General features: G+C 37.8%; 1 protein-coding gene across 1 annotated transcript; it reads right to left on the reverse strand.

Annotated features, from left to right (window-relative positions):
• Positions 1 to 16,291: 16,291 nt before the first annotated feature.
• On the reverse strand, positions 16,292 to 50,840 carry SPESP1 (sperm equatorial segment protein 1). The gene is made up of 2 exons (XM_030317835.1): positions 50,656 to 50,840; positions 16,292 to 17,476 (listed from the first exon to the last, which is right to left on the reverse strand). Exons 1-2 carry the CDS (start codon positions 50,714 to 50,716, stop codon positions 16,458 to 16,460), a joined length of 1,080 nt encoding a protein of 359 aa, XP_030173695.1. The 5' UTR covers positions 50,717 to 50,840; the 3' UTR covers positions 16,292 to 16,457.
• Between the last annotated feature and the right edge of the window lie 21,249 nt (positions 50,841 to 72,089).

Below are 72,089 nucleotides of genomic sequence, written 5' to 3' on the forward strand. Positions count from 1 at the left end.
GCTCAGGTCATGATCCTAGGATTGTGGGATCAAGCCCTGTATTGGGCTCCACGCTGAGCATGAAGCCTGCTTAAGATTCTCTCTTTCTCTCTCTCTCTCTCTCTCTCTTACTCCCTCCCTCCCTTTGCCCCCTCCCCGCTCATGCCCCACCCCCAAAAAAGAAGGAAACCCTGGCATTTATGACAACATGAATGAATCTTGAGGGCATTATGCTAATTGAATAAACTCGACAGGGAATCACATAAATACCACCTGGTATTTTTCCATGTGTTAGCTAAAAGGAAAAGACAAAATCATAGAAAAAGAGAGTACAATGGTGATTGCCAGAAGATAGGGGACGGAGGAAATGGGGAGAGGTTGTTAAAAAGGTACAAACTTTCCATTATAAGATGAATAAGGTCTGAGGATCTAATGTATAGCATGCTGACTCTATTTGGTAGTACTGTATTGTATAATTGAAATTTGTTAAGAAAGTAGATCTTAAGTGTTCTCACCAAAACACAGTAATTATGTGAGGTGATGGATGTGTTAATTAACTTGTGGGAATCCTTTCACAATGTATAATATATCAAATTATCACATTGTATACTTCAAATATATTACTATTTTATTTTTCAGTTATACCTTAATAAAGCCTTATAATAAATACCTTATTATAAATAAATACCTTATTTCTTAAATAAGAAATATGACAAAAAAATAAGCATAAAATAATTTATAGAAAACAAACTTCCATTTTGTAAAAGAAATGCTAGCAAATTCTTATAGGAAATATTAGCAAAGTCACTAGTGTATTTTTTTCTACAGAATACCCTTCATTGTTTTTATATCATATTTGAATCAGAAATGATCATTTTTCTTCATAGTGTCTATTACAAAGCAAAATGCAAAGTACAGCCCAATAGTTGTCTACTAAGTGCTGTTCTTTAAAAAACAATACATTGAGGAGGACACCTGTTGGGATGAGCACTGGGTGTTGTATGGAAACCAATTTGACAATAAATTTCATATTAAAAAAAATAAAAAAATAAAAAACAATAAATATATGTTGTGTTAATTTAATGAAACTTATATATGCTAATTTGTGACCTTATTCTTTGAGAATTAAGACATAATGTAGATTTTTGTCTATCAAACCTCTGACTACGTATTAAAGCTTTCCTAATTGCACATGAAGGCAAACAGGATTGAGCAGTCTGGCAGGAACAAATACTCGACTAAATTCACAAAGATGTGGTAGGCAGTGAGGATCAGATACAACTATCTACACGGAATATGTAGTCTATCAGGCAGAACACATGGATGAGAATATAGAACATTGATGTGTTCTCAGTGGTTAACACAGTGTGACTGGGTGCCCTAGAAAGGAGCAGATGTTTATGGTATAGTGGTTTTCAAACTTTAGCATGCATCAGAATCATTTGGAGGGCTCATTACAACATACATTTCTAAACTTCATTCCCAGAACCACAGAATTAGAAACTCTGGGTGTGTGGCCCAATAATGTGCATTTCCAACAAGTTCCTATGCAATGTTCATGCTGCTGGTTTGAGGAGCACAGTGTGACAACCAGTGATGTAGAGGAAAAGAACACTCATGAAGGCAGGAAGCATCAGGTAAGCCTATTAGTGCCAACCCAGTGGGCTGGGATCTGGCAAAATTCTAGCCCCTGAACAGGAATTAGTCTAGAGCAGTACGAAAGGAATGATAGATTACTAAAGTTGGGATTCAGGTACAAGGTTCTGGTTATTAAACCTGGGGTGTGAGGTGGCGATGAAGTCTCAGGAATAAAGAAGAAATAGGGATCTTAGAACTGGTTCACAAGATCAAGGCCAGTGTAATAGTCAAGGTGAGTTGATGTTAAATCCAAAAGTGTTGAGTTATATTATTCCTGCTTAAAGTCAAAGCTGGTCCTAGGTTCAAGTCTCAATCTGCAGGAAACACCAAAAGAGATTTTAGTAGAGGGACTCCTGGCTGGTTCAGTCAGTAGAGCATGCGATTCTTGATCTCAGGTCATGAGTTCAAGCCCCATGTTGGATTGAGATTAATTAAAAAAAAAAACAACTTAAAATGGATTTTAGTAGGAATTAATAACAGTTTGAAATCAAGTAGAAGTTGGTTTCAATTTAAAATAATATATTCCACCAAAACAAGAACATACAAAACAGATAAAGCAGTTTCTGACAATGCTTTAATCCAATTTAAATGTTTTCTCAAAGTAGAGTTTCAAGCACTTTGTCAGACTATAGGGGAGATGTTTGAATTTTCTCAAATCACATTGTACTACATTGGTCCTATATAATCATATTCTTTAAAGCTATAAGTAACACAAAACTACTATTCATTAACACCTCCTATGTACTAGACCCTTCACCTATACTATCCTTTTTAAACCTTCTAACTCACTCAATCTCAGCAGATATCCTCAATTTATGCATCATTTAAAAAAGGAAGGAAGAGAAAATAAAGAGAAGAAGGAGGAGAAGGAGGGGAAGAAAGGGAAGGAGAAGAAGAAGAATAAGGAGAAGGAGGAGAAGAAGGAGAAGGAGGAGGACAGGAGGGGTGGGGGAGGAGGAGGGGGAGGAAGGGAGGGAAAAGGAGGAGGGGGAGGACAAAGTGGGGAGGAAGAGGAGAACAAAAAGAAGGAGAATAAGAACAAGAAGAAGAAAAAGAAACAGCAGCAGCTATAATTTGGAATTCCCTCAATTTTTGCTACCAAATCTATAAGCCTGTCTTATCTGAATCCATTCTTTCTCCACCCCACCCCACCACTGCAATAAAGGAAATGCTCATCTTTCCATCTAAAGTAAAAATGCTGTTGGTATTTTAATAGGGATTACATTGAATGTGTAGATTGCTTTGAGTAGTATGGACATTTTAACAATATTTGTTCTTCCAATCCATGAGCATGGAATGTTCTTCCATTTCTTTGTGTCTTCTTCAGTTTCTTTCATAGGTCTTTTATAGTTTTCAGAGTACAGATCTTTCACCTCTCTGGTTAGGTTTATTCCTAAGGTATCTTATCATTTTGGTGCAATTGCAAATGGGATTGATTCCTTAATTTCTTTTTCTGCTGCTTCATTATTGGTGTATAGAAATGCAACATATTTCTGAATGTTGATTTTGTATCCTGTGACTTTACTGAATTCGTTTATCAGTTCTAGCAGTTTTTTGGCAGAGTCTTTTGGGTTTTCTCTATATAGCATCATGTCTTTTGCTAATAGTGGAAGTTTGGCTTCTTCCTGGCTGATCTGGATGCCTTTTCTTTCTTTTTGTTGTCTGATTGCTGTGGCTAGGACTTCCCCCACTATGTTAAATAACAGTGGTGAGAGTGCACATCCCTGTCTTGTCCCTGACTGTAGAGGAAAGGGGATATGTGCCCCCTGATGTTTATAGCAGTATTCTCTACAATAGCCAAACTATGGAAACAGCCCAAGTGTCCACTGACTGATGAATGGATAAAGAAGATGTGGTGTGTGCATGTGTGTGTGTGTGCGTGTACTATATATATTATTCAGCCATAAAAAGAATGGAATCTTGCCATTTGCAATGACATGGATGGAGCTAAGGTGTATTATGGATGGAGCTAAGTGAAAGAAGTCTGTCAGAGAAAGACAAATACCACATGATTTCACTTCACTTGTATGTGGAATTTAAGAAACAAAACAAATGAGCAAAGGGAAAAGAGAGAGGAGGGAGAGAGAGAGAGAGAGAGAGAGGCAAACCAAGAAACAGACCCTTAACTACAGAGAAAAAACTGATGGTTACCAGAGGGGAGGTGTTTGGGGGATGGGTGAAATAGGTGATGGGGATTAAGGGGAGCACTTGTTGTGATGAGCACCAGGTGTTGTACAGAAGTTCTGAATCAGTATATTGTACACCTGAAACTAATATTACACTGTATGTTAATTAACTAGAATTTAAATAAAAACTTAAAAAAAATAAAAGTAAAAATAAAGTAAAAGTCCTCTACCAATGTTCTGGATCTTATTTGCTCCACTGACTATTCCACTGTCCCACCTGGTCTTCAACTTCTTTTCTGTTGGCTCCTCTTATCAGCTTCTAGACATGGTCTAGTCTAGTCTATTTGAAAATAACAAAGAAACTAATATCTTCCTTGGGCTTTACTTTCCCCTCCAGCTATCATCCTTTTCTCTTATTCTAGTCAGTTACATATTTCAAGAGTTGTCTGTGTTTTCTGTTTCCATGTTCTTATCTCAACTTATTCTTCCAATGTCTCTACCAAAACAATTTTTTAACTACTTCAGTGGATGATTTCCAATCTTTATCTTGTTTGACTTCTCACTTACAACAGAGTTAACTCTTCCCTCTTTCTTTAAACACTTTTCCTTTGCCTTATATTTGACTACACTTTTCCTGTATGCCCCCTACTTTTCTGACTATTCTTACCCAGTTGTCTTAGGAGCTCCTTTTCCTTTTTTGTCACTTTAAGGCAGAGTTCCTTAAGCCTTAGTTCTAGGCTTTCTTTGTTTCTCTATATACTCCACGAAGAATCTCTCTATTTCAACGGCTTAGATTCTCATTTATACGCAGAGAGTTACCAAATCCCTATTTACTGTTACCTCTTAAGCTCTAGACCAATGTTTAAATGGGACAGCCTCATAGGCACCTTAAACTTAATATATTCAAAAATAACATTTCCAAAATCATCTTCCCCACAATAATGCTCACTCTTTTAAATATACTGTAATGTATTAATATTTATTGAGCATATAATTACCGACCAAACATTGTGCTAGGTGCTGGAATTACAGCAATGAACAAAACTCTCATGGCCCCTCTTCTCTCAGGCTTAGTCTAATGAGGGGAGACAAACATTAAACAAAAACTATATACAAATAACTATAAAATTATAATTGTGACAAATGCTACTAAAGAACAAGATACACTAACACCTACCTGGTGGTGCAAGTCAGAAACATAGAAGTTATTCCTGCCTCCCTTATTTATCTTGGATATCAAACAATCACCAAGTTCTGTTGATTCTTAGTTCCCGAATATCTCTCAGATTCAACTACTTACTTCCATTTCCTTTGTTACCATCCAAGTGCGGGACATAATTGTCTTTATGATTCCTCTAGCAGTCTCCTAACTGGCCTCTACTTCCAGTCTTGCTTCCCCTTATCCTTTATCTACACTGCAGCCAACTGGAATGACTTGTTAAAAATGCCTAAAATATTTCAAATATGTTCACTGTCTTTAGGATAAAGTACCAACTCTTAAACACAACTAAAAACCCTGGACATTATATATAAAATAAACATAAGAAGACTTATGTGGAAAAAAAGAAAAAAAAAGGTGGAAAAAAGAAGGTACACTAGCAAGACACCTCTGAATCCAAAAAATAACACGGTGGTGTATTCTCCAGACTTTTTTCCCTCATATATCTCAGACCTAGAGCTAAAGAAGCTGACAACCCAGAAACACGAGCAGACACTGAAATAACAAACCCAACAAAAGCCATTCTCTCTAGCCAAAGGATTAGAAAGGGGCAACCTAGCAACACACAAAACTTTTAGACAGTAATCACCCTATTCCAGCCAAATATTACAGAAAAACTGTGACTGCCAACCCAATCCCCATTCCCACCAGCAAAAGCTAAATATGGACCTTTTCCTCACCAGGGTGTATCGGAGAAGGCTGGGTAGGAAACCAGGACTTTCATCCCCAATAGGTGTCCTTAATCTCCCACTTCATGTTAGCGAAGAGTATGTGGATAGGCTGAATTTCCACCGTTATCCAGCAGTAAATGAGTCATCCCTCCTTCTCACCACTAGAATGGTGTCAGAGGAGGCCTAGCAGAGAGTTAGGACTTTCACCACTACCAAGCAGATACAACAATCAATAGATGTCAACACCAAGATAACAGTAATATTAGCATGTATGACAAAGATGTTAAAGCAGCCACCATAAAAATGCTGCAATGAACATTACAAACACGCTTGATATAAATGAAAAAGGGTATAAAATCTCCCCCGAAGATATAGAGAATTATAAGATATAGAAAGAATTAGAAGATATAAAGAAGTGCCAAGTAGAAATTTTAGAACTGAAAAATAAAATAACTGAAACAAAAAGCTCGGTGGATGGGCTCAACAAAGAACAGAGGGAACAGAGGAAATAAATAACTAAATTTGAAGACAGAATAATAGAAATTACTCAATCTGAACAATAAAGAAAAAATAGACTAAAAAAATAAATTATCAGCGCTCCAGAGATACATGGTACTATAATAAAAGATCTAGTAGTCCCATCACTGGAGTCCCAGAAGGGAAGAAGATGTTGGGGTTGAAAAAGTACTCAAAGAAATCATAGATAAAACTTTTCCAAATTTGGCAAAAAGCATAAACCTATAAATTGAAGAAGCTGAACAAATTCCAAATAGGATAAATCCAAAATAATCTACACCAAGACACATTATAGTTAAATATCTGAAAATTGGGGCACCTGGGTGGCTCAGTCGGTTGAGCATCCAACTCTTAATTTCATGATCCCAGGTTGTGGGATCAAGCCCCACATCTCGCTCTGCACTGAGCAGGTAGCCTGCTTAAGATTCTCTCTCTCTCTCTCTCTCTCTCTCTCTCTCTCTCTCTCTCTCCCCCCTCTGCTCCTCTCCCCTGCTCATTCTCAGAAATTAATTAATTAATTGATATCTGAAAATTAATGTGAAAAGAAAAACCAGAAAAATCCTCGAAAGCAGTGAGAGAGAAATGACATTTTACCCATAAGAAAAACAATGCAAATGACAATGGGTTTCTCACCAAAATCCATGGAGGCAGGAAGGGATTAGTACAACCCTTTTAAAGTGATGAAAAGAAAGAACTATAAACCCAACAGGCTATAATCCAGAAAAAATATCCTTCAGGCATGATAGGAAAATGAAGATATTTGAGACAAGGAAAATATGAAGGTTCATTGGAGGATTCTAGAAAATGTTGAAAGAAGCATTAAAACCAATTTACATAATCGTTTCCAGAAAATTCAAGAGAGAGGAACACTTCCTAATTCCTTAAATGAAGCTAATATTACTCTGATACCAAAACTGAAAAGGAAGTACAAAATAGGAAAACTACAGACCAATATTGCTCATTAATATAGGTGCAAAAATCCTTAATAAACACTAGCCTATGGAATTAAGCAATATATATGAAAGAATTAAACACTAAGACTATTTTAGTTTCCTAGGACAGTCATAACAAAGTACCATAAACTAGATGGCTTTAAACAACAGAAATTTACTCTCTCATGGTTTTGGAGGCTAGCATTCCAGAATCAAGGTGTCAGCAAGGACATTCTTCCTCTGAGACTCTGGGCAGAATCTTGCCTTTCCTCTTCCTTGCTTTTGGTGATGGCCATTGATCCTTGTCCTTCCAATCTATGTCTCTGTCATCACACTGTGTTCTCTGTCTCAGTCTTCATATGGCTTTTTAATCTTCTTATGAGGACACCAGTCATACTGAATAAGAGAACTTGCATTTGGAAATTATTTCTTAGACATAACATGAAAGCACAAGTAGCAAAAGGAAATGTAAATTGGACTATGTTAAAATTAAAAACTTTTGTGCTTGCTTTCTCCTCTATGATTTTGATGGCTTCCTGTCTTATGTTTAGGTCTTTCATCCATTTTGAGTTTATTTTTGTGTTTGGTGTCAGAAAGTGGTCTAGGTTTATTTTTCTGCATGTCGTTGAGCCCAAACATCCATTGACAAATGAATGGAAAAAGAAGATGAGGTATATATATACAATGGAGTATTGCTTGGCAATCAAAAAGAATGAAATCTTTCTATTTGCAACAATGTGGGTGGAACTAGATGGTATTATGCTAAGCAAAATAAGTCAGTCAGAGAAAGACAAATATCATATGACTTCACTCATATGTGGGATTTAAGATACAAAACAGATGAACATAAGGGAAGGGAAGCAAAAAGGATATAAAAACAGGGAGAGGGACAAAACATAGGAGACTCTTAAATACAGAGAACAAACTGGGGGTTGCTGGAGGGGCTGTGGGGGGCGTGGGGTAAATAGGTGATGGACATTAAGGAAGACACCTGTTGGGATTAGCACTGGGAGTTATACATAGGGGATGAATCACTGGAATCTACTCCTGAAAACATTATTGCCCTGTGTGCTAACATGGATGTAAATTAAAAACAAACAAACAAACAAACAAACAAACTTTTGTGCTGAAAACAGTACCGTTAAGAAAGTGAAAAGACAACTGACAAAATGAGAAAATATTTTCAAATTATATATCTAATAAGGGGTCAGTATCCAGAATATATATAAAGAATTACAACTCGATAATAAAAAAGACAATTAAAAAAATGGCAAAAGGAAGCATGGAAGCTTTTTTTGCATCTCGCATCCATGAAATACAGCCAGACCAACATTAAACCATCCTGCACACCTAGAAAACTGATTTGAGGATTAACACAACAATCTGCATAACCTGAACCACAGAACTCAGCAGGTACACAGTGTGGAGAGGTGAACTGGGGTTGAGAAAAGCCATGGAGGGCAGGGAGCTATTTTTGCTTGGGAAGAGAGGAAGTAGATGGGGGGGGGAGAGTACGGGAAAAGCACATCCCCCCCCAAAACAGCTGAGAGAAAGTGGGAAAATGGAAACAGCCACAGGGACTGAACTAAAAAGGGAGAAAGGAGAAAGAAGAGGGTTTAATATCCATTAAGACTCTATAAACGGGGAGCGCAGAGTCTGAAACTCTGTAGCTTGATACCTGGCAGTGCTCTGGTGGGAAGGGCGAATCCCCAGGAGCAGAGTGAGGTCTGGGCGGGGCGGGGGGGGGGGGGGGAGGGGGGCCTTGGGCCACATGGGGAAAAGCAGTTCCACTGTTGGAAGGACATTTGGTAGAGGCTGTGTGGCCATCCCACAGGCAAAGGTCTCAGCAGACCCCAGAGAACAACCACATTCACTGGTGCTGGAATAAGGTTGTTAAGGGTGAAGCCTGGTGCCAGATGTGTGTTGTGATTTTCCATAATCCCTGAAATGCTGCTGCTACACGATCATGTGAACTTTTGCTGGGGTGGGCTGTCACCCAGCTGTAGTCTCTGGGTATCGGCAGCAGCAAGGTCCCGTGAACATTCCTGGGTGTGGCCAGCACCTGGCCTTTGATCGGTGAGACCCTCCTCGAGAATGTCTGAGTGGGTCTGACCTTGGCCACAGCAACTTCTTACTCAACACATCTCTGGAGGCAAGGGAAACAAAAGCAAAAAGAAACAATTGGGACCTCATCAAAATAAAAATCTTCTGCACAGTGAAGGAAACAATCAGCAAAACTAAAAGGCAACCAATGGAATGGGAGAAGATATTTGCAAATGATATATCAGATAAAGGTTTAGTATCCAAAATCTATAGAGAACTTATCAAACTCAACACCCAAAAAACAATCCAGTGAAGAAATGTGCAAAAGACATGAACAGACGCTTCTCCAAAGAAGACATCCAGATGGCCAATCAACACATCAAAAAATGCTCAACATCACTTATCATCAGGGAAATACAAATCAAAACCACAATGAGATACCACCTCACACCTGTCAGAATAGCTAACATTAACAACTCAGGCAACAACAGATGTTGGCGAGGATGCGGAGAAAGAGGATCTCTTTTGCACTGTTGGTGGGAATGCAAGCTGGTGCAGCCACTCTGGAAAACAGTATGGAGTTCCTCAAAAAACTAAAAATAGAACTACCCTACGACCCAGCAATTGCACTACTAGGTATTTATCCAAGGGATACAGGTATACTGTTTCGAAGGGGCACATGCACTCCAATGTTTATAGCAGCACTATCCACAATAGCCAAAGTATGGAAAGAGCCCAAATGTCCATCAATGGATGAATGGATAAAGAAGATGTGGTGTGTGTATATACACACACACACACACACACACACACACACACACACTGGAGTATTACTCAGCAATCAAAAAGAATGAAATCTTGCCATTCACACCTACGTAGATGGAACTAGAGGGTATTATGCTAAGAGAAATTAGTCATTCAGAGAAAGACAAATACCATGACTTTGCTCATATGAGGACTTTAAGATACAAAACAGATGAACATACGAGAAGCAAAAATAATAAACAGGGAGGGGGACAAAACATAAGAGACTCTTCAATATGGAGAACAAACAGAGGGTTACTGAAGGGGTTGTGGGAGGCGGAATGGGCTAAATGGGTAAGGGGCATTAAGGAATCTACTCCTGAAATCATTGTTGCACTAGATGCTAACTTGGATGTAAATTAAAAAAATAAATTAAACTTAAAAAATAGCAAAGGATCCAGATAGACTTTTCTCCAAAGACGATGTACAAATAGACAACAGACACATGAAAAGGTATGTAACTGCATTGGCCATCAGAGAAGGATGGCTATAATAAAAAAAAAAGACATTGGTAAGTGTTGGGGAGGATGCGGAGAAACTGAAATCCTCATACATTGTGGGGGGGGAATGTAAAAAGTGGTTCAGCCCCTTTCAAAAACTGTTTGGCAGTCTCCCAAAGTTACACATAGTTACCATATGACCCAGCAATTCTGCTCCTAGGTATACACTCAAGAGAATTTAAAACTTACGTGCACACAAAAGCATGTTCATCTGTAGCAGCACTATTCCTAACAGCCAAAAAGTGGAAACAACCTGAAGTCTATCAACTGAGACATGCATAAACAAAATGCAATATGTTTATAGAATATTCCATTATGTAAGTAATGAAGTGCTGATATAAGCTAGAATATGGGTAAACTTTGAAAACATTGTTAAGTGAAAGCAGCCAGTTACAAACACATATTGTATGATTACTTCATATGAAGTGTCTGGAATGGGCAAATCCATAGAGACAGAACACAGTTGCCAGGGACTGGGGGAGAGAGGAATGGAGAGATGACTGCTAATGGGTATGGGGGTTTCTCATGGGGGTGTTGAAATATTCTGGAATTAGACAGTTGTGATGGTTGTAAAATTTTATAAATATACTAAATCTATTGAATTGTATATCTTAAAATAAATAGATGTTAAGTAATGGTGAGGACACCAAATGCTGGTGAGGTTTCAGAGAAACTCATACATTGCTGGCGGTATTATGAAATGGCACAGCCACTCTGGAAAATGGTGGGCAGTTTCTTATAAAACTGAATATGTAACTACCACACATCACAGAAATTTCATTCCTGGGCATTTATCCCAGAGAAATGAAAACTTATCTCCACCCAAAGACCCTGTAAATGAATGTTTACACGAGTTTTGTGATAGCCCAAACCTGGAAATAACCCAGAGGCTGTTAAACAGGTAAATGGTTAAACAAAGTGTGTGGCATGACTCAAGTAAAAGGGAAGGGATTGATAAGGTGCAACAACCCTGATAAATCTCCAGAATATTAAGCCAAGTGAAAAAAGTCAATCTCAAAAGTATACAATATACTGTATGATTCTACTTATGTAATATTCTTGAAATGATAAAATTATGGAAATGGGGCAGATAATAGTGGTTATCAGTGGTTAGGGGGGTGTGAAAGCAGGAGGGGAGTTGGTGTAGCTATAAAAGGGTAACATAAGAGATCCTCATGGAATGGTTAATGTATCTTATACCAACATATTTATCTTGGTTGTGATATTTTACCATCGTGTTAAAAGATATTACCATTGGATGGAATGAGTAAAGAGCTCATTAACTAGATCTCTTCATATTATTTCTTACAACTGCATGTTTATAGTTATCAAAAAATAAAAATTTTAATTAAAAAATAATAGGTCACAACAATGAGAGCACTACACACCTATTACAATGATGAAAACGCAAAACACTGACAACGCCAAATGCTGGTGAGGATGTGGAGCATCAGGAACTCTCATTCATTGCTGGTGGGAATGATAAATGGTACAGCCTCTTTGGAAGACAGTTTCATGGTTTCTACAAACCTAAAAATGCTCTTGTCATACAACCCCACAACACAATTGTGCTCCTTGGTATTAGCTCAAAGGAATTGAAAACTTATGTCCATACAAATACCTGCTTATGGTTATTTATAGCAGCTTTATTCATAATTGCCAAAACTTGGAAGCAGCCAAAATGTCCTTTACTGGTAAGTGGATAAATAGACTATGGTACATCCAGATGATGGAATATTATTCAGAGAGCTATTAAGCCATGAAAAGACACAGAAAAATCTTGAATGTGTATTGTTAAGTGACAGAAGCCAATGTGAAAAGGCTATATACTGTATGAGTCCAACTACGTGATGTTCTAGAAAAGGCAAAACTATGGAAACAGTAAAAAGATCCGTGGTTGCCAGGGGTTGATGGGAGGGAGGGATGAATAGGCAGCGCAGAGAGGATTTTTAGGGCAGTGAAACTACTCTTTATGACACTATAATGGTGGAAAAATATCACTATACATTTGGCCAAACTTACAGAATATACCACCAAGGGTGAACCCTAATTTAAAATACAGACTTTGAGTTATAATGATACAACAATGTAGATTTAGCAATTGTAACAAATATACCACTTTAGTGGGGGATGTTGATAATGGGAGAGGCTATACATGTGTGAGTATATATGGGAAATCCCTGCACTTTCTGCTTAATTTGCCTAAAACTGCTCTAAAAAATAAAGTTCATTTTTAAAAAGTAAAACTATTAAAACACTAGAATAAAAAAGAGGAATTTTGTAAAATCTCAGAGAGGGAAAGGTGACACAAAACACAAAACATAAAGGCACCCAAAGGAAAAAAAAATTATAAATTTGAATTTATAAATATTTTCAATTTATACATGGAAATATCAAAATACAAATAGTAAACTAGTCAAAACAGCTGTAAAAATATGACACAAAATTCCAATTCCCTTGTTACACAAAAAGATTGTATGTATCACTAAGGAAAAGCAAACCAGTAGAGAAATAAACATGAGCAAGCCATTTTCAGAAATAAACATTTTTAAAAAATGCCCAACCTCACTCATAATTAAAGAAATATACATTAAAGCAACAACTAGGTAACACTTTTCATCTATCAGATTGGCCAAAATATAAAAGTATGCTAACTTTGCATGTTCAAAGATATGAAAAAAAAAAAACCTGGCATAATTGAAATTTATGTCTACTTAAAAACCTGCACACAGATGTTTATAGCAGTTTTATTCATAATTGCTAAAACGTGACAGTAACCAAGATGTCTTTCAATAGGTGAATGTATAAACTGTGGTACATCCATACAATGGAATATTAGCACTAAAAGAAAGCTGTTAAGCCACATAAAGACATGGAGGGATTTTAAATGCATATTGTTAAGTGAAGCCAATCTTAAAAGGCTATATTCTATAAGATTCTAACTACATGCCATTCCAGAAAAGACAAACATATATAGAGAGTAAAACTATCAGTTTTACCAGAGTTTGGAGGGATGGGGGAGGAAGAGAGAGGGATGAATAGCGAAGCACAGGGAATTTTTAGGGCAAACTACTGTGTATGATACTGTAATGGTGGATACATGTTACTATACATTTGTCAAAACCCATAGAATGCACAACACAAAGAGTGAACCTTAATGTAAACTATGGACCTTCAGTTAATAATAATGTATCAATATTTGTTCATCACTTGTAAAAAATGTACCACACTAATATAAGATGTAAATAATACAGGAAACTATGGTAGACTAGAGGGAGGTATGTAGGAACTCTGTATTTTCCCATCAATTTCTCTGTAAGACTACAATTGTTCCAAAAGAATAAAGATCTAATTAAAAAAAATTTTAATGTCTATTTATTTTTGAGAGAGAGAGAGAGACAGAGTGCAAGTGGGGGAGGGGACAGAGAGAGAGGGAAACACGGAATCGGAAGCAGGCTCCAGGCTCTGAGCTGTCAGCACAGAGCCGGACATGGGGCTCAAACCCACGAACCCGTGAGACCATGACCTGAGCCAAAGTGGGACGCTTTCAAACGACTGAGCCACCCAGGAGCCCCAATAAAGTTCTAATTTTAAAAAACAGGTCACCATTGGAGAATTCTATGAACTAAATTATTTTGAAAACTGTTAAACAAAGAAAGATTTTATGTCTTTCCAATATATCCCAGACCCCTAGGGAATCAAATAATAGGAAGTTTCTCATTACAGACATATTACAGCTAATAAGGAAGGAATGATACGTCCATTTTGCAACACCTGATCAATAATCTATCTAGATAATGATTATCAAAGGCTGCTCTATAAATACAAAAGCAAACACAACCAGATGGAAGAATACTACACTATCTTGACAAAAAAAGAGACAAACCTGAGTCTGATAAAGTCTGACAGACTCAACTATCAATTTACAGAAAATACGGAAGACAGGAAAACATACTAAATGGCGTCATGGGGATACAATCAGCAAAATCCACAGGTGTAAAACTATAGGTCAAATGACCAATTCCTTTGACAAATAAGTTTCAAGGGGGAAAGATTAAAAGACTTACGAGTCATATCAACCAATCTCAGTGTGTGAACTTTATTTGATCTTGATTCATACAAATTCTAAATTTAAAAATTATTAGTTGAAAATTTGAACATTGACTGGGTATTTGATGATGCTAAAGAATCATTAAATTTGTATGTGTGATGAAATTGTGGTAGTTTTTTTTTTTAAACGTAAAGAGCTTCACACTGTCATATTTACAAATGAAATGAAAAAGTATCTGGGATTTAATTCAACATAAAGTAGGAAAGAGGAGAAAGGGTGGGGGTTTGGGTGAAACAGGACTGGTCGTTAGCAGATCATTGTCGAAACCGGATGACAGTCACATAGGTTTATTACATTAATCTGCTGACTTTTCACATGTTTGAAATCTTCTAAAGTAAAATTATTTTTTAAAATAAGCAACACACACACACACACGCACAAAATAAATAAACAAACAAAAAAATCCAGTGAAGAGTGTTGTTGTGAAACAAAATCCATGTGGTCTTTTGGGTAGGAATTCTTTTTGATCTCTGCTGCTCTCTCAGTCTCCATATCCATGCAATCACCAAATACTGTTGATTCCTACCTCTAAACTAACACTTCTTTCGAACTAGTCCAAGCTAAATTTGGCCTTTGCATAGTGCACCTCAACTTCTGTCTACCTTCAAAACTACAGCCAGAGTGTTTTTTTTTTTAACACAAATTTGATCATACCTCATCCTTTGCTTAAAGTCCACAAATGCTCCTCACTGATCATAGGGTAAGAGCTGACATCGTCAGTACACGCTTTAAAGCCTCACAGGATCTACTCCAACCCTGTGTACCTGACCAGCTCCATCTTGAGATGTTCTGCCTACCTTTCTACACTCGTTACTTCTTGAACTTGCCATACTCATCCCCAACTCAGAGCATCACACCTGTTGTTGACTCTGCTTGGAATGCCTCCTTCTCCCCCCACACACCTTAATCCTTCAGATTTCACCTTAAATGCTACTTTCTCAGGGTAGCTTTCCCATTATTTTGGTCTAGGTGAGGTCAAATTTCTCACAGATTCTTACTGACTGGTCACAACTGAAATTTAAAAATTATTGAAGTCATTTATTTAACATCTGTCTTTCTCAAAGAGAGGAGGAACTAGGTCTTACTATATCCCCAAAGCCTAGCATTTTGTCCTGCACCTATGTGTAGGAGGTCAATAAGCCTCCAGCAAGCTAAAACTACTGGCTCGGTGAATGAATAAATGAATTTAAATATAATACCGATCAAATCATGAAAGAGAATTACTTGCCCCATGATCATGATACTACACAGTTAACCTTAATTTCATTAGTCATACTCCGAACAAAAGATTTGCAAAGCTTCAATATAAATGTATAGAAACAAACAAAAGGAGGAAGTGAGAATGACTACGTTATAAACCCAAATTACAGTCACTCACTGATATTCCAGAAGTACTTAATAACAAAGAAAAAGGGTTGTATCTTCATATACCATCCACCTTTCAAAGGAGGCAGACATATATACAAATAAAAGTTCTGATTCAAGTTCCAACTTTGCTATTCAGACTGAAAACTCTCAGATTCTCTGAAAGAGTAATAAAGACCATATGTACTAAAATCTTACATTTATATTCAATTATTTAAAACAGGCTACATACAGATTGCACACAGTCTCTTGACTCTCAATAAAACAAGTGAATTTAATCTATTCAAGTAAAATCAAAGCTTAAACATTTTAAAGATTAGATCTTCATAATTTTTTAAGTTAATTAATGAGGGAAAAAAAACTACGAACTCCTGAACCAAAATTTTATTTTAAATTATTAGGCTTTAGTGCATATGAAAATATTTTAGAACATATGACATGTAGAGATGTTGGCACATTGAACAGTAGAAAATATTTTTATACAACTTGTGAATCACTAATGTGCTTATTTCTTCTGTGAAGTGAATGCATAGTTCGTTTCAATCAATTTTTGTCATGGAATATCAAGTAGGTGCAACATTTTTATATTATTGTTTAATAACTTCCTAATAAGGTTTTGAGTTTCTAGTTGACTTACACATAATATTTTTTTCAATGTATTGAAGACTGTAGTAGCCTTTTCTCTCATCTCTGGTGGAACATATTTAATATCCAAATATTCAGATAATTTAGACCTAGAATTGTACAGCATGTTAATTACAGTTTCAATGTCATCAATTCCACTACTGCTTCGGCCAAGTGGTAAGAACTGGGATCTATACATTTTTTGTAATTTATGTTCTGCTGCTTCTGCTAAAGCAAGGCTTCGTTTTAGGTGCTCTCTAGAGGCTCGAATGTCCTCTCTGTATTCTGGCTTGAGGCTTTCAACAAGAGGTGCCTGTCGCACCTGTGAACTAATATCTGAAATTTTTTTCAAAATGTCTTCATTATTCAAAATCTGTGGGTGTCTTCCAAATGTTATTGTTTCAAGTGTTCCCACTGTATATTCGCCTGAGAGCTGAGGAACATCTTCTGGTTCTGTGACAGTATCCATGTCAGTGCTCCTACTTAAAGGGGTGACATCTGGACTTGTGGATGATTTAGTAACATTTGGCAATGGCTTTGGCGCCTCAGTGGATCTTACTTCTGAATCTGGCTTTGGCTCTGGCTCTTTAATAATATAAGGTTCATCGGCATGTAAAACAACCGAAACATTATTTGGTTTAATTGACCAGAATGCTGTACTTTCAGTAGATTTTTCCTTCCTTCCTGGCATTGTGAAGCCTCCAGTGGGAGATGCTGTGGTTTCTTCACTGACAGGATTCGTTAAAACATCATTTTTAGTTGAAGTGTCTCCATGTGTAATTATCTCCTTAAATCTTGACAACTTTGGTCCTATAGAATGAGCATTATTTGGAGACTTTGATTTTTCCTCACGACCTGTCTCCCTAGTAGGAACACTTAGTATTAGGTTCTGTAAAACTTCTACATAATGATTTAAGTTTTGTTCTTCATCAGGCGTCACAGTTATACCTTAAGGGGAAAAAAATCAAATGGTAACACTTAGTATTACATATTGACATATTGACAGAATCTACTGACCTAAATTTACTTCATATATTATCACTTAAAAGTTGAGATAAAGAACCAAGAAATAAAGCACTTTTGACTCAGTCAACTCTCACTTATATAAACAAAATTATTTTTTCAGATTGTTAAAACAGATGAACAAGGTTAGTGTAAAAGTTGCGTATTAACACAATTCTCTATATTTTTTCGCTCCTACCTCCCATATAACTTATGATTCTGTAGGCAGTTTATTAAAACAAAATTCCTGATTATAATCTCTAGAAGTGGTGTGTTGGAATTGCCTCATACTGGCTCACTAGAGCCAATTATTAAATTTTTAGGAATTTTGTAAGCCAGATGTTAAACACAGACACTCTTAAAAATTATTTTAATTTGCAATTAAATTGTATCAGAAATAAAGGTAATAAATATTCAAAATTCATCACTTCTTATTTTTATGTCATTTTACTATTATCTATGGTCTTGAGGTTATTTACATCTTGCATAGCTGTATGGCAGAAATGCTTGTAATAGTGTACTACTCTATATCTCTTTCTATGTCTCTGTTCAGTAATGTCAAATACATAGCTTGAAACCAACGATGGTGGGAGTATTTACATCATATAAATGGGCAAATGCTATAAATCTGGGTTTACTAGTCTCTCCAAAAAATCATTTGTTGAACATTTACCAGTATCCAACTGCCCTCAACCCAGCAAAGCTCTAACTACAGCCTGTGGGTCATATCCACCTAACTGTTTTTGTAAATAAAGTTTTCTTGTAATCCAGCCAGTTTCGTCCATTTGTTTATGTATTATCTATGGCTGCTTTGGGTTGCAACAATAGAATTGAGTAGTTGCAATAGAGACCATATGGTATACAAATACTGAAAATACTTACTATCTGGCCCTTCACAGAAAACGTTTGCCAATTCCTGCTCTAAACCATCAACATTTCACTCTCAACACAAAATGGCAGTTTTTTTTTTTTTTTTAATTCAAGTTAGTTAATATACGGTGTAGTATTAGTTTCAGGAGTAGAACCCAGTGATTCATCACTTACATATAACGCCCGGTGCTCATCCCAACAAATGCCCTCCTTAATGCCCATCACCCATTTAGCCCATCCCCCCACCCACCTCTCCTCCAGCAACCCTCAGTTTGCTCTCTGTATTTAAGAGTCTTATGGTTTGCCTCCCTCTCTGTTTTTATCTTATTTTTCCTTCCCTTCCCCTATGATCATCTGTTTTGTTTCTTAAATTCCACACATGAGTGAAATTACGGTATTTGTCTTTCTCTGACTGACTTATTTCACTTAGTATAATACACTCTAGTTCAAAAATGGCAGTTCTATTTATACTGGTATTTTGCAGCATCTGAGTGGTTGATGAAGCTTCTCATTTCCAACATGGAAAACAAAAAAGATAATTGAATAAGATATTCTGAAATTCTGCTCAACTCCCCTTTTCTTAAAACAGCTTTTAATTTTAAGTGCTGGGATTTTATACATGTCATTTTGAAATCATTTTGCCACTATCATGGATATAAATGGCTTAATTGAAGAAAGTAAGTCACTTTTTACCAAACTCTCATGCATAACTCATACCTAAACCCTCCCTCTTCAGGCAAAATGAAATAACAAACTTTCTGTTCAGAAGGCACTTCTATTCAGCACTTTGGCAAGCACAAAACAGTTAAAAAAAAAAAAAAAAAGCTTTACATTTATATGTTTTTCCTCTCTTCCTTAACTCTTCTGTTGCAACTTAGACCAGATGGATATTTAACCAAAATTGATAGCTTATTTCTCAATTTAAAAAATTTCTTAATAAGAACATTTTAGTGAGGCAGAGACAGTGGAAAGATACCAGACTTCTCTGGAGATCTGAGTCTAAAAGTAGATTCTGTGTTTTATGTTATGCTTAGAAAAGCCTTGCATACTTCAAGATCCATATGATGATGATGGGTGAGGAAAAAAGAGGAGGTAGATTTTGATAATGACCTTGTAATATTTATATATATATATTTTAAGTAGGTCCACACCCAGTGTGGAGCCCAACGCAGGGCTTGAACTCACAACCCTGAGATCAAGACCTGAGCTGAGATCAGGAGTCTGTCCCTTAGCCAACTGAGCCATCCAGGCGCCCCAAACCTTGTAATAATTTTCTTAAAATCACTGACACAGTATCATACATTTTTGTCTGTGAATTGTGGATTTTTAAAAAGGAACTAGAAGGTTAACATACCTAACTCTTGTGAGCTATTGCCTATTTTGTGTCAGTCTCAGCCTACCTATAGTAAGACTACCAGCTAGAAATGCCTGGTGGAACTCACCTGGGCTTGGCCATTGTGGGGTGGGGGCAGCTGTTTCCACAGAAGAGTCCCCTTTCCAAACCAATGTAACCACTGGACTGACCCTTGTGGTTCTTACTATAATTGCAAAACACCCTTCAGCAACAACCATCAGGAAATTTGGGGGGAAAAAAGGTTTGTTACTTACAAGATCTTGAAATTGCATAGCACACCTGGGGCCACACTGGGGGAGGAGGACGGGGTGGACGGGGTGGAGAAAGAGAAAGAAAGAGAGGGAGGGAGAGAGCACCCTAGAAAGCACCAGAGAGAGGGTGGTAGGGGTGGAGAGTGCAAATGGGCCAGGGGTTCTTTTTTTATTGGGGTCAAATGTGGGGACCCTAGGGTTCACTCTTTATTGAATTTAAAACATAAGACCATGAATTTGAAGCACAGGAAAGGAAAAAACAAGTAGCCCAAAAGGTCAGTTATCAAAATCAATTAAGATCTCTAAAATAAATGAACCAGGGTGGCCTGCTGGCAATGTGTTTATTCAAGATAGCAATCTTTGAAATGGATGGCTCTTTGAAATAGATGCCTCTACAATCAAAGCTTAAGTCTGGCCTTTGCATTACAAAAAAGAAAAATACTACAACTGTCACGGTTTACACTACATTGATTCTGAGGAGAGGAAATGGGACCAGAGTTGGTCATTAAAGAGGACTAGCCTTCTCCGTATATAGTATCTTACTCTCTAAAAACACACAAGCACACACACCCAATCACTTAATATAGTAAACCAGTAAAACTCACATTTTAAAAGGGAAAATAACTTATTTATGTATTCTTATGGGTATGTAAATCATTGTCCTGAATCTATAGTTTTCCTGGAGGAAAATATTAAAGTAATAGGTAGCCTACTGCAGTGAAAAAATTTTTTTTATTTTTGTCCTGTGGGTACCACTTTCTAACATCATGACCTTAGATAATTACTTAATTTCTCTGAACATTTACTTAACTATAAAATTAAGATACTGTATCTACCTGGAACCAAACAGATACTTGAAAACACTTTAAAAGTTCTATAAAGATAACTCTTGACATTTCTCAGCTTAAAATATAAATTTAAATCCCTAAAAAAAAAAACATTAAAAATATGTCTTGGATCCTATCTATAAAAAACCTTAGACCCTTTCCCACTAAAGACAGAAACAAGATCAGGATACTAACATTTCCGTTACCACTTAACATTGTGTTGGAGGTTATTAGTAATTAGACAACAAAAATAATTGGAAGCATGAGAATTGGGAAGAAAAAGGTTAAACTATCTTTATGTGTAACCGATATAATAATACTTCCAGACAACACAAAAGAATTCATTGAAAAGCTGCTACAAGGACTAAGAGAATTTAGTAAAGTAGCAAGTTACAAAATCAATCTATGAAAATCGATACACAAATATAAACCAGTTAAAAGATGAGAAAGAAGATGCTATTTTGATAACAAATAATGAAAGAAAATATCTAATCATAAATTTAAAAAAACATGGCCCAAAATTATAGGAGTAATTCTATTAGGCTGAATATAGGCATGCAGAGGTCAGGTCCTCATCTCTGGAACCTGTAAATGTTACCTTATAAGAAAAAAAGGTCTTTGCAGATATGATTAAGTTAAGGATCTTGACAGGGGATTATCCTAGATTATCTGGGTGAACTCTACATCCAATCACAAATGTGTTTATAAGAGAGAGACAGAGATCTGATACCCAGAAGAAGAAGAGCGTAATATAGAGGAGGAAGCAGAGAATAGAGTGAAATGGCCATAAAACACAGAATGCTGGCAGCTACCAGAAGCTAGAAGAGCCAATTAAAATCTTATCTCTTGGGGCACCTGAGTGGCTCAGTCAGTTAAGCATCTGACTTCGGCTCAGGTCATGATCTCACGGTTCGTGGGTTCAAGCCCCACATCGGGCTCTCTGCTGTCAGCTTGGGGCCTGGAGCCTGCTTTGGATTCTGCGTCTCCCTCTCTCTCTGCCCCTCCCCTGCTAACACTCACTCTCTCTCTCTCTCTCTCAAAAAGATAAATAAACATTTAAAAAAATCTCTTAGAGCTTGCAGAGGGAACACAGCTCTGCCTTACACCTTGATTTTGGCTCAGTGAAACTGATTTTAGACTTACGGCCTCTAAAACTGTGAGAGAATAAATTTCTGTTATTTTGAGACACCAAGTTCATGGTAATTTGTTATATAGCAGCCACAGAAAACTGATATAGGAATATAATAAAATCTTCTGAAAGACATAATGTAAGCTTTAGCAAATGGAAAGATATACCATGTTCTTAGAAAAAAAGATTCAACATCATAAAGATGCTCAGATGTCATGTTCTCTCTGTTAAGGTATACATTTAATATGCTTCTAACAAAATATCACTATTTCCTGGAGTTAGAAAAATGGATTATAAAGTTCATCTGGAAGGAAAACTGAGTGAGAATAGCCCAAAAAATGGGGGCTAGACCCAATAGACATGAAATTATATTATAAAGCCTCTGTTATAAATCTAGTATAGCACTGCACATGAATATACAGATAAATGGAACAGAACAGAAAAGATAGAAAAAGACCCAACTGTATATGGAAAAATAGCTCAAAGTGAGGGAAGCTTTCAATTTATAAACTTATTCTAGCTAATAAATGAAGAAGCCACTTAGAATATGACATTTTGCAATGATTATTAATATCAGTGATTGTTTATACCCCCCAAAGATACAAAATCAGATATTATCTATTTCCTGATGAAAGAATACAATACCACCGATGAAGCAGTCTTGCAAAAACAGTAAAAACCTGAATCTAATGATTTTTCTAGGTCTAACTAGCAATATACTGAAAATCCATGGGACAAGAAACAAAGGAAGATATAAACTATGCCATAGGGATATAATCAGCAAAATCTAGACTGTGGGAAACTATAGGACATATGATCCAATTTCCTAACAATTACATTGCAAGGAGAAAAACAGAGATGAAATAAGAATATACATTAAAATGGAATTAAAAGACATATCAATGAATTACATGTATGAATCTTATTTGAATCCCAATTCATCCAAACAAAATTGAAGAGAGAAAATCAGGAAAGTTTGAACATTGGCCAGATATCTGATAATACTCAGGAATTATTATCTTTTTAGGTGTGAAACTAACATTGTTATTGTGTTTAAGTACTTATAGTTTAGTCTTCATATTGAAATATTTACTAATGAAATTATATGATGTTTGGAATTTGCTTCTAAAAAATTCAAATCTGAGAAGTTAGAGAGAGGGACCAGGAAGATGAGAGGGAAAGGAATATCAATGAAACAAGATTAATTATGGGTTAGTAGTTGAGGCTGGTTATAGCTATATGGAGATTTATTATACCATTATTTCTACTTGTGTATATATTTAAATTTCTCCATAAAGAATTTTTTTTATATATGCTTTGGAAAATTTTCAATTCTGGGCCACTATTCACATACAAATCTAAAATCTGCAGCCAACAAAGGCCTAAGTGCTTTTAAAAAGACATTGCCATTAGACGGTAGGCTGCTAAACCCTCCATTTTTAATCATTTAGCTTGTCCCTTCTCAAAGTAGTAAACAGGACACCCAAGTTACTATTAGGTGAAGTAGACTGTCAAAGGACTGGAAAAGGACATCCTTACTGCTAGTGGATTCCTAAAAAAAACTGAAGTACTCATTATCCCTTTACACTATTACTTAGGCAACATTAAAAAGCCTGTTCATGGCTGCTGAACAATACAGCACCCTACTTTCTATCTTGCTTTTCTTCCCTTCTTCATGTACCTTTTGTCTCCATATTGTTCTGTTGTTAAATCCATCCACTCCCACACACTTCCCACCTCCTACTTTTGTCCCCCTAAAAAATCTACATACTTCATAGTGACTTCATAGTTGTACTAATCAGGACTGCTCTTGCAAATCAATTTGATCTTTGTACAGATATTTGCAAGCAAGGTAGTAAAAGATAGTCAAGCCTCCAATATCCCTGCAAATGGTTCTGGCCACTATGAAAACTTGCTTTTCCTCTTTCTTCAGAAGTTACGAGAAAGATGAACAAAATTCAAATTCTTACAAAGACCAGACTACTCTGCTGGAAGTTGAGTTTTTGTACTTTGGATACTTGTAGTTTACCCTGGCACGCTTTATAATATCCCCCTCTCTCTTTACCAGTTAATGTTCCAGCCAAACAGAGCAATGTCTCCAGGTAATGTTCCAGCTAAACAGAGCAATGTCTCCAAATGAGGACAAGTAAGAACCTCTTCCACCTTGAGAAATCATAATGCTGCTTTCCAGTGCCTCTAGTAAGCAGGATGGCTCCCTGCAAAGCAGGTTTACAGTTTAACATGAATCATAGATATGGATGTCACAGCTGTGCTTGAGACTATCTGCACTTCTTTTCTTGAAATAGTACAGGGAGAATGAGTCACATGACAGGAATTATAGGAAACTAAACAAAATGGTAAAACAACTGCAGGGAACAAAAGTGGCACCAAATCTGAAGGGCAAAATTGCAAGACAGTGATTGAAAAGACCATAATAGCTCTGACTGACTGAGGGATTACTACGTGCGTGGCACTACACTGAGGGCTATGAATGTGAGGAATGTTTTATAAAGAGGAAAAGGAGGATACTGAGAAAGGACAAGTAATTTGCCTAAGATTATATTCAATTTGTAGGTGGGAAGAATGGCATTCAAACAGGCTGCCTTCTTTCAAAGCAGGTACACATAATAACTACACAATGTTGTCATAAAAACATGACATAAGGATGCTGGCAAAGTAGAAGTATGATAATAAAATTATCCTGGAGGAATACAACTTTCTTTTAAAATACATGTAAATATGAAAATACAATCAATACATAAGTAAAATATACAGAATTTTGCTCTACTGTCAACTGGACAAAAATACACCCCATTCGTATATTAAGATGTACTTGGAAACATTTGAACTGATCCCAAAATGTTTTACTTTTTTTTAATTTTTATTTTGTTCTATTTTTATTTAAATTCCAGCCAGTTAACAGGGTGCCTGGATGGCTCAGTTGGTTGGGAGTCAGACTCTTGATTTCAACTCAGGTCACGATCTCATGGTCATGGGAGCAAGCTCAGCATCAGGCCCCTGAGCTGGGCATGGAGCCTGCTTGGGTCTCTCTCTCTCTCTCTCTCTCTCTCTCTCTCTCTCTCCTACCTCTGCCCTCTGCCCCTCCCCTCCTTGAATATGTCCTCTCCCTCTTTCAATAAATAAATAAATTAATTCCAGTTAGTTACATACAGTATTAGTTTCAGGTGTACAATATAGTGATTCAACACTTCCATAGAATCAATACCTGGTGCTCATCATAACGAGTGTACTCTTTAATCCCCATCACCTATTTCACCCATCCCCTCTCCCCCACTCACCTCCCCTCTGGTAACCATCATTTTGTTTCTGTATGGTTAAGACTCTGTTTCTTGGTTTCCCATTCTCTCTTTTTTCCATTTGCTTGTTTGTTTTGTTTCCTAAATTCCACATATGAGCAAAATCATACAGTATCTGTCTTTCTCTGACTTATTTCTCTTAGCATGATACTGTTTAGCTCCATCCACATCATTGCAAATGGCAAGATTTCATTCCTTTTTATGGCTGAACAATATTCCATTGTGTGTATATATATACATATATATGTATATACGTTCTTCTTTATACATCTTCTTCTTTATACATTCATCAATTGATGGACAGTTGGACTATTTCCATAGTTTGGCTATTGTAGATAATGCTGCTATAAGCATTGAGGTGCATGTATCCCTTTGAATTCATATTTTTGTATTCTTTGGGTAAATACCTAATAGTGCAATTGCTGGATTATATTTTTAACTTTTTGAAGAACCTCCACAGTTTTCCACAGCGGCTGCATCAGTTTGCATTCCCACAATCGTGCAAGAGGGTTTTCCTTTCTCCACATCCTCACCAACACCTGTTGTTTCTTGTGTTGATTTTATCCATTCTGACAGGTGTGAGGTGATATCTCATTGTAGTTTTGCATTTCCCTGGTGATAAGTGATGATGAGCATCTTTTCATGTGTCTGTTGCCCATCTGTATGTCTTCTTTGGAAAAATGTCTAAAACTGATCCAAATTAGATATGTTTTGGTACTACAAAGTATACATAGGAACTGACAGTCAATGATGCAAAAAGGATCCATTCACTTCACACAGAAGCAAAAATAAGTTACTTTTGAGTTTATTTTGAGGAAAATAATAAAATCATGATTTAAAATAAGCAATGAAATATAAAACTTCAATCAAAAAATAATATATTCAAAACATATATTCCTTCTCCTAGAATGGCCACTTAAAGAAGGAAGAAGAGAGTATAACGAATAAAAAGCCCATTAGCATGAAAAGTTGCTATAGTTCACTGTTCATAAAAGAAATGCACGTTAAAAACAATCTTTATCTTGCCAGTCAGGGAGATAAAATTTTTTAAAAACAATAAAACCTAGGATTGGCATGTGTATGTATAGTTACTTCCTTAGTAACAAAAGCAACTTCAATACCTCCTTTATGAATCCCAGATCAATCATCAGTCTCTCTCTAGCACACTGATCTTTTCTTTATAGAATTTAAGATCATCTTAACTATCTAAATTTAATGTCTGTTAACTACTACATATTGAAAACTCTTTGAAAGCTGTGACCATGTCTACTTTGTTCTCTATATCCTGTTATACCCAGAGCCTACAGCCATAGCAGACAGTCAAAAAGCATTTGTCAAATGAATGGTTGAATAAATGAACCAGATGCTGGTTAAGTATATAAATTAATTGTACCTCCAGTGATTTATCTTAAAGAAATAATAACAGGTTAAAACAGTTCTATAGAAGAATGCTATAGAGGAAAACTAAACATCATGTTATGTTTAAAATAAATCTGCTGGTCTAAAGACTGCCTTTTGGGGGCGCCTGGGTGGCGCAGTCGGTTAAGCGTCCGACTTCAGCCAGGTCACGATCTCGCGGTCCGTGAGTTCGAGCCCCGCGTCAGGCTCTGGGCTGATGGCTCAGAGCCTGGAGCCTGTTTCCGATTCTGTGTCTCCCTCTCTCTCTGCCCCTCCCCCGTTCATGCTCTGTCTCTCTCTCTGTCCCAAAAATAAATAAACGTTGAAAAAAAAATTAAAAAAAAAAAAATAAAGACTGTCTTTTGGTTTGTTTTTGTTTGTTTGGTTTTGGTTTTTAGCTAACAGTCCAATTATTATTAGGGAGAAAATCTGGACATTAAAAAAAGTCCTCTTATTTTAGGCAAAGGAGGCACTTTTTTACAACAATAAAAGATACAGCTTTAATTATATTTTTCTAAATTTCTAAGTCTGAAGTTTATCAACAGTATCATAAATATTGTAGTTAAATAGCTACAATTTTCAGAAAGTCCCTGCACTTCCTTAAACTGGCCCTTACTAAATGCCCTAGTATAAATTTAGATCACATAAATTTAACTAAATTTGTTTAAGTTCTATTAATTCCCTTTTAATTCATGTTATCAATCTCTAAGGTAACACTGAATTAACATAATTTTAAGTAAATTACAATCTTAGGGATTAAAAATCCCTAAGGGTTACTAGGAATAAAATTCCTTCATAACTTATCTTTTACATATTTTGAAGTATACAATTCAGTGGTGTTTAGTATAGTCACAGTTGTGCAACCATAACCATTAAAACATTTCATCATCCCCCAAATAAGCCCATTCCCCATTTCCCTCAGCCCTAAGCAACCACAAGTTTACTTTCTTTCTCTATGGATTTGCCTATTCTTGGTGTTTAATATAAGTGAAATTATATAATATGCATTCTTTTATGACTGGCTTCTTTCACTTAGCATAATGTTTTCTAGACTCATCCATTTGGGAACACACATCAGTATTTCATTCCTTTTTATGGCCAAATAATATTCCATTGTATGCATATACCACAATTTATGAATTCATCAGTTGCTGCTCATTTGGCTTCTTTCTACTTTTTAGTGACAATGGGTAATGCTGCTATGTTCACATACAAGCTTTTGTGTGGATGTACGTTTTCATTTCTCTTGTACATATGTCTAGGAATGGAATTACTAGGTCATATAGTGATACTATGTTTAAGCTTCGAAGAACTGCCAAAGCAGCTGCATTCCCACCAACAATATATAAGGGGTTCAATTTCTCCAGATCATCCTCTGTTCTTTTGATTACAGCCATCCTTGTGAGTGTTAAGTCATATCCCATTGAGTTTTGACTTATATTTTTCTAATGGCTAATGATACTGGACATCTTTTCACATGCCTGTTGGCCACCTATATATCTTCTTTGGATAAATCTGTATTCTGATGATATTTTACCCATTTTTTAATTGGGTTGTCTTTTTATTGAGTTGTAAGAATTCTTTATATATTCTGGAGACAAGTCCTTTAGCATATATATGAGTTGAAAATATTTTCTCCTACTCTGTTAGTTGTATTTTCATTTTCTTAAGGTTATCGTTTGCAGCACAAAAGTTTTTAATTTTGATGTAGTTCAATTTATCTATTTTGTTGTTGCTACTTGTGCTTTTGATATCACATCTTAAAAAACCATTGCCAAATCCAAGGGCACAAAGACCTACACCTACATTTTCATCTAAGAGTTCTATAGTTTTAGTTTTTACATTTAGATCTATGATCTAGCTTGAATTAACTTTTGTATATAGCCTGAGGCAAGAGTCCAACTTCATTCCTTTGGCTGTTATCCCAGCACCATTTGCTGAAAAGGCTATTCTTTTCCCCACTGAATTGTCTTGGTATCCTTGTTGAAAAGCAACTGACCATTATTAATGTAAAAGGTCCTTTCTGGACTCTGAATTAAATTTGTCACCTATATGTCTATTCTTATGCCAGTACTACACTGTCTTGATTACTGCAGTTGTAATAGTAAATTTTGAAATCAGGAAGTGTGAATCCTTGAACTTTGTTCTTTTTCGGGATTGTTATGGCTACTCTGGGTCCCTTCCAATTCCATACGAATTTTAGTATCAGCTTGTTCATTTCTGCAAAAAAAGCAAGCCAGATTGTGAAATGGATTGTGTCAAATCTGTAGATCAATTTGGGGAGTATTGCCATCTAATAGATTTTTTTTTTATTTTTTAATGTTTATTTATTTTTGAGAGAGAGAAAGAGAGAGACAGAGCATGAACAGGGGAAGGGCAGAGAGAGATGGAAACACAGAATCTGAAACAGCTCCAGGCTCTGAGTTGTCAGCACAGAGCCTGATGTGGGGCTCGAACTCGGGAACAGTGAGATTATGACCTGAGCCAAAGTCGGATGCTTAACAACTGAGCCACCCAGGCACCCCTCCATCTGATAGATTTTTTTAACAGAATTCAAGATTATACATATTTATATAAATAGGATCGTAATATATTATTATATTTGATCAACATTTAAATTTTTATTGAAATGCCTTTTATACATTGTTAAGTCCTTATTTAATGAAGACACAAAGCCAAGAATCTAAAAAATTGGGTATTTTTCATCTGAAGTGTAAGCAATACAATTTACTGTTCATTTCATCTTCTATGACTAAATGGTACAAATGAAATTTTCAGAGCAAGATTATTAGGCCTAGTGTGTCAGTTTGTGGCTTCTAACATTGTCTTTGGGGATGTTTTCATCCACTCCATTCTTTTTAAGAACCATGAAGGGCAAGGAGAGAAGTTAAAGTAGCCACCAGCAACAACTACTAAACCCATCAAAAAGCAAATAAATGTAAAGAAAAAGCATAATTCTCTATTTTTTATTACTTTTTAAATGTTGATTTATTTTTGAAAGAGAGAGTGGGCATGTGAGCTAGGAAGGGGTAAAGAGAGAGGGAGATAGAGAATTCCATGGAGGCTTCACGCTGTCAGCACAGAGACCAATGTGGGGCTTGAACTCACAAACTGTGAGATCAAGACCTGAGCTGAAATCCAGAGTTGAATGCCTAACTGACTGAGCCACCCAGGTGCCCCATACTTCTATGTATTTTAAGCACATTTAAAAGGTCACTTGACTTTGGCATCAAGTTTTCTTTATCCTGTTGTGGTATAGCTATTAGGATCAGTTGAGAGAGCACCTTCATGTGCATGGACCATCTTAATACATTTCATTAACTTCCGAAACAATATGGTAGTATATCTTCTAATATGTGAATCCTATTGGTGGGTAGCCTATGGAGGTGGGTAGTAGCAAAAGAATCATGAGTCTGTCCACAAATATTTTATAGGAAGAAAGTAAGATCTTGCAAAGCATTGATTTGTATTAGTTTTGTGTAAGGAAACACTTTTGCCTGTCTTGGGCACATAAATAAAATTAAATGTAAACAGTATTTTTAAATATCTGAATAAACTTCACCTGAGTAAAATATTAGGTATTAAAAAGTAGTTCTCACACTTTTGAGTTTCATTATGACTGTTAGATTTTTGTAACAGTTTTAAACTATCATTTTGTTTTTTTATGCTCAAATAGTCACAACTTAGTCAGTTGGAGCCACTGTAAGCTGTCTCTTGTATCCTTTTGAGGGAACCTCTGAATTTTTAAAGTATCCTTGTTTGTTCTCTGGTAGTTACTGCTGCCTGCCTCCCTCCCATCTTCTACCCCACTCTCATCCTTACCCCTCAAGTCTAGACTTTATTTTCCTAAAGATGAAAATCAGCTATCCTTTCAAGGAATCCTGGTTTCTTTTCACGGAAAACAATATTAGAGATAAAAATCTGAGGGCTAGAGGTACATATCAAGACTAACATTAAGAAGTGATATTGTGGGGCACCTGGGTGGCTCAGTCGGTTAAGCGGCCGACTTCGGCTCAGGTCATGATCTCGCGGTCCGTGGGTTCGAGCCCCGCGTCGGGCTCTGTGCTGACAGCTCAGAGCCCGGAGCCTGTTTCAGATTCTGCATCTCCCTCTCTCTGACCCTCCCCCGTTCATGCTCTGTCTCTCTCTGTCTCAAAAATAAATAAATGTTAAAAAAAAAAAAATTAAAAAAAAAAAAAAAGAAGTGATATTGTTATCAAGCCATTTTAGTCAACAGAACTAAAAAATATATATGAACAGACATTCATTTTTACTGATCTTTGCCAGCTGAGTTTTAACATTAAGGCACACCAACCTGAATTTTAAACCCCCTATCTAAATTATAATTGCATTCCTTTTTGTAATATAATAAGCCATACAACTATTACTTTTAGCTGGAAATATTGATTAAAACTGACATAATTATTGGTTCTGTCAATAACAATTTATTAATATTAAAACTTACCATAAAAATACTAATGAATAACAAGGTTAAACATTACAATTGCTTTTGTATAATCGGACTACATTCCACTCCAACTAATGAATGGTCAAATTATCTTGTTTGGGGTTTTGTATAATTTTAAAAACCGTTTTGTTGTTAAATACACCACTGTCTGATATATTCTCTGTTCTAATTGCTTAATTTTAATGTTTTATTTATTTATTTATTTATTTATTTATTTATTTATTTATTTCAACGTTTATTTATTTTTGGGACAGAGAGAGACAGAGCATGAACGGGAGAGGGGCAGAGAGAGAGGGAGACACAGAATCGGAAACAGGCTCCAGGCTCTGAGCCATCAGCCCAGAGCCTGACGCGGGGCTCGAACTCCCGGACCGCGAGATCGTGACCTGGTTGAAGTCGGACGCTTAACCGACTGCGCCACCCAGGCGCCCCAATTTTAATGTTTTAACTGACAAGTTTTTCTTAGTGCAGCATTACAGTACTAGAGTTTAAAAAAAGCTTGTTCTTTTTTAGCACACTTTATGAGATGGATGAAAAATATAAACAGTTTGAGCTGTCATATTCAAGAATCTTATTTGGTTAACCTAATGATTCATGTAGTTACATGAATAATCTTTCTCTCTACATAAGTTCTTTCTGGAGAAACCCAGTTTTGTAAGTGTAAGTAATTTAGAAAATTCCAGTCACTTAAATTCCTATGCAAGATTTTAAATAATTGCAAGCATTAAAATAAAATACTTGTAAACTAGTCTAGGCTGGTAATATTTTATCACTTAGTTCAGGCCTGTGATTTGTGTACCTCATTGTATGTATATTGTGTATTTAAACTGTCATGCATATAACTCTGTTTTGCATTATAGTTACTGGACATTAACACAAAGATAAAACAAAAATATCATTTTTAAAGAACTAGTTTATAAAATTTAATTTTATCAATAGATGCTATTTTCACTGTAATGTAACTAATTGAACACATTCTATAAACCAAGCTATATTTCCTAGTTTCATCATGCCATAAATTTTATTACTTTAAACTGAGACAAAATTAACATAAAATTTCTTAAATTTAAGATTATGGATATGACAGTATAATTCATAAGATTTTTTTCTTCTACCAAAGAGTTAGGAATGGCTTGGTTCCCTTGTCTCACCTGAGAAACTATGGTTTTTGTGGCCAGAGATATTACAAATTTTTAGAAATTAAAAAATGTGATTTTTTACCTCTAGTCAGTCATTTTAAACCACAAATCATGGTTTTAACATGTAAATTAAGTGGCTTCTTTTCTTTTTTTAAAGAAACTGAATAACAAACCCAAGAAAACCTAGTGCCCTATTATCTATGCAAATATATTGTAAATTAATTGAGTTTTTAAAATATTTGGAAGTCTCAAGTTCTTACAAATGCACTATCAAGCATCAATTAAAATATCTAATTGTATACATAAAACTTCCAATTGTTAAGAGGTGTAAAAAACCAAATAATTTCTCTACAATGTCTATTTAAGAGAACGAATATATATGATTATGTTCATAAAAATCCAAAAGGCTACACCTTTATTTGTTTCTGGAGAGATTTCCTAATTGGTAAAGCTAAAATGGTATTATGCATTAACTGTTTTAACTAACAATTTTTTTTTTAATTTTTTTTTTTCAACGTTTATTTATTTTTGGGACAGAGAGAGACAGAGCATGAACGGGCGAGGGGCAGAGAGAGAGGGAGACACAGAATCGGAAACAGGCTCCAGGCTCTGAGCCATCAGCCCAGAGCCCGACGCGGGGCTCGAACTCACGGACCACGAGATCATGACCTGGCTGAAGTCGGACGCTTAACCGACTGCGCCACCCAGGCGCCCCATAACTAACAATTTTTTTTCCACAAAAAACTTACACTCAAAAATGAAAAAAAAAGAAAAAAAAGACTATGCTTCTAAGAAGTGACAGTATGCCAAAAATTACAATAAAATGTAATGATAATAAAATGCTAATATTAAAAATCTTATACAGTAATATACCCAGTTCCTTAAGACTAAAGTTTTAAGAGAGGAAAACCATGGAAACAGCTTGATTTCAGGACGGGTTAAGATGGCAGAGAAGTAAGGGGACCGGGATCTTCCTTGTCCCTCAAACACAGCTGTATTGAGGTCAGATCACTCGGAGCACCTAGGAAATGGATGTGGAGTGACATCAAGATCTCCACAGTTGGAGGGAGAAAGCTTGGCAGGATGGAGCCTCTGGAGCTAAAACTTGGAGGTACAAAAGTGAGCGACTTTCTCCAAACGGAGCTGGAAGCCATTGCCATGCTCCTGGGGAAGAGCGAGCCAGCCCTGGAATGCATAGTGGAGTGTAGCCATCTCAGGGGCACACTGGAAGAGAACAGTCCTCTTCCCAGAGTACTGTAAGAAGAGGGTTTACTGCCTCCCCAAGGACAAAACACCCTGCAGGTGCCAGCCAAAGGCCTTTTATCGGCAGGGCAGAGTGGTGCTACTCCAGAACAGGGTCTGCACAGTGCAGGGTCATTTAAGACATCAGATTTTGAATCTCAGTTGAGCTCCTAGAGGCACAGAAGAACTGTGGCACAGGGCAAGCTGACTGCCCTCCATACTCTGTGAGGGCTGCCTTAACAGCATGATTTGCAACACCTGGTCAGAGGAGGACAGATTGGGTGTCGCCATTTTCCTCCTCAACACCAACATGAAGGGACTGCAGGGAGCAGGACAGTGGGCTCCCAATGGAGGTGGTACCAATTTACACCAAACCCTGCCCCTTGGTGCCTGGCAACTGCTTATCTACTGGAGCAAGACTGACCCAACACAAAGTCAGCCTCTCCTCCAGACCAGCACAGCCAACAGACAATTGTTTTTGTTTTTTAATTTTAGTTTATCTTATTATTCTAGATTCTCTCTCTCTTTTTTTTTCTTTTGGAATCAAGCCCATAGTTCCTGGTTTGTTTGTTTTTTTGGTCAATTCTTATTTTGTATACATTATAAATATAAATATAATTTTTTTGATCAGGCATTTTTATTCTATTCTTTTTCCACCTTTTCTCTATCTTCTTCTTCTTTATTTTCCTTTCTCTTTCTCTGGATTTAGCCTTACAGTTTTTTGATTCTGTTTGGTCTTCTTTTTTACCCTTTTTCTTTTTTTATGGGATCAGGCTTCCCCCCACCCCCACTCCACTTTTTTTCCTTTTCTTTTTCCAGGGTTACTTCAACAAACAAATCAAAGCACACCGGGTTGAAGGTTCCAAACATTCCACCACTATAAGCAAGTAAAGAGCTCTGCAGAGGTGGGATAGAGGAGCCGAAACTCAACAACAGAATGCATGAAACATACACAAAAAAACACTTCCTGAAGTCCCCAGGACCTGGACAGGGTATGAGCACTTTTTAATATAGTAATACTCTCAGGTGCAGGTCACATAACAAGCTTTTAAAAAACACAAAAGACAGAAACTTAGCCAAAATGACAAAATGGAGGAATTCTCCCCCAAAAGAAAATTCAAGAAGAAATCACAGCCAGAGAATTGCTCAAAACATATAAACAATATATCTGAAAAAGAATTTAGAGTAACAGTCATAAGACTAACAGCTGGGCTTGAAAAAGCATAGAAGGCACCAGAGAATCCTTGCTATAGACATCAAAGACCTAAGAACTAGTCCTGATGAATTAAGAAATGTTGTAACTGAGATGCAAAATAAACTAGACACAGTGACAGCAAGGGTGGAAGAAGAAGGGGAAAGAATAGGTGAAATAGAAGTGATAAAATCATGGAAAATGATGAAGCTGAAAACAAGAGGGAAAGGAAATTACTAGATCATGAGAGGAGAATTGGAGAACTAAGTGAATCCATGAAACGAAACAATATCCGTATCATAGGAGTTCCAGAAGAAGAGCTAGAGGAAGGGGAAGAGGGTTTATTTGAACAAATTATAGCTGAGAACTTTCCTAATATGTGGATGGAAATAGGCATTCAAGTCCAAGAGGTACAGAGAACTCCCTTCAAAATAAAAATGAAACAAAAACAAAAACAAAAACCCCACAACATATCATAGTGAAACTGGCAAAATACAAAGATAAAGAGAATTCTGAAAGCAGCTAGGGACAAACAGTCCTTAACGTACAAGGGTAGACACATAAGGGTAGTAGGAGACCTGTCCACTGAAACTTGGCAGGCCACAAGGAAATGGTAGGAAATAATCAATGTGCTGAATAGGAAAAACATGCATCCAAGAATCCTTTATCCAGCAAGGCTGTCATTCAGAATAGAAGGAGAGATAAAGGCTTTCCCAAACAAAAACTAAGGGAGTTCATGACCGCTAAGCCAGCCACGCAAGAGATCCAAAGGGGGACTCTGTGAGTGGAAAGCAGCAAAGACTACAAAGGACCAGAGACATCACCACAAACACAAAACTTACAGGTAACACAATGGCACTAAATCCATATCTTTCAATAATCATTCTGAATGTAAATGGACTAAATGCCCCAATCAAAAGACACAGGGTATCAGAATGGATAAAAAAACAAGATCTGTCAATATGCTGCCTACAAGAGATTAATTTTAGACCTGAGAACAACTGCAGATTGAAAGTGAGGGGATGGGGAACCATCTCATGCTAATGGATGTCAAAGAAAGCCAGAGCAGCCATACTTACATCAGACAAACTAGATTTCAAAACAAAGACTGTAACAAGAGATGAAGAAGGGCATTATATCATAATTAAGGGGTCTATCCATCAAGAGCTAACAATTATAAGTATTTATGCCCCCAACTTAAAACACCCAAATATATAAATCAATTGATCACAAACATAAGCAAACTTAGTGATAATAATACTATAATTGTAGGTGACTTTAACACTCCACTTACGTCAATGGACAGATCACCTAGGCAGAAAATCAATAAGGAAAACAACGGCTCTGAATGACACATTGGACCAGATGGACTTAACAGATATATTCAGAACTTTTCATCCTAAAGCAGCAGAATACACATTCTCAAGTGCACATGGAACATTCTCCAAAAAAAATCACATACTGGGTCACAAAACAGCCCTCAACAAGTACAAAAAGATTGAGATCATAACTATGCATATTTTCAGATCACAACACTAGGAAACTTGAAATCAGCAACAAGAAAAAAAAATTGAAAGCCCCCAAATACTTGAAGGTTAAGAACATCTTCTTAAAGAATGAATGGGTTAATCAGGAAATTAAAGAAGAAATTTAAAAATACATGGAAGCAAATGAAAATTAAAACATGACAGTCCAAACCCTTTAGGATGCAACAAAGGCATCCTAAGAGGAAATACATTGTAATTCAGGCCTATCTCAAGAAGCAAGAAAGGTCCCAAATACACAACCCAACTGTACACCTAAAGGAGCTAGAAAAGCAGCAGCAAATAAAGCCCAAAGCCAGCAGAAGAAGGAAAATAATAAAGATTAGAGCAGAGATACACAAATAGATTAAAAAAAAAAACAGATCAATGAATCTAAGAGCTCATTTTCTGAAAGAATAAACAAAACTGATAACCCCCTAACCAGACTTCTCAAAAAGAAAAGAGAAACCAAATAGATAAAACCATGAATGAGAGAGGAGAGATCACAACCAACACCACAGAAATACAAACAATTATTAGAGAATACTATGACAAATTATATGCCAACTGGACAATCTGGAAGAGATGGACAAATTCCTAGATACTCACACATTACCAAACCTCAAACGGAAAGAAATAGAAAATTTGAATGGACACATAACTAGCAAAGAAATTGAATCAGTTATCAAAAATCTCCTAATAAATAAGAGTCCTGGGCCAGATGGCTTCCCAGGGGAATCCTATCAGACATTTAAAGCAGAGTTAATACCTATTCTGCTCAAACTATTCCAAAACATTGAAATGCAAGGAAAGCTACCAGACTCATTCTATGAAGCCAGCATTACCTTGATTCCAAAACCAGGCAAAGACCTCTCTAAAAAGAAGAATTACTGGCTAATATCCCTGATGAACATGGATGTAAAAACTTCTCAACAAGATACTAGCAAATCTAATCCAACAGTACTTTAAAAGAGTTATTCACCATGACCAAGTGGGATTCATTACCGGGCTGCAGGGCTGGTTCAATATTCACAAATCAATCATGATACATCACATTAATAGAAGAAAGGATAAGAACCATATGATCCTGTCAACAGATACAGAAAACGCGTTTGACAAAATACAGCATCCTTTCTTAAAAAAAAACCCTCAAGGGGCGCCTGGGTGGCGCAGTCGGTTAAGCGTCCGACTTCAGCCAGGTCACGATCTCGCGGTCCGTGAGTTCGAGCCCCGCGTCGGGCTCTGGGCTGATGGCTCGGAGCCTGGAGCCTGTTTCCGATTCTGTGTCTCCCTCTCTCTGCCCCTCCCCCGTTCATGCTCTGTCTCTCTCTGTCCCAAAAATAAATTAAAAAAAGTTGAAAAAAAAAAAACCCTCAAGAAAGTTGGAATAGAAGGAAAATACTTTAACATCATAAAAGCCATTTATGAAAGACTCACCGCTAATATCATCCTCAATGGGGAAAAACTGAGAGCTTTACCCTTGAGATCAGGAACACGACAGGGATGTCCACTCTCACCACTGTTGTTTAATATAGTATTAGAAGTCCTAGCCTCAGCAATCAGACAACAAAATGAAATAAAAGGCACCCAAATTGGCAAATAAATCAAACTTTCACCTTTTGCAGAAGACATGATACTCTACATGGAAAACCCAAAAGACTCGACAAAAAAACTGCTAGAGCTAATACGCAAATTCAGCAAAGTCACAGGATATAAAATCAATGTACAGAAATCAGTTGCATTTTTATACACCAATAATGAAGCAACAGAAAGAGATATCAAGGAATTGATCCCATTTATGATTGCACCAAAAACCTAGCATAAAACACCTAGGAATAAACCTAACCAAAGAGGTAAAAGATCTGTATGCTGAAACTTATAGAAAGCTTATGAAAGAAACTGAAGAAGACACAAAGAAATTGAGAAACATTCCAAGCTCATGGATTGGAAGAACATTGTTAATAATGTCAATATTACCCAAAGCAATCTACCTAATGCAATCCCTATCAAAATAGCACCAGCATTCTTTACAGAGCTCAAGAAAACAATCCTAACATTTGTATGCAACCACAAAAGACCCTGAATAGCCAAAGTAATGTTGAAAAAGAAAACCAAAGCTGGAGGCATCACAATCCCACACTTTAACCTATATTACAAAGGTGTAATCACCAAGACAGTATGGTATTGGCACAAAAAACAGGCACATAGCTCAACAGTATAGAACAGAGAACTCAGAAATGGACCCACAAATATATGGCCAACTAATCTTTGACAAAGCAGGAAAAAGTATCCAATGGAAACAGTCTCTTTAGCAAATGGTGCTGCGAAAACTGGACAGCAACATGCAAAAGAATGAAACTGAACCACTTTCTTACACCATACATAAAAATAAATTCAAAATGGATGAGAGACCTAAATGTGAGACAGGAAACCATCAAAATCCTACAGGAGAAAACAGGCAGCAATCTCCTTGACCTCAGTCACAGCAACTTCTTACTTGACATGTCCCCAGAGGCAAGGGAAATAAAAGCAAAACTGAACTATTGGGACCTCAACAAGACAAAAAGCTTCTGCACGGTGAAGGAAAGAATCAACAAAACTGAAGGCAACCAACAGAATGGGAGAAGGTATTTGCAAATGACGTATCAGATAAACAGTTAGTATCTAAAATCTATAAAGAACTTACCAAACTCAACACCCAAAAAACATAATCCAGTGAAGAAATGGGCGGAGGATATGATAGACACTTTTCCAAAGAAGACATCCAGATGGCAAACAGACACATGAAAAGACGCTCAACATCACTCATCATCAGGGAGATACAAATCAAAACCACAATGAGACACCACCTCAGAATGCCTAAAATTAACAACACAGGAAACACATGTTGGTGAGGATGTGGAGAAATGGGAATGCTCTTGCACTGTTGGTAGGAATGCAAACTGGTACAGCCACTCTGGAAAACAGTATAGAGGTTCCTCAAAAAATTAAAACTAGAACTACCCTATGACCCAGCAATTGCACTACTAGATATTTAGCCAAAGGATACAAAAATGCTGATTTGAAGGGGCACATACACCCCAATATTTATAGTAGCCCTATCAACAATAGCCAAATTATGGAACGAGCCCAAATGTCCATCAACTGATGAATGCAGTAAGAAAATGTGGTATATGTATATATACAATGGAATACTACTTGGTTATGAAAAAGAATGAAATCTTGCCATTTGCAACAACATGGATGGAACTGGAAGGTATTATGCTAAGTGAAATAAGTCACTCAGAGAAAGACAGGTATCATATGATTTCACTTATATGTGGAATCTGAGAAAGTTAACAGATGAACATAGGGGAAGGGAAGGAAAAATAAGATAAAAACAGAGAGGGAGGCAAACCATAAGAGACTCTTAAATACAGAGAATGAACTGAGGGTTGATAGGGGAATGGGGGTGGATTAAATGGGGAATGGGCATTAAGGAGGGCACTTTTCGTGATGAGCACTGCATGTCATATGTAAGAGATGAATCACAGGGTTCTACTCCTGAAGCCAAGACTATACTGTATGTTAACTAATTTGAGAACAATAAAATAAAATAAAATAAAATAATAATAAATTTTTTTTTAAAAAAAGGAAAAACATGTCACTCTGAATCTTGGGCAAAGACTCAATAGTTTCTAAGCTGAATTAAAAAGGAAAACTAGGGGCGCCTGGGTGGCTCAGTCGGTTGGGCATCCGACTTTGGCTCAGGTCGTGATCTCATGGTTCATGGGTTCGAGCCCTGCATCTGGCTCTGTGCTGACAGCTCAGAGCCTGGAGCCTCCTTAGAATTCTGTGTCTCCCTCTCTCTCTGCCCCTCCCCCACTCAAGCTCTGTCTCTGTGTCTCTCAAAAGTAAATAAACATTAAAAAAATTAAAAAAAAAAAAAAGGAAAACTAGGGGCGCCTAGGTGGCTCAGTCAGATAAGTGTCTGACTTCGGCTCAGGTCACGATCTCACAGTTCATGGGTTCGAGCCCTACATTGGGCTCTGTGCTGACAGCTCAGAGCCTGGAGCCTGCTTCAGATGTGTGTCTCCCTCTCTCTCTGCCCCTCCCCTGCTCATGCTCTCTCTCTCTCAAAAATAAATAAATATTAAAAAAAATTGTTTTAAGGAAAACTAAACCACTCCCACCTCCTTTGGTTAAAAAAAAAAAAGGAGGGGGAATATAATTTTTAAAAAATATACATGTAATTCACAGGCACCTGGGTGGCTTAGTCGGTTGGGAATCTGATTCTTGATTTCAGCTCAGGTCATGATCTCACCTTGTGGGTTCAAGCCTCATGTCAGGCTCTGTGCTGACAGTGTGGAGCCTGCTTGGGATTCTCTCCTTCTCCCTCTCTCTCTGCCCCTCCTGTGTTCTCTCTCTCTCTCTCTCAAAATAAATAAAAATATACATGTAATTCAAATTTGAGAACTTTTATACTTTAAAGGATAAAAAAAATACAGGGCTCTAATAAAAATAGGTAATTTTAATATTTCTTTGGGGAGTTTCTTACTTAATGCTACAATTTAAAATTCTGGAAGAATACTGGTAAAATGTAGGTCTTTTAAAAAACTTTACTTTTTGGGGCGCCTGGGTGGCGTAGTCGGTTAAGCGTCCGACTTCAGCCAGGTCATGATCTCGCGGTCCGTGGGTTCGAGCCCCGCGTCGGGCTCTGGGCTGATGGCTCAGAGCCTGGAGCCTGTTTCCGATTCTGTGTCTCCCTCTCTCTCTGCCCCTCCCCCGTTCATGCTCTGTCTCTGTCCCAAAAATAAATAAAAAACGTTGAAAAAAAAATTAAAAAAAAAAAAACTTTACTTTTTAAAAAAGTATTTTGTTTATGTGCTTCATTTGTGTGGTGATTGTATTGCTATCACAGAATACAAAACTCAAAAGTAAATAAGGCATATCCAAACCTATGCACAATTTGGATTTCTGCATTTAAGCTAATGTACCTAAACTTTTTGAGAAATGTACTGAAAAACATAAATATAATGTGAATATGCAATTTCACTTACAATGTGCTACAAACAAAATATCTGGTGTCTTAAAAATTAGTTATAATATTATAAAATCATAATGACCAACAGAATTTTTCCATTAAAATGTTTTATGTATAGATTTTAAGTGTTACAATTCACTGATAATGTTTAACATGAATTGTATTTTATTTTGACATTAACTTGATTATATTTCCTGACATTCTTAATTATGGATGTATAAGCTAACATTTAAATTAATAATATGTATTTCTCTAAAGACTTAGAAGAAAAACATTGAGGTTTGGCATCAAACTGCCTGTAAGTTAAAAGGAATGTTGCTAATAAAGTAATGTGCATTGGTTAACTGCCTATAAAAATAAAAACTTAAAGGAGAATTTTAGACAAACTCTCAAAATATTGAATTTATTTACATTCTATCTCAATTATTTAGGTAGAGTATTATGAATCACTAGTCAGATAAAATTCGATCTAAATTTAGATGTCTGATGGTCTATTAAGACTCCTCTCTCGGGGCGCCTGGGTGGCGCAGTCGGTTAAGCGTCCGACTTCAGCCAGGTCACGATCTCGCGGTCCGTGAGTTCGAGCCCCGCGTCAGGCTCTGGGCTGATGGCTCAGAGCCTGGAGCCTGGAGCCTGTTTCCGATTCTGTGTCTCCCTCTCTCTCTGCCCCTCCCCCGTTCATGCTCTGTCTCTCTCTGTCCCAAAAATAAATAAACATTGAAAAAAAAAATTTAAAAAAAAAAAATTAAAAAAAAAAAAGACTCCTCTCTCCTTTCTAATATCTAGTACTTTCTTTATACACAAACTAGGAAATAATATAAAGAAAAGCATTGCAAACATACTTCCAACATATTTTGACCAAAATTAAAAATAAAATCAGGTTATCACATAATTCCCATGTATGCTCTACTTAGGTATTCTTGCTTATTTGTAAAACACATGGTCTCTTCCACTAAGTCCCAAATAAAATGTTTTAAAACAACGTATCTGGACTTCTACTTCCAAAAAGATAGCATGCACTTTTCCTCTATTCTTCCCACTAAGTAGAGTTAAAAACCCTGGATACCATATACAAAACAAGTAATCTGAAAGGCAGAGAGAAGACAGACTAACTAGGAACTTCAAGACCTACGGAATGACACAGCAGTGAGTTCCCTGGGTTTTCTTTTTGCCACACACACCTCAGACTAGAGACTGGAGAAGCTGGCAACTGAGAAACACCAATGGATGCAGACAAAAAATTTTCCGAGAAAAGACTGCTCTCTATAGCCAAAGGACAAGTAAAATGGTAGCCTAGCAAGACAGAAAGCTTTTAGGCAATAACCATCCTATTCCAGCCAAACACCATAGAAAACCTTATAGCCCTATGGCCAGTAGCAAAGGCTGAGTGGAGAACCCAGACTTTTACCCTCATCAGGCAGGCTTCAGTAAGGTGCTCCAACCTCTCTGCCTTTATCTCATATAAGTGCTGCTACCAGGTATGAATTAATACCTTCTCTTCCGGTAGAGAAGGCTGAGGAGCAGCTGGGACTTTCATCTTCACCATGTGGTAACAAGGCAACATTCATTTAAATCTATAAATCAGTTAAATCTCTAATTCAGTCAATCTATAACAGAAGATATAAATAAGATCTAGAGTCTTACAACATAATACCAAAAATATCCAGGTTTTAATCAAAAGACACTGGTCACAACAAGAACCAAGAAAATCTCCATTTGAATGAGCAAAGGCAGCAAAAGAAGCCAGCACGAAGATGACACAGATGTTAGAATCATCTGACAGGGATTTAAAAGCAGCTATCATAAAAATGCTTCAACAAGCCATCATGCACATGCTTGACACAAATGAATAATAGAAAGTCTCAGCAAAGAACAAGAAAATCTCAGCAAAGAAACAGAATATATAAAGAAGAACCAAACTGAAAGGTTTTTTTTTTTTGTTTTTTTTTTAAATTTTTTTTTTCAACGTTTATTTATTTTTGGGACAGAGAGAGACAGAGCATGAACGGGGGAGGGGCAGAGAGACAGGGAGACACAGAATCGGAAACAGGCTCCAGGCTCTGAGCCATCAGCCCAGAGCCTGACGCGGGGCTCGAACTCCCGGACCGCGAGATCGTGACCTGGCTGAAGTCGGACGCTTAACCGACTGCGCCACCCAGGCGCCCCCCAAACTGAAAGTTTTGAACTGAACAACACAAAGACTAAAATGAAAAAAACCTTCATGGATAGGCTCACAACAGAATGGAGGGGACAGAGGAAAGAATCAGTGAACTGGAAGACAGAACAATGGGAAATACCTAATGTGAAAAATAGAAAATGGACTGGAAAAAAAAAAAAAGAACAGAGCCTCAGAGACTTGTGAGACTGTAACAAAAAGGCCTAACATTCATGTCATCTAAGTCTTGGAACATTCAAGTCATCCAAGAAGAAAGAGGTTGAGTCTGAAAAAGTAATCAAAGACATGCTAATAATAACTGGAAAAACTCCAAGTTTGGCAAAAGACATGAACTTATAGATTCAAAAAGCTAAGTGAACTTCAAACAAAATAAACCAAAAGAAATCCATGCTAAGACATATGGTCAAACTTCTGAAAACTAAAGACAAAGAAAAAAAAAAGAAATAACACCTTATCTATAGTGGAAAAACAATTTGAATGACAACTGGAATTCTTATGAGAAACCATGGAGATCAGCAATATTTGTCAAGAGTGGAAAAAAAAAAAAAAAAAAAACAACCCAAAACTGTCAACCTGGAATTCTCTATCAAGGGAAAATATCCCTCAGGAATGAAAGAATGATCAATACCTCTCAGATGAAGGACAATTGAAAGAAGTTGCTGTCCAAAGACCTACCCTAAAAGAATGGCTAAATGAGGTTTGTTCAATAGAAAGAAACTGATAAAAGAAGGAATCTTGGAACACTGAGAAGGGAGAAAGAACAAAAGGAAGAGCAAAAGCATGAGTAAAAGCCTGAGTAAATGCAACAGTTTCTTTCTCGAGTTTTCCAAATTACATTTGACAGCTGAAGCAAAATTTGCAATACTCTAATATGGTTCTCAGTGTATGTAGAGGAAATATTTAACGCAATTAGGTAATTATACTGCAAATGGGAGAGGTAAAGGACATAAAGGGAGGTAAGGTTTTGTTTAAAAAATTTTTTTTAACATTCATTTACTTTTGAGAGACAGAGCACAAATGGGGGAGGGGCAAAGAGAGAATGAGACACAGAATCCGAAGCAGTCTCCAGGCTCTGAGTTGTCAGCACAGAGCCCAACGTGAGCTCGAACTCACAAACCATGAGATCAGACCTGAGCTGAAGTTGCATGCTTAACTGAGCCACCCAGGTGCCCCAGGGAGGTAAGGTTTTGACATTTCATTCAAACTGGTAAAATGTTGATACCAATAGACTGTGATAAGTTATATATGCATAACGTAATACATAGGTTATACAAAGAAATACACTCAAAAACACCTTAAGTCAGACGGAATTCTAAAAAAAAAATCTGTATCTCTCAATATAAGATGGGTGCTATCTGACCATGTAATATACAACTTATGTTTTAAAAAACAAAGGCTTTTTTTTTAATTTTAGGGAGAGAGGGAGAGAGAAAGACCATACGAATGGGGGAGAGGAGCAGAAGGGGAGAGGAGTAGTGTTGGAGAGGAAAAGTGGTGGGGGGATAGAGAAAGGAAGAGAGAATCTTGAACAGGTGGCATGCTCAGGACAGAGCCCGCTGCAGGGCTCTATCCTACGACCCAGGGATCATGACCTGAATCAAACTCAAGAGTTGGAAGCTCAACTGACTGAGCCACCGAGGTGCCCCTAAAAAACGAAGGCTTTAAAGCCCAAAAATACTGTTAATTTTTAAATGTGTGGTTTGGTATAAGAATACATACCTGATAAGGTAGTAGTAAAATGTTCCTTATAATTGGGGGAAACTCAGTAAACTTTTTAACTTTCATACAAAGACAAAGAAGTTAAAGTTCAATGGAATACCTCTGGTCCTTGTGCTTTAAGGACTCATATGTTTTTACTTTGCCCATGGCCTGTAACCTCAATAGGGAAACTGGTGATCACACTCAAAATTTAACTAAGAATCATGGATGCCCATTTTTTTAAAGGTTCAAATATAACTAGGATTTTTATTACCACAAGAATGAAAAACGGAATGGTTTTATTGATAAGGAACTCATGTATATAAAGCTTACTATAGGCCCAAGCAAGGAATCATGTATAGGTGGACCAGACTCTGGTTGAATGTCCTTAACTTTGGAGAACAATTTCTTTCTATTTTCCATCCATGTCATTAAGTGGGCTCACAAATAGACTTCCCTTATTCTACAGAAGTGCTGCAAATAAGAATTAATATCTGAAATATTTCATCACATAAGAACTGCCAGCTAACACACCAACACCTTCAAATTAAAATGAACTTAAATCACAAAGATGAAGTACTTCCAGCTCAAATCAAAGTTCTAATAATTGTGCTTCATTAGTGGGGTACACTCAAAGAATGGTCACAAAGAGAAACATTCTATCTTGTTATTCATCCAGCAGTTTTCCTATAATTTGTTAATTCACATTAAAATTTTTGCTGACAGGTAAAATGAACAATTATGTTCCCATGAATTAAGTGTTCCAGTTAAAGAAATATCACTTTAGGGTTGGGGGTGGAGGAAATAGAGAGAGAGTCTGGTAAAAGGGTACAAACTTGCAGTTATAAAATGAGTAAGGCCTGAGGATCTAATGTATAACATATATACACTTGATCTTAGCCAAAAGGCCGAGAAGCGATAATGTATAACATATATAACATGGGGACTATGGTTGATATATACACAAAAAGGTAATTATGTGAGGTGATGCACTAATTAACTCAATAGTGGGAATCCTTTCACAGTATAGACATATATCAAATCATCACATGGTATACTTTAAATATATTAGTTTTCTCGGTTACACCTCAATAAGGCTGGGGGAGAAAAAAGAACTGTAACTTTGGGCTTTGCACTTCTTGGTATTTATGTTCTTGGTTACTGTCTTCCCATAATGAATATGGGCTTGCCCAATGTGACTATCTTGGCCTATAGAGACATTAGTGAGTCTAACACAGCTTAAGCTTGATAAGAACTTACATACTGGGGTCCTGTAAAACTCCCTTTTAGAAGCAAGCTGCCGTGGTAGAAAGACATTTGGGCTAGACTACTGAAAGATAAGAAATCATGTAGAGAAAGACCTTGGAAGAGAAGAAGCCATGTTGGATGTTCTCATCCCACTTGAGCTTCCAGGTGAATACAGCTGAATGACTGACCTTAACTCCACCTTATGAGGCAGAACTGTCCTGCTGAGCCCAGTCAACCCATAGAATCATGAGAAATAATGTATTTTGGGGGGTGTTACTTTATTCTGCAACACATAACCAAAAAAGTGTCATATATTTATGTACACACACACATTTTTAAGTAATCCCTACACCCAACATGGGGCTTGAACTCACAACCCTGACATCAAGAGTTACATATTCTTGGGGCACCTGGGTGGCTCAGTCAGTTGAGTGTCTGACTCGGCTCAGGTCATGATCTCGCAGTCTGTGAGTTTGAGCCCCACATTGGGCTCTGTGCTGACAGCTCAGAGCCTGGAGCCTGCTTCAGATTCTGTCTCTCTCTCTCTCTGCCCCTCCCCCACTCATGCTCTTTCTCTGTTAAAATAAATAAATGTTAAAAAAAATTTTTTTTTGAAGAGTCACATATTCTACCAACTGAGCCAGCCAGGCACCCCAAATTACATTTTTTAAAAGGGATACAAATTTAATTCAGGTAAAAGGTTAAAAATCAGAAAGTTATCCCAGGAGTAATGTTAAATTTTAATTGGAACCAAAACAAACTGATGACTTTGAAATATATCTCTTCTAGTTCTGTTCAATAAAATGATGTAAATAACAATATCACCCCATGATGTAAGTCCGATATGTATCCCAGGTACTTTAGTCTCTAATACTATGTCCTATGTCTCCTCAGAAGGATGGTCGATCCCACTGAAAGAAGGGAAGATAAAAAGTGGTCTTGGGACAACCAGCTAATAAGAGAAAACAAGAAGTCTTTAAAAACACATGAGATCCTACCAAAACAACACAAAAAACAGCTCAAAAGAACAGAAAGACAGGAATTTTTTCTGATAAAACATCGAAGGACAGCCTAATGCAACTACTGTTATGCCTCCCCTCTGGACATTCCATATTAGATAACATGCTCCTCATAAACATTAATGAGGTATGTCACAACATTGCATGTACAGGTTTGAGAGACCCTCCCAGAGCCATAGCCTTGGGCCTTGAAACAGTGTAAAGTGAACTTGCAGCACCAGAACCAAGTGAATTTGATCTTTTGATTGTACTTGAAATAAATAAAAGGAATCTGCTTTTCTTTTGAATTTATTTGCCAATACATTTCAACAATTATTATTGCTGTTTGCTGCTTTACTACTTCCTTTGCCTTCTGTGGTCTATTAGGACAAAGGCTTTCCTAGGGACAAAGATAGATGCCAAAAAACTTATATATTTAGCCTTCTTTAAACACCAATCTAGAGAAGCAAGTTAAGAGGTTTTCTGATCCTAGCTTGAAACAATCCTATATCATTAACTCTACTTTTGCTGATCGATCCAAAGAGATAACCAGGGGAAAAAAAACAATTTAATTATAAGATATAAAAAAGACCCTGCATGGCTCAATTGGTTAGGAGTCTGACTCTTGATTTTGGCTCAGGTCATGTGATCAAGGCTTGCGTGGGGCTCCCCGCTGATAGCTGGGAGACTGCTTGGGATTCTTTCTTCTTTTCTCTCTCCCCCTCCCCTGCTCACATGTGTGAGCACACATGACCACTCTCTCTCTCAAAATAAATAAACTTAAAAAAAAAAAAAAAGAAAAAGCGCCCAAAAGCTAGTATTTCACATTCTTGTGTTTATAGCTTCAGGCTTATGAATATTTGGTGACTTAAAATTATAAAAGGCAAATCGTATAATTTATTTTAATAATATTTAAATATATAACTATAGATACTTTCGAAGTTATAATTTTCTTTTAAAGCAACTCTCATTAAGAAGTAAAGCAAGTTATACACCACCAACACATTAAAGGGGTATGATTTTTAAATTTGGTAATATTTAAAACTAAAACTATGGAAAAATCAGATACAAGAAAATTAATTGAGTGCATATAAATTTAAGTATATGGTACAAAGGTGATGCATGCACCATCAGGAGGTGTATGCATGTGGAAGAATCCAAGCCTCACTCATGTCAAACTGAACTTGGATTAAATTGGTACTAGCTAAACTTGGGTTGGGCACATTAGAAAGGTATGGACAGTTAAAAGAAGTACTGAGGTTTTCAAAAAAATGTAATTACTTAATAAAATACCTATGATACTTGTGTAAGATGACCTCAAAACTGTCTTAGTATTCTTGAAAAAAAAAAGGCAAAACTGTACTTTTCATTATAAAAACCTATGTGCCTTTTCTTTGGCCTGACAGCATTTTTTATATGACTCTCACCCACAAATGTTGGAATAGTGGCCATATAAAATAAAAAATACAAATTGGATTTAAACCAAACACAAGGATAAGCCTGGTTTCTTTTGGTGTACTTACTCCAAAAAATAAACAGAATTAAAATTACCAAGAGAAAGAGAATGAGAGAGACAGAGAAAGTAGCCATGTAAATGTTGCTCTACATATCCCTTAATCCAATCCTGTGGAAAAGAAGTCAATTACATTTTCCAAGATATCCTCTGTGATCTGTATATATTTTCCTTATGTCTTGTGTCATCTGTATCTTCAACACAATACCACTCCTTTTTCTTTTCATTTCCTGCGAGCTTTACGAAAGCTTAGGGAAGAGGGCACACATACAAAAAAGAACAAGCCATGAAATGATGCAGTTAAGCAGGAGACTGCACTGAGTTAAGGATCCAGCAATCGCAGAGTGTGGTGTGTGACAATATTAATGTCACTTCAATTAAAGTCTCCATACATGTCAGTCAGTTGCGACTTACTGATCTATGGCTACCAAAATGCAGTAACTAATGTTAGTAATAATGACCATCAGACATCACGAAAAGATATCATCATCTTCAGTGTATTGTTCCTTTATGGCAAAGAACATTTTTACAAAAGATCTTTGTTTAAAATAGCTAACAATCATAAATACTAGTACTTAAAGGGATGATTTTGGTATATGGCACTTTATCCAGAACTTTTCTCACCAGTATTCACGATTTAGGCTGTGTTGTATTTTCACTTCTTAAATCTAATTTTTTACTAAGACCTTTTAACAATTCTGAAATAGAGTTCTTCATAACTGGCATGCTCCTTAGTACTTTTTTCACACCTACCTGTTAAACTTTATTTATTTACTTGGGTAGGTCAACCCCAACGTTAATAAAAGTTACAATGAACTACAGTTAAACTAGATGGATGAGCCTCACAGTTATATCTGGAATATCAGACATGCACTTAAATATTTCAAGGTGTCCTCGTCAACATAGTAGTCTTAGCACGTCTGATCTTGATCTTACTAGTTTTCAGCTATTGGGGAGGGGCAGGAACAAGTCGTAAGTTAGAATTCTGCTCAACGGAGGTTTTGAATCCTGTGCACTGGAGGATCCACTGTTGGGGGGCATAGGGGGACACAGAGTGTCCTAGACAGCCACCACAATCCACCTGCTCTCCGTGTTTCACCACAGGGGTCAAACTTTTTCTGTAAAGGGCCCGAAGTAAACATTTTAGGCTTTGCACGCCATCCCGTCTCTGTGGCAACTACTTAACTCTGCTGTTAAACAATGCGGTAAAGCAGCCATGGACAATTAATAAAGGAATGCGCATGGCTGTGTTCCAATAAAACTTTATTTATCAACAATGCCACTGGAATTTCATAGTCTTCCACAAGTCAGGAGCGAGTATATCTCATATTCACCTTTAAAAACGTAAAAGCCATTCTTGGCCAGCCAACCTTACAAAAACAGGCCCCCTTGGCCCCACGGGCAGCAGTTTGCAGACCCCTGCTTTCTCTCACACGCAGCGACTCTGGCCAAGGGGAACGAGGTTAATGTCAAGGAACGTGTCCGCCAAGGGTGAGGAGGTCACACCCGCCAGCCCAGTGTGCCCAGCCCGGCGCATCCCGGGTGACGCCTGGGACCCGCTGCATCGCTACCGGCGGTGCGCAGGTCGCGGCGGAGGAAGGCGCGAGTAGGAGAGGGATACACCTCCACAACGGAGGCCAGGACCCCGGGCAGTGAGGTGTGGGAAGAGTACAGGACCGGGTCTCCGGCGGACCCCGGAGCAGGGAGCTTCCCCCAGGACTGTCCCCTGGGTCGCTGCCGCCGCAGGTCGGTCACTCACTCGGAAAGGCAGGCACGGATGAAAGCCATAGCAACAGCACAACTAGGACTAAGGACTTCATGGGCACCGTCCGCAGCACTCCGCCATGCGACGGGAACGTCCTGGGCCACCAGGCCGGGTACCTCAGGGCCGAAAAGAGAGGGTGTCAGCCGCGACAGTCCCTCCTCAGGGCCGTGGGCGCCCTGCAACGGCTGTCCCCAGCGCGCAGGCGCAGCGAGGACTTGGGGGGAGGGGAACGCGAGTGGCCGAGGCCCGCCCCTTCCTGGACCAGCGCGCAGGAGACTGGGCCACAACGTTCTGCCCCGCCCCGGTGCGCATGCTCGCTTTGGCTTCCAAGCTCCGTGGCGGGCGCCGGCTCCGAATGTCTTGACGCCCGGGCGACTTCTGGAGCTATGAGGCCTGGGATGTGGCAGAGCTCGGCCGGCCGGTGGAAGCTGGGCGTGTGGCGGTGCCTGGAGGGAGCTATGTGATGGAAGACATGGACAAGTAGCCTGGCAGTCGCAGCCGCGTGGAAGTGCTGTAGTGGGGGAAGCACTAGGCACTGTGGGCACAGAGGAGCCCCCCCTCCCCAACCCAAAAGGGCGGGGAGGAGGTCCCCCCCACCCCCCGTGAAGAAAGCTGGGCGCTCCCACTCCCAGAGAACCGGAAATCGTTCCGTCTAATTGCAGCGATTGGGAGGGAGCAGATGTTGGAAGTGAGAGAGGAGAGCTAGGTAGTCATTAAAGCCACTTTAAGGGGCTTGGGTTTGTTTTGTTCAAAAGACGCCCCCCCCCGTTTTTTTTTTTTTTTTTTGAAAAGACAAACTATGGAAACAAGCTATGGCAAATAGACGGGTGGGTTGTCTGGGGTTAGGATTGGGGAGAGCGTGACTATAAAAGACTATGTATGAGAGAAGAGGAATGATGGAGAGTTCTGGTGGCTCATTCTATACGTGTGTTAAAATTCTTAGAACTGTTGGGGCGCCTGGGTGGTTCAGTCGGTTAAGAGTCCGACTCTTGGTTTTGGCTCAGGTCATGATCTCACGTGTGTGAGTTCGAGCCCCGCATAGGGCTCGGTGCTGACAGTGCAGACCCTGCTTGGGATTCTCTCTCTCTCCCTCTCTCTGTGCCCCTCCCCCACTCACTCTCTCTGTCTCTCTCTCAAGAATAAACAAAACTTAAAATTCTTAGAACTGTACACCACCAAGAATAAGTTTACCATAAGTTTACCATATGGTAATTTAAAAAATCCATAGGCACCCATATCTCTGCTTCAGGAAGCAAAGGGCCTGGGTTTTATTCTGAGGCAATGGGGAAATACTGCAAGGTTCAGAGCTGGGAAAGGTATAATTAGATTTGCATTTCAGAAAGCTCTCCTTGCAATGTCAGGAATGGGTTGGCAGGAAGGAAGCAAGACTAAGAGTCAGGGAGCCAAGTGAGAAGGCTGTTCCAGAAATCCTGGCATGGATTGATAGAGACCTGGACTCATACTGGCAGAGGACATGGGGCCTGTGGACAGAGTTGAGAGACATTTAATTAGAATCGACAAAACTGGGAGAGGACTGAGGGAGGAGATCATGCTCATGTTTCTGCCTGGAGCACCTGGCATGTGGTGTGAGATGGGGAATACAGGAGTTTGGGAGGGGCGGTGGAGAAAGAGAAGTTTAGTTTCAACATTGTTCTGTTGAGATGGGCTTGGAACTACTACTGGCGGGGCCTGTCCAGTGAGCAGATGGATGCAGGGCCCCAGAGTGAGCTGAGGTGAAGAGGGAGGTGTAGGAGGTGTCAGAATCTAGAAGAGGAGAAGTGTGAGATTGCCTGAGCAGAGCTTTCAGAGTTGAAGGCCACTGGGCCTAAGTCAGATCCTAGGAAACATGGCAGGCTAGAAAGAGGAGGAGGGACCTGCAAAGAAGACTGAAAGTGGGGAGAGGAAAACCAGGAGAGAATGAAAGCTTCATTGGAGGGGGAGAGTCTAAGGCTGTCACATGCTTCTGAGAACTTCCATTTAGCAACAGGATCCTTGGCAGAAGCAGTTTCAGTGGAGTGGTTTATGCAGAATCCAGACCACGTGAGTTGAGGAATGACCAAGAGCCAAGGAAATAGGGACAGCTAGTACAGACAACTTTTTCACGGTTGGTGTGGGAGTCTTGGATGTGCTCTACCAGTGTCTTAGCAGCCTTCTAGAATCAAATGATTACAACTACTTGGAAAGCAATTTGGAATATGTAACAACCCTTAACATAATATAAATACTATTTTATAAGTTATATAACATAAATTCAGAGGGGGATATGTCCTAAGATAGCCGTAATGGATCATTATCTATAATATAATAAAAAAATATAAGAGAATGGTACATTTTGTTTATAAAAGAACATTCTAAAATACTGTTAGAATACTGGGCAACTATTAAAATGGGGTTCATAAATTATATCTAATTTGGGGGAAATGTTCCCATTGGAGTGGATTATATTTGAGTTACTAATTGAGGTCCCACCCTCCCTGGGCTTCCTTGCCCCACTACCTTTCATTCCACCTTAATGCATGAGCCTCAGTGAAAGACAGCTAGAATCTTGAACAGACAAGTCAAAAGAGGGGCTGGATTTTGTTTTTCAATTCATGATGTGGTTGAAAGTTAAACCACCTTTATAGGAGTGGGTGCTTAGGTGAAAAGTTTTGTTTCTGTTCATCTGTTTTGTTTGTATTTTTATTGGATATGCTTGACTTTGAATATCAAAAGCCAAGGAAACTGAAGACAGGAGAGCATAAACTATAAATTGGGGGTATCACCCCAACACAGACTGTGGTTTGCAGACAGAACCCCCCTGATAGGTTTTGGTGGTTGCAGAGATTTGTTCTCCCAAATTTGAGTGAAAGGCTGTAAGTGAGAGGTTCAAATACGATGTCAGTTTGTTAGACCCAGGGTTGGGTTGTTTTTTGCTTTTTTGTGTGTTTATATAAATCTGGTAACACCTTAGCGGCTCTCATGGACATCCAAATGGACGTGTTGAAGGGCACCTGGATGGCTTAGTTGGAAGAGCATTCAACTCTTGGTCTTGGGGTTGTGGGTTCAAGCCACATGTTGGCTATAGAGATTACTTAAGTAAATAAGCTTTAAAAAACAAAAAAACCCAAATGGACCTGGTGAAGTAGCCAAAGGATATCCTTACTGTGGAATTTTAGTTACCAAGAATGACTTTTAACTCTGTGTACTTTATGATCTATGTACTAACATAGGAAAATATCCAAAATAGGGTATTGAGTATCTTTTAAAGTGCAGAAAAATACGTATCAATTTATGTGAAATCATAGCACAGTTAAATATTTACATGAATACTCCAGAAATCTTTCTGGAAGAAAACACAGCAAGCTTATAACAGTGCTTGCTTCTAGGAAAAGGAATGAGATTGGGTGGAAAGAAGAGATTTTGAAGGGAGAATTTTTCTCTTTACTCTAATTTTTTCCTTATCCCTTGAATTTTTCCAAACAAGAGTGTATTATATATTATTAATTTCTCATGTAATTAAAAATGAAAACTTTTTACAAAATCTAGAAGCTTAGAAGAGAAACAGTAGCAAAAGTAATGGATATCTTATGCCTCGTACTTTCTCCTACTGATTCACTGAAATTTTTTTTTTAATTTTTTTTTAACGTTTATTTATTTTTGGGACAGAGAGAGACAGAGCATGAACGGGGGAGGGGCAGAGAGAGAGGGAGACACAGAATCGGAAACAGGCTCCAGGCTCTGAGCCATCAGCCCAGAGCCCGACACGGGGCTCAAACTCACAGACCACGAGATCGTGACCTGATCTGAAGTTGGACGCTTAACCGACTGCGCCACCCAGGCGCCCCGTGATTCACTGAAATATTTTTAAGGTGACTAATTCACTAACAACAAAACAAAAATAGTATTTTGCCTGTATCTCTGTTTTACCTCTGGACTCTGTCTGTGGACTGTTCTGAAACTTAATCACACAGTATTAAGTTAAAATCATTTACTATTATATGATTTTTTTTCTCAGGGATGTATTGTATCTCCGCTTTATCATGATTCTTATGCTTCTCTATCACACACAGCACCTTGTTGGTGCCCATAAAGATATACTAACATAACGGCTCATGCTCTTCCAACCTAAAGGAAGAGACACCAACCTTCCCTCCCTCTGAACTTCCCAGACCTATCAAAATCCACTTGTGTTTCAAGGCTCAAATGCCACGTTTGCTAGGAATCCACCCCTTCCTCAATTAGAATATATTGTATTTTCCCTATCCCATAATTCCACAGTGTTCTATTACAGCCATTTTTCATTGAATTACTGCATTTCATTTTTACAAGTCGACCCTCTTGACTAAAGTCTTTGAGGTCAAAGAAGCAGATCTAAATTATCCCTGCATTGCACCCTCCCCAGCCCAGCCAACATCCTGCATTCACAGATTGCTCGATAAATGCATGTTTGAGTTCAAAGGAAATCAAAAGGTTGGGACTTTTATGTAGGCTTTTACAGAATCCCAAAAGAAACTAAGAATAGTTATTCAGCTGCAGAGACAACTTCAGGGAGTTCCTCAGCTCTGAAGTGTCTGTGACGCCATTATTTAAGCCCAGTTGAAACAAATGGCACTGGTCTCATCATCTGCTCTTTTCTCCATATACCCTCCAAGTAATTCTGAACAATAAATTCCTAATTGTGGAATTTCTGTCAAATGGATTGTACCAACTTCCATACCCATCAATAGTATAATGACTTACTAATCCTGGGTGTCATCATCTTTGAAGACCAACCATATTAAATATGGTATCTTGTTCTTTTAATCTGTTTCACTTTGTTTTTCAGTGAGGCAAAGAATTCTGCCTACTCTCCCTCCATGCCCCCACCTAGAACTTGCCCTATACTTCTTCTAGGGTGTATCTGAAGCCTGCATTTACCTGCTCTGTATTCTTTCACCTGTTGACCCAATGGATTTTTTTTTTTAATGTTTATTTATTTTTGGGAGAGAGAGAGCATGAGCTGGGAAGGGGCAGAGAGAGGAGACAGAGAATCTGAAGCAGGCTCCAGGCTCCAAACTGTAAGCACAGAGCTGACGCAGGGCTCCAACTCACGAACTGAGAGATCACGACCTGAGCCAAAGTCAGACACTTAACCGACTGAGCTACCCAGATGCCCCGACCCAATGGATTCGAATTCATAGGCTATGGTTAGCTAGAGTTATGTTTGTCTCCCTGGAGAATGAAGCATATTTGGGAAGTCCTGCCCCCATCACCGTAAGTCATTTCCCCAATCTTTGCCACTGCCCCCACTATTCTGGAACCAAAGCACAGGGCAGCCTGATCATAGCCCTTGCCTTATGTAATGCCAATGCAATTTTCAGATCTGAGATCTTGAATGTCACTTCCTAACAGCACTTGGCACTATTCTGGAAGAATAGCTGAAGTTCAATATTTACTAAATGAATCCACCCATCTCCCTACCCAACCATCTACTCCACAGTTCTAAAAATCCTAACACTAAAAATCCTAACAGGAGCACCAGCGACTTTGTCAGAGAAGGACTTCAGCCACCTGGGGGCGGCAGAGCCTCGCCAATGGCTGGCATGGTACTTGCAATTACTTCTGAGCATCACTCCGACTGGGAGTCTGGGAAGTGGGTTCTGATTTTGTTGTGCTGGAGCATGTTTTGCTCTCGTGTGTTTTGTCTTATTCTCATGCCTTGCACTCTGAACACACCAAATAGCATTTAATAATAGTACAAATGATTACATAATAATAGCCTTTGTCCTCCAACAGAGATTTTCTTCAGCGCAGGCTGTCTAGAGGAATGTTGCACATCGAGTCTTCCACTAACTGCTGAAACTACTCCATTTGTACTTACATTAAAGACAGACCTTGCCTGAAATCAGTTTGTAAAATGAGACCTGGAAGCACACAGAGGAGGTAGGCTTACTGTTAGGATTGCCCTCTTTCACTAGGCTCTGCACCACTTGAGGTAGGCAAATGCATTTTTTATTCCCAATACAGGATTCTGAATTGGATCCATGGGATGTATTTATTTTGTTTTAATGTATGAGTGGCAAAGAAATTTTGGAATGTGGATGAGAAGAGCTGGGAAGGGGTTGGAAGTACGTGAACCTAGGAATGTTTTTAGTTCTTTCCAGGGAAACTCTCCCTCTTTCCTTTTAGCTCTACAAAGTCAGTGTGCAAAATCCCATGAAAGTCTTAGAATGTAGTTGGTGACTTACAGAGATGTCAGAACAATGATTTATTGCCCCATGGATCCATCTACTTAGGAGGGTCCTGGAATTCTAAAAGAGTTCTCAATACAAATTAAATTTTAATTCACTTAACTTTTGAAAAATGTTACATGTCCCGACTAAATAGAAAGATTCTGAAGGACGGGGACTGTATCTTTTTGTGTTTGTGTCCCAGGGACTTTTCACAGAATGTACTCTGTAAGTATTCATTGAATAACTTGAAATTTTCTTGCCAAAACCACCAAATAAAATAGAAAGTGACCTTGGGTAAGAAGGACCTTAATCTCTCTGGATCTCGTTTTCCTTTTCCTTCAAATAATAACCCTTTGTATTTGAATACTTGCTTTAGTCTAAACCTTACAGACTCTATATTTCCTTTTATACTCAAGTATAACAGAAGGATAGATTAAATATGTATTAGCATCCCAGCTCCATATATGAGAAAATTGAGACTCAGGCTAAAAGATTTGGTTACCTCGCCACATCCTCATGCACTAAAACTACAAAACACAGGTCTTTGCCTCTAAGTACAGCATACTTGTCACTGTACTTCTCTGGGTGTACCTGGAGACGGGGCATCTGGGTGGCTCAGTCAGTTGAGCACCTGACTTCAGCTCAAGTCATGAGCTCATAGTTTGTGGTTCAAGCCCCACATTGGGCTCACTGAGTCAGCAACAGAGCCCACTTCAGATCCTCTCTCTCTGACTCCCCCTCTCTCTGCCCCTCCCCCACCCATGCTCTCTCTTTCCTCTCTCAAATATAAATAAACATTTAAAAATTTTTAAAAAGATAATTGTACTAGTCAGTCTCCTCAAACTGCTTTTCTGGCCCCAGCAATGGTTCTCAGTCCTCACAGCAGAGTTAGTACAGAGCTTTTTATTTATTTAAAAAATTTTTATTTAGTTTATTTATTTACTTTGGTGGGAAGGGGCAGAGAGAAAGGGAAAGACAGAATCCCAAACAAGCTCCATACTGTCACCGCAGAGCCCAACGTGGGGCTCAAACTCATGAACCATGAGATCAGGACCTGAGCCAAGATCAAGAGTTGGACACTCAACCGACTGAGCTGTCTGGGTGCCCCAGTACAGAGCTTCTTTTAAAAAACCAGTAATCAGGACTTTGTGGTATTGGCAGCAGAGGGATAGACACATAGATCAATGGAACAGAATAGAAAATCCAGAAAGAGACTCAGACATATGTGCCCAACTGATTTTTTACAAAATGCAAAAGTGGGGGTACCTGAGTGGCTCAGTTGGTTGAATGTCTGACTCTTGATTTCAGCTTAGAGTGAAATCAGATTTCAGCTCAGGTCATGATCCCAGGCTTGTGTGACTGAGGCCCACAACAGGCTCCATGCTGAGCAGGGACCCTGCTTAAGATTTTCTCTCTCTCCCTCTCTCTCTCCCTCTCTCTCTCTCCCTCTCCTTCTGCCCCTCTCCCCTCCACACACACTCTCTCTCTCTCTCTAAAAATAGATAGATAGATAGATAGATAGATACATAGATACATAGATACATAGATACATAGATACATAGATAGATAAAAGCAAAACCAATTCCGTGGAAAAAGGATAAACTTTTCGAGAAATGGAGCTGGAGCAATTGGACATCCATAGGTTAAAAAATATAACTGAACCTAAACTTCACACCTTTCACAAAAATTAATACAAAAAGGGTCACTGTAAAATTTTAGGGAAAAAATAGAAAAACTCTTTAGGATTTAGAGCTGGGCAAAAATTTCTTACATTTGACACTAAAAGCATGATCTATACAACAAAAAATTGAAAAATTGGACTTCATCAAAATGACACTTTTTCCAAGAAAGACCCTTGTTAAAAGAATGAAAAGACAAGTTATAGCTTAGAGAAAATATCTGTGAACAACTAATCTGACAAGCACTATTATCTAGAATATACAAGGAATTCTCAAAACTCGGCAGGTAAGAAAAAATTCAATTGGAAATGGGCAAGACACACGTCATTGAAGAGATTCTACATGTGGCAAATAATACACATGAAAAGATATTTAATTATCATTAGCCATTAGGGAATTGCAAATTAAAATCACCACAAGATACGACTTCACACATTAATTAGAGTGACTAAAATAAAAATAGTGACAACACCAAATGCTGCCAAGAATGCAGGGAAAGGGGCTGGCTGGCTTAGTCAGTAGAGCGTGTTATTCTTGATCTTGGGGTCATGAATTCAAGCCCCATGTTCGGTATAGAGATTATTTAGATTAAAAAAAATGCAGAGAAACAGGATTATTCATAATTGCTGTTGGGATGTAAAATGGCATAACCATTATGGATGACAGTTTGGCATTTTCTTGTAAAACTAAACAAAACAACTATATGACTCAGCAGTTTCAATCTCGGGCACTTATCCAAGAGAACTGAAAATTTAGGTTTATACAAAAACCTTGACATGATTCTTCATAGCAACTTTCTTCATAATAACCAAAAGTGTTGGAAACAACTTAGCTGTTATTCAGATGAATTGACTCTTCTACATATTATGTCCTTGTTTGTCTCATTAGAGTTTTTGAATTAAGGTCTATTTTTTCCTGATTTTAGTATAGTCATACAGTTCTGTTTGGGTTACTATTTGCATGGGGATCTCTTTCTACAAACTTTCACTCTTAATCTATGCATGTTTTTTTTTTTTTTTTAAATTTTTTTTTCAACGTTTATTTATTTTTGGGACAGCGAGAGACAGAGCATGAACGGGGGAGGGGCAGAGAGAGAGGGAGACACAGAATCGGAAACAGGCTCCAGGCTCTGAGCCATCAGCCCAGAGCCTGACGCGGGGCTCGAACTCACGGACCGCAAGATCGTGACCTGGCTGAAGTCGGACGCTTAACCGACTGCGCCACCCAGGCGCCCCAACCTATGCATGTTTTTAGATCTAAAGTGACTCTCTTGTAGGTAAAGAGTTTCTCAAACAAACTAAAGGAGTTTGTGACCACTACACCAGCCTTGCCAGAATTATTAAAGCAGTCTCTTTGAGTGGGAAGGAAAGACCAAAAGTGACAAAAACTAGAAAGAATAGAGAAAATCTCCAGAAACAACAACAAAACAAATAAGAAAATGGCATTAAATACATATCTATCAGTAATTACTGGATGTAAATGGACTAAACACTCCAATCAAAAGACATAGGGTATCAGAATGGATTAAAAAGAGAGAGAGAGAGAGAGAGAGAGAGAGAGAGAGAAAGAGGGAGAGAGAGAGAGAGAGAGAGATACACATCTATATGCTGCCTATAAGAGATTCATTTTAGACCTAAGACACCTGCAGATTGAAAGTGAGGAGATAGAGAGACATTTATCATGCAAATGGTGTCAAAAGAAAACCAGTTACAATACTTATATCAGACAAACTAGATCTTAAACCAATGACTCTAACAAGAGATGAAGAAGGGCACCATAAAGTAATAAAGGGGACTAGATCCAACAAGATCTAACAATTTAAAATATTTATGCCCCCAACTTGAAACACTCAAATATATAAAACAAATAACAAACATAAAGGAACTAGAAACTACTATTATAATACAATAATAGTAAGGGGTTTTAACAACCCACTTACATCAATGGACAGATCACCCAAAAACAGAAAATCAATGAGGAAACAGTGACTTTGAATGACACCCTGGAGCAGATGGACTTAACAGATATAGTAAAAACATTTCATCCTAAAGCAGCAGAATACACATTCTTTTCAATTATATATGGGACATTCTCCAGAATAGATCATATACCAGGTCACAAACCAGACCTCAACAACTACAAAAAGATTGAGATCATGCCATGAATATTTTCTGACCACAATGCTATGAAGCCTGAAGTCAACCACAAGAAAAAATTTGGAAAGAACACAAATACATGGAGGTGAAAGGACATGCCACTCAAGAATGACAGGGTCAGCCAGGAAATTGATGATGATGATGATGATGATGATGATGATGATGATGAAGGAGGAGGGGGAGGAGGAGGAAGAGGAGGAGGAGGAGGAACCAAATACATGGAAACAAAAGAAAACGAGGACACGACACAGTCCAAAACTTTTGGGATGCAGCAAAAGCAGTCATAAGAGGGAAGTATATAGAAACACAGACCTACCTCAAGAAGCAAGAAAAATCTCAAATAAATCTAACTTTACACCTGAAAGAGCTGGAAAAAGAACAATAGACAAAGCCTAAAGTCAGCAGCAGAAGAGAAATAATAAAGATTAAAGCAGAAAAAAATAATACAGAAACAAACAAAAAAACCAGCAAAATAGATCAATGAAACCAGGAGCTAGTTCTTCAAAAAAGTTAACAAAATTGATAACCCCTTAGCCAGACTTATTAAAAACAGAAAGGACCCCAATAACTAAAATCACAAATGAGAGAGGAGAAATAACAAACACCACAGAAATATAAACAATTATAAGAGAATATTATCAGAAATTATATGCTACCAAATTGAACAATCTGGAAGAAATGAGTAAGTTCCTAAAAACATATAAACTTCCAAAACTGAAACAGGAAGAAATTGAAAACATGAACAGACTGATAACCAGCAAAGAATTTGTTTCAGTAATCAAAAATCTCCCAACAAACAAAAGTCCAGGGCCAGATGGCTTCCCAGGAGAATTCTACCAAACATTTAAAGAAAAGTTAATACCTATTCTTCTCAAACTATTCCAAAAATAGAAATGGAAGGAGAACTTCCAAACTCATTCTATGAGGCCAACATTACCCTGATTCCAAAATTGGACAAAGACCCTGCTACAAAAGAGAACTACAGGTAAATATCCCTGATGAACACAGATGCAAAAGTTCTCAACAAAATACTAGCAAATCAAATCCAACAGTACATAAAAGAATCATTTGCCACGAGCAGGTGGGATTTATTCCTGGGCTGCAAGAGTGGTTCAATATTTGCAAATCAATCAACATGATACACCACATTAATAAAAGAAAGGATACGGGGCGCCTGGGTGGCTCAGTCGGTTAGGTATCCGACTTTGGCTCAGGTCATGATCTCACGGTTGGTGGGTTTGGGCCCTGCATTGGGCTCTGTGCTAACAGCTCAGAGCTTGGAGCCTGCTTCGGATTCTGTATCTCCCTCTCTCTCAGCCCCTCCCCTGCTCACTCTCTCTCTCTCAAAGGTGAATAAACATTAAAAAAAATCTTTTAAAAATAAAAGAAAGGATAAGAACCATATGATCCTCTCAACAGATACAGAAAAAGCATTTGACAAAGTACAACATCCATTCATGATTAAAAAAAAAAAAACCCTCAACAAAGTAGGGATAGAGGGGACATACCTCAACATAATAAAGGTCATATATGAAAAGCCACAGCTAAGATTATCCTCAATGGGGAAAAACTGAGCGCTTTTCCTCTACTATCAGGAATAAGACAGAGATTTCCACTGTCACTACTATTATTTAACATAGTACTGGATGTCCTAGTCTTAGCAATTAGACATGCAAAAAAGGAGTCACACTTTCACTATTTGCAGATGACATTATACAATATCTAAAACCCAAAAGACTCCACCAAAAAATTGCTAGTACTGATACATAAATCAAGTAAAGTCACAGGATAAAAAAGCAATGTACAGAAATCTGTTGCATTTCTATACACCAATAATGAAGCAGCAGAAAGAAAAATCAAGGAATTGATACCATTTACAATTGCACCAAAAACCATAAGATACCTAGGAATAAACCTAACCAAAGAGGTGAATGGTCTGTGCTCTGAAAACTATAAAACATTCATGAAAGAAATCGATGACACAAGGAAATGTAAAAACATTCTATGCTCATGGATTGGAAGAATAAATATTGTTAAAATGTCTATATTACCTACAGCAATCTACACATTTAATGCAATCCCTATCAAAATACCAACAGCCTTTTTCACAGAGCTAGAACAAACAATACTAAAATTTGTATGAAACCACAAAAGATCCCAAATAGCCAAAGAAATCTTGGAAAAGGAAAGGCAAAGCTGAAGGCATCACAATTCCAGATTTCAAGTTATATTACAAAGCTGTAGTAATCAAGACAGTATGGTACTGGCACTAAAATAGACACATAGATCAATGGAATAGAATAGAAAGCCCAGAAATGACCACACAACTATATAGTCAACTAATCTTCAACAAAGCAGGAAAGATTATCCAATGGAAAAAAGACAATCTGACAAGTAGTGTTTGGGAAACTGGACAGCAACATGCAAAAGAATGACTGGACCACATTCTTACACTGTACACAAAAATAAATTCAAAATGGATTAAATACCTAAATGTGAGACAGGAAACCATCAAAATCCTAGAGGAGAACACAGGCAAAACCTCTTTGATATTGGCCATAGCAACTTCTTATTAGAATATGTCTCCTGAGACAAGGGAAACAAAAGCAAAAATGAACTATAGGGATTACATCAAGATAAAAAGCTTCTACAAAGTGAAGAAAACAATCAACAAAACTAAAAAGCAACCTTTGGAATGGGAGAAGATATTTGCAAGTGATATATCTGATAAAGGGTTAGTATCCAAAATATAAAAAGAATTTATAAAACTCAACACCAAAAACAAATAATCAGTTAAAAAATTGGCACAAAACATGAATCAACATTTTTCCAAAGAATATATACACATGGCTAATAGACATGTGAAAAGGTGTTCAACATCACTGACCATCAGGGAAATACAAATCAAAACTACAATGATATCACCTTACACCTGTCAGAATGGCTAAAATTAACAACACAGGAAACAACAGGTGTTGGCAAGGATGTGGAGAAAGGGGAACCCTCTTACACTGTTGTGAGAATGCAAACTGGTGTGGCCACTCTGGAAAACAGTATGGAGGTTTCTCAAAAAGTTAAAAATAGAACTACCCTATGACCCAACAATTGCACTACTAGATATTTATCCAAAGGATACAAAAATTCTGATTCAAAGAGGCACATGCACCCCAATGTTTGTAGCAGCATTATCAACAATAGCCAAATTGAAGGCATGCGTGTGTGTGTGTGTGTGTGTGTGTGTGTAATGGAATATTACTCAGCCATATAAAGGAATGAAATCTTGCCATTTGCAATGACATGGATGGAGCTAGAGAGTATTATGCTAAGCAAAATAAGTCAGCAGAGAAAGACAAATACCATATGAATCCACTCATATGTGGAATTTAAGAAACATTACAGATGAACGTAGCGGAAAAAAAGAAAAAAAAAGGGACAAACCAGAAAACAGACTCTTAGAGAACAAGCAGGGTTACTGGAGGGGTGGTGGGTGGGGGTATGGGTTAAGTGGGTGATGAGTATTAAGGAGGGAATATGTTGTGATGAGCACTGAGCGTTGTATGTAAGTGATGAATCACTAAATTTTATACCTGAAACTAAAATAATAATAATAATAATAATAATAATAATAATATAAATGAGTCTATTTTAATCAATAATATTGCATCATAGTTTTTTAAAAATCATTCTGCCAATCTCTGCCTTTTGTTGGAGAGTTTAATTCATTTATACTTAACGTGATTATTGATAAAAGACCTTTTCATTTACCTTTTTTTTTTTCTGTATATCTTATACCTTTTTTGTTCCTCCATTTTCTCCATTACTGCTTCTTTGGTGCTCATTAATTTTTTTGTAGTGTAGCATTTTGACTCCTGTCTCATTTTCTTTTGTATATCATTTTTAGATATTTTCTTAGTGGTTACCATGAAGATTACCTAAACGGCAATCTAGTTTGAATTGATTCCAACTTAACTTTAACAGCATACAAAATTCTGCTCCTATACATCTCCATTTCTTCCTTAGGTTGTTTTGTTTTTTGTTTTTTTACAAATTACATCTTATACGTTGTGCACCCATGACACAGACTCAGTGATTGTTTTATGCATTTGTCTTTTAATCATGTAGGATATAAAAAGTAGAGTTAGAAACCAAAAATACAGCAATGTTGGCTTTTATATTTACCTATGTAGTTACATCTACTGGAGAGCTATATTTTTCATATGGCTTTGAGTACTGCTTAAAGTCTGTTCATTTCAACCCAAAGAACACTTTTAAGTATTTCTTATATGGCATTTCTACTAGCAACATATTCCTTTACTTTTTGCCTATCTAGGAGTGTCCTAATTTCTCCTCCATTTTAGAAGGATAATTTTGCCATATACACAATTCTCAGCTGCCAGTTTTTTTCTTTCAGAACATTAAAAAATGTCATCTCACTCCCTTCTGGCCTCCATATGTCTGATGAGAAATCTAATGATGAGAAGTCTCTAATCTTTGTTATAAGTGATGTCTGAAGTCTCTCTTTTTTCAGTTTGTACTCACATAATGTTTTAACAGGTTTCCTTGAATTCCAGGAACTGAATGGCAGAAAGACTTCTCCAGTCTTCGTACATTGGCTCAGTTCTAGGACACTCCTTCAATGCTCCTTCAACTTGTTTCAATTCCTAATTTCTCCGGCTGGAATTTCCAGTATGATGAATAGTAGTGACAAAAGAGGGCATGCTTCTCTTGATTCTAATCTTAAAGGGAGATTTTAGTCTTTCACTATTGAATATGGTGTTATTTGTGGGTTTTTCATAAATGCCCTTCTTGGTTTGTTGTTGTTGTTATTTTAGCTTTTGTTTTCATCAAGCCTGTACAGAACCACTGATCTTATTACAGAAGAGAAGCACAGAATGTTGGAAGTGGAAAGGACCTCAGAGTTTATAGTCTAAATCTCACATTGTACAGATAGAGAAGCTGAGGCTACATGTCTTATCCAAGTTCACTAAGGTTGTTGAAGGCAGAACCTGGACCAATAATAATAACTATGATTTATTACCTGCCTACTAAATGCCAGTTACGAACACTATTCATTTATTCATTTATTCTTCATATTAATACTCTGAGGTAGGTATCATTATTTCCATCTTATAAATGAGGATGCTGAAGCTTGGTAAGTTTAAGAAAATTGTTCAGCTAGTGAGTTGATGAGCTGGTGAGCCTGGATGATCTTCTTATGTCATAAAGTAAGGAAAGTTTCACAGGCTTATAAAAGCTTGTCAACAGGAATAAAGTGAGGATCAAAAAATATTTAATGTAATTGGTTGAAGTATTTAGAATTCATAGTGATATTACATTATAAATTCACAATGCAACTTGAATAAGAGTAAAACAATAAGCTCATTTATTACCAGTAGTGGTGACTATAACATTAACTTTGAAAGTTGGTAATTAAAGGAAAGTAATTAAGCATTTATTCCATTTTTTCATTAGGATCAGTTATCAGGATAATCAGATTAACCTTGTTGATGAGGGAGAGTCTGATATATAGAGGAATGCTGGATAATAAATGTCGAAGGAATAATAGAATTAGAAAATCAATTTACAACCCCTAATGAAATAGTTGATTCATGCAAGGATCAACAAAATATGTTAAAAGCATTAGGTGAAAGACTGATGGGAAACTGGTGTTTTACATATTCACAAGATTTTACCCCACAGGTTACTTGCTAAGCAAGTAATAATTCTAGTAACAGGCTATCATCATCTTAACCCAATGATCACACTTAGCATTGCAAATATTGGGAGAACTAGATTCATGTGCCTTTTAACATGATGAAATATGAAGTACGCAGCACCATCTATGAGGTAATTTTTGCCAAAAAATATTTAACTTCTGATTGAAAGGAAGGAGAAGGGATAGAAAAACAACTCATACCACTGGATGAAGAAGCAAGCAGACAAGTCCAGAAGGTGTGGCTTCAACAAGTGAATGGTAAGATAGTTTAAGATTGAAGAGACATACAATAAGATAATAAATGAATAAATCAGCTATAACGATATTTGGTGGACAGTTGGAAAATCTTGAGTAACTTCTAGATATTAGATTATATGAAGGAATTATTGTTGTTAGAGATGATAAAGTTATTGTAGTCATGTAGGGAAGTGACCTTTTTACTTTTTTTTAAAGTTTATTTATTGAGAGAGAGAGAGGGAGGATGATCAGGGGAGGGGCAGCAAGAGAGTGAGAGAGAGAGAATCCCAAGAAGGCTCTGCACTGTCAGCTCAGAGCTGGATGTAAGACTTGAGCTCATGAACCATGAGATCATGACTTGAGCTAAAAACAAGAGTCAGACACTCAACTGACTGAGCCACCCAGGCACCCCATGACCTTACTTTTCAGAGATGCTTACTGAAATACTTAGGGTGAAATATAATGATGTCTATGTTTACAACATCTCAACAATAAGACCAATATGGCAAACATGGCAAATATTAACAGTTGTTAACTCTAGTTGATTGGTTGGTGGATATAAACTATGTGATTTGTCCTAGTTTTCTTTATGTCGAAACTTTATCATGGGAATTGGGAAGAAGCATTCCAGGTTAAGAAGGTGTCCCTGATTTCCTTTTAGACACAAAGGCATGAAGAACAAATTTCAAGGACAATCCCAGGATGGGAGATCAAGTCCACAAGGAACAGCCAGGAGTACCACTCCAAAGTGACCAGCAAGAATAGAGGATAGACCAACAGCCCTGCCACCAAAAGTACTGGATCAGACTAAAATTCTTAGCAGAAGAGCTGGAGAAAAAGTGACACAAAATTACGGAGGATGTCCTCTGGAGAGGGGAAGACACCAAACACCTGCAGTGATTTGGATGAATAACGGAGTGGTGACTAGAACCAGAGGCTCCAGGTGACAACTTTTTACTTACTACACGAAGACAAAGAGCACAATCATATTCCCCCTGGGTCATATGAAGAGGTGGGACATCTGCTTCATTGAGGGACTTTTAGAAGCCCCAGAGAAATTGAGGAGCTCAGCCAACATCTTCCTGATTTTCCTGCATTTCCCAGGGAGGCTGCTGTATCATAAATCTTCCTTTTGTAAGAGATAGACCATGTTCAAAGATTGGAGACTTCGGTATTGTGACAATGTCAGTCCCTCCCAAGAGAGCCCAGAAACAGGCCCACACTGTCACTTGACATTTAAAAAATAACAACGGGGGATTCTGGGGTATTGATAATGTACTCTTTCTTAATCTGGATGCTGGTTACATGGGTGTGTTGAGTTTGTGAAAATTTAATAAACTGTACACTTTTTATATTGAGCTTTTGTGTTTGTATATTATACTTCAATTAAAAGTTTATTTTCAATCCCTTTATAAGAGTTCAAATGATGTTTTCCAAGATTAAACTGATGTCGTTCAAAGCCATTCTTCTTAATTTCCTACATTTCTAATACTCTCCATTAATTCTTTGGTTGCTTTCACAGAGTACTAAGCTGATTGGCAGGCATTGTTAATGGGTGAGGAGAGAGTCATCCTTGGTCTTTGAGTAGTTGTTCTTCAGTCTCTTCATAACTGTTAGGTCTCACAAGTATGTCCTGACCTACTCCATTCCCCTGGCCCATGTGGAACCTTCCAGAAATAACCCTTCTTTCAGAGGCACTCACTGACAGTTTCTGCTTCCTGTTTTAAAATATCTTAATTTATGGGGCGCCTGGGTGGCGCAGTCGGTTAAGCGTCCGACTTCAGCCAGGTCACGATCTCGCGGTCCGTGAGTTCGAGCCCTGCGTCGGGCTCTGGGCTGATGGCTCAGAGCCTGGAGCCTGTTTCCGATTCTGTGTCTCCCTCTCTCTCTGCCCCTCCCCCGTTCATGCTCTGTCTCTCTCTGTCCCCAAAATAAATAAACGTTGAAAAAAAAATATCTTAATTTACTTAAATTGAAAGGGGGCCCAAGATGGCAGAGAAAGAGGACCCTAGGCTCACCTCCTCTCACAGATACAACTAGATAGCACTCACATCAGTGTAAGGCCAGAAAATGACCTGAGGACTGACAAAACAAACTCCACAACTAAAGGTAGATAAGAGGCCACATCAAAGAGGGAAGGAAGAGCAGAGATGCGGTGGGGACTGTGACTGTCCTTGAAGAGAGAGCTGCAGGCATAGAGAAGAAAGAGAAACAGACTATCACACTGGGGAGCCTGTGCAAGGAAGATGAATCCCCAAAATATTTGACTTTGAAACCTAGAGAAGTCAAATTTTGTGAGTTCTTACAACCAGGTAGGCATAAAGCCTGAATTTTAAAACTCAGAGGACTTGGCTCTGGGAGAGCCTGGAGGGCAATAGGAAGCTGAGTCTCTACCCTTAAAGATATAGCATGACAAACAGCCTGTGAATTACAGCACAAAAACAGCAGTTTGAAAAAAATGTCTGGTCCACATAGAAGCAAGGGTTATTTATGCATCTCAGAGCACATCCCAGAGGGGCAGCATTTGAGGAGGTACTTCTCCAGGAACTAAGAAGGTGGCAGGCACCATCTCCCTCTCCCACTCCCCAGCATAAACACACGGCCACCTGTAGGAACCAGCCCGGTGCCAACACACCACTGAAGTTACTTACACCAACATACCTACCCCATGCTTTGGGTATCCACCCTTCCCAATCACTTTACCTCAGTCCAGGCACTGTGGATTCCCTTTCCCAGAAGACTGACACAAATCTTCCAAACACCATGTCTTTCCACCAATGTGTTTTGTAGGGCCTTGGTCATGGTTGTGGCAGTGGTGGTGGCTGTGGGCGCTGTACAAGCCCAAGGCATACCTTCTTAAAACTGAGTACCCCATCCAGACAGTGCCAGTCCCAGTCCCAGTAGTAGCAGCAGGTCTCATTTGGCAAGCTCACTGATGTGCACCTTCTTAAAACTGTATGTGTCACCCCAGCCAGGGACCAAATACTGTCCATAACAGGCAAAGAGAGCCTCTGCAGACTATTGGACTGAAAGTAAAAGTGGCTAGAACACAACAGCAACACACATAGAAGACACCACTGAAGCACCAGGTTCTGGTGAGCAGGAGACACTGCACTTCAGGGCACTAGAGGACCTCTTCTTCATAAGGCCATTACTTTCAAGAGCTAGAGACATAGCTGACTTTCCTAGCACACCGAAAAAGACACCGAGAGGTAGACAAAATGAGGAGACAGAGGAACATGTCCCAAATAAAAGAACAGGACAAAACCACAACAAGAGACCTAAGCAAAACAGGTATAAGTAATAAATCCAATAGAGAATTTAAAGTAATGATTATAAAGATACTCACTGGACTTGAGAAAAGATTGAAGGACATCAATGAGACATTTAACAAAGAAATAGAAAACATAAAAAAAGAACCAATCAGAGGTGAAGAACATAATAAATGAAATTTAAAATACACTAGATGGAATAAATAGCATGCTAGAAGAAGCAGAAGAATGAATTTGCGACCTGGAGAACAGAGTAATAGAAAGTAATCAAGCTGAGCAGGTGAGAGAAAAAAAATTATGTAAAATGAAAACAGACTTAGGGAACTCAGTGATTCCATCAAGCATAACATTCACATCATAGGGATCCTAGAAGAGAAAGAAAAGGAGGCAGAAAATTAATTTGAAGAAATAATATCTGAAAACTTCCCTAATCTGGGGAAGGAAACAGAAATCCAGTTCTAGGAGGCACAGAGATCCTCCAACAAAATCAACCCAAGGAGGTCCACACCACGACACATAGTAATTATAATGGCCAAAAGTAATGACAAAGAGAATCTTAAAAGCACCAAAAGAAAAGAAGATAGTTACATAGAAATGAAACCCCATATAGCTATCAGTGGATTTTTCAGGAGAACCTTTGCAGACCAGAAGTGAGTGTCATGATATATTCAAAGTGCTGAAAGGAAAAAGTCTGCAGCCAAGAATACTCTATCCAGTAAGGCTATCATCAGAATAAGAGGAGAGATAAAGGCTTTCCCAGACAAACAAAAGCTGGAAGAGTTCATGACCACTAAACCAACCCTGTAAGAAATGCTAAAGGGGACTCTTTAAGTGGAAAGGAAAGACCATAAGTAAGAGCAAAAAAGGTAGGAAGCACAAAAAAGCAGTAAAAATAAATATATCTGTAAAAATCAGACAAGGGACTCACAAAATAAAAGGATACAAAGTTAGCACCATATACCAAAAATCTGGTGGGAGTGGGGGAGGAAGAGTAAAGAATGGGCTCAAACTTAAGTGACCATTAACTTAATGTAGACTGCTACATGCAGAAGATGTTGTATACAAACCTAATGGTAACCACAAATAAAAAACCAGTAATAGATATGCAAAAAACAAAGACGAATGATTCCAAGTATAACACTAAAGAAAGGCAGCAAACCATGAAAGAGAGCAAGAGAAGAATCAGAAAAGAACTACAAAACCACAAAACAAATATCAAAATGACAATAAATATATACTTACAAATAATTACTTTGAATGTAAACAGACTAAACAGCCCAATCAAAAGACATAGGGTGATCGAATGGATAAAAAAACAAGACCCATCTATATGCTGCCTTCAAGAGACTCATTTAACACCTAAAGACACATGCAGATTGAAAGTGAAGGGATGGAGAAGGATTTATCATGCAAATGGATATCAGGAAAAAGCAGAGTAGCAAAATTTCTACTGGATAAAATAGACTTTAAAACAAAGACTGTAACAAGAGATTAAAAAGGACACTATATTATCATAAAGGGGACAACCCAACAAGAAGATATAACAATTGTAAAGATTTATGCACCAAACATGGAAGCACCCAAATACATAAAACAGTTAATAACAAGCATAAAGGATCTAATCAACAGTAATACAATAACAGTGGGAGACTTTAAAACCCCACTTACATAAGTAGACAGATCACCCGAACAGAAAATCAATAAGGAAACAGTGACTTTGAATGACACACTAGACCAGATGAACTTAACAGATATATTCAGAACATTCCATCCTAAAACAGCAGAATACACATTCTTTGCAAGTACATATGGAACACTCTCCACAATAAATCACATATTAGGCCACAAAACAAGACTCAACAAATTCAAAAAGTTGGAAATCATAGCATGCATCTTTTCTGACCACAATGTTATGAAACTAGAAATCAACCACAAGAAGAAATCTGGAAGGACCACAAATACATGGAGGCTAAATAACATGCTACTAAATAATGAATGGGTCAGCTAAGAAATCAAAGAAGAAATAAAAAATTACATGGAGACAAATGAAAATGAAAACACAATGGTACAAAAATCTCTGGTATGCAGCAAAGTGGTTCTGAGAGGGAAGTTTATAGCAAAACAGGTCTACCTCAAGAAGCAAGAAAAATCTCAAATAAACAACCTAATCTTACACT

Source organism: Lynx canadensis, chromosome B3 (assembly GCF_007474595.2).
Source record: "Lynx canadensis isolate LIC74 chromosome B3, mLynCan4.pri.v2, whole genome shotgun sequence".
Classification (NCBI taxonomy): Eukaryota; Metazoa; Chordata; class Mammalia; order Carnivora; family Felidae; genus Lynx; species Lynx canadensis.

Coding starts and splice junctions, on each gene's coding strand:
- SPESP1 (XM_030317835.1), bottom strand. CDS start 50,716: ATGAAGTCCTTAGTCCTAGTTGTGCTGTTGCTATGGCTTTCATCCGTG. Junction 17,477..50,655: donor ATCCGTGCCTGCCTTTCCGA/GTGAGTGACCGA, acceptor TTTCCCCTTAAG/GTATAACTGTGACGCCTGAT.